A 72,089-nucleotide genomic window follows, 5' to 3' on the forward strand; every position below is an offset into this window, starting at 1 on the left:
TACAGTGTCATCCAAATGCGTGCTGGTGCCAGTGTGAGTCTTTCCAGCCACAGTCAAAAGAACTGTATGCAGCCCTTTGTTTGCTTTTACACTGTGATATAAAAGGTGAAATCTTCCATGGGCTGAAGTCATTAGTGTTATTTTACATGGGATTTCAGGGGAGATGGCTTCAGGTGGTCATGACCAAGATTTGGACTGAGGTTCTCTATCAAGTCTAGTTCTTTTTTCGGTGAAGTAATTGGTGGTGTTGCCGCTTGAATGGAGCAGAGCTCTTTACTGACACCTTCACATTTAATATTTTCTCACTAGGACTTCAGGAACTAATAGAGTGTTAACAAAAGAGTGAGAATCACATTTTTCTGCACATTTTGTTTTTATAATTGTAATATTATAGTGCTGTTTACTCAACCAATATAAACCCAGTGCTCTTGGCAAATACTTACAATGTGTGTGCTCTGAATTTATTCCTTGCAAAGCAGACTTTACACGCCACAGATGAAAACGCTTCTGCCTTTATTTAAATAGGAAATAAAAGGGATTGCATTACTCTACTTCTTTGCAGGCTGAAAAAAAAAAGGCATTGTCCTCTTTCAGAGTTCAGATTTCATTTTCTTCAAATGAAGTTGCAGTGGTTAGATTTACAAAACCTCTATTCTTTTTTTTTTTCCACAGATCTGCAAATTTCCTATCTTTAAAGTATTTGCACAGAGTCAAAAAGGAAACAATAGAAACACAAATCTCCAGGCTGGCAGGAAAAATGGCAAGAACAAGATTTGAGCACTTCTTAATACCAGTGTAGCTGTGAGATTACTTTTAAATTATTTTTTTCTGAAAAATCTGTACTTTCTTTACAAGGGCAAATCAGAGTGTAAAGTAGACAAGGCATTTCTAAAGATTTTCTTGGACTGTTTAAAGCTGCCACTGAAGACATATAGACATACAATAGAAACACACAGACCAACATACTATTGTGTTTTACACTTTGGTATTTTTGCAAACTTCTGTAATTATGTCTTTTTAGTACATTAAAACAAACAGCAAGAAAATAGACAATATTTCTTCCACAGCTGTGTTTACAACCTTAAATGTGTTTTTTTTTTTTCCTCAACCAGGCAACCAGTCTGAGATAAGAGGTTTCCCTGCTGTGTAACACAGCATAATCAGAAGCATACACAGCACCTACCTGGAGTATTCCAACACACAAAAGCAGTGGAAAATTAAAGAAATAGAATGGAAAAGTCAAAAGTTTTTCCAGTGAGACACATTTGACACAGCAATAGACATACTTTTAAAATACACGAATGTACATAAGGTGTTGGAGAATTTCTTTGAGTGAAAATTCTGCTCATACAGGGGTGTAAAAAAAGAATATTCAAACATTCTTGAAGAAATCAAAATTTTAACAGAAAAATTTTAAAACCGATCCTCCTTTCACCATAATGTGAATCATGATTTTCCACTTTCTTTACTATTTGGGGAGCATATTTAAATAAATGATAGCCTAATGAGCTATTCCTAGTAAAATGAAAATATTGTCAAAATTGAAGAAGTTTGTTTTTTAGTTTGAATCAGCAGCACCTTCAGAGATTTCCTGGATAGTTTTAATCTGCTTGAATATCTGTTGAGAAATGAAAATGAAATTTTTTTACTGCCTTTTCTGTAGAAGAAATAAGTTGCAAATCCACTGCAGAAAAGTATCTTTCCCTTGAAATGATCAATATTGCTTTATGATTTTCAGCCATTGCTAATATGATGCAACCACTTTTCAAAAAGTTCAGACATTTTTAGGTAGGATTTTATTTCACCAGAAAGTTTTATGGATCTTTTAAAAACTTACTTTGAATCATCACTCAATAATTATTCCAAATGCCATAGGAATAAGAAATTCTGACAAAATTTTTGGGTCATATAAAACATACATTTTTCCTGACTGAAATGAAATATTTTATTTCAACTTCAAGTGTTTCTTTCAGTTCTTTTGTTTTGTATAAAGGAAATGAAAGAAATTTTGTAATCACAGAATGAAAATGTGTTGTCAAACATCAACATGGACTTTTCTGGCTTCCATACTATTTTGGGTTTTTTTAATCTTAATATGGGCAGCTGAAGATAAAAACCTCAAAAATCCAGTGATGGAATATTTCTGACTAATCAAATTTACAGTTGTTAAAAAAACCACCTTGGCTGAAAACAAGTGATTGGAACCTACTTTGTTGTTTAAATCAAGCACTGGCCAATGAAGCCCTGAGAGTAGACAGGCACTTAGGAAAGGAGGGTCACAATGTTGATAAGGGGACAGGAGCACCTCCCCATGAAGACAGGCTGAGAGAGTTGGGGCTGTTCAGCCTGGAAAAGAGAAGGTTGTGCAGAGACCTCATAGCACCCCCCAGCATCTGAAGGGGCCCTACAGGGAAGGCAGAGAGGGACTCTGTGTCAGGAACTGTAGTGACAGGACAAGGAGTAATGGCTCACGCTGGAAAAAGGGACATTTAGGTTAGAAATGTGGAAGGAATTCTTTACTGTGAGGGTGGTGAGACACTGGAACAGGCTGCCCAGAGAGGCTGTGGCTGCCCCATCCATTGAAGTGTTCAAGGTAGGAGGCAGCTTTGAGCAACCTGATCCAGTGAAAGGTGTCCCTGCCCATGGCAGGGGGATTGGAAATAAATGATCTTTAAGGTACTTCCAACCCAAACCATTCTATGATTCTGTGATTCTAAAAGTTCTTCTCAGCAGCTGAAATCTTAGGCTTTGTCTTGTTTGAAGGTTCTGCCCATAGACTTTGGGCATAATCTGGTCAGTAATCTTCATTAACATGGTCTTTGCAACTTGTCTTATTTTAGCCACATAAAATCCAGGTTTCAAGTCGAGGCCAGTACCTTCAGCTTCCATTGCTGACATGAGGAAGGACTGGATGTGTCTCAAGGTGGGATCATTCTCTCCTAGGAGAGACATTATAGGACAGCAGTGGGGATGAAACCCTAAACTTCTACCAAGAATATGATTGCACTCAAGTTTTTAGCATACAGGTGGATGCTAATGTCAGCTAATATAACCTATCAGGAACACTTTCCAGATCACCTGTAATACAGTCTGAATATTTAGCACTGTATGGGCTTATAATCCAGGACAATCACCAAGAACCAGCAAGTAAGAGTGGCTTTGTTCTGTGTGCACATATTCCATGAGTTTAATGTTTGACTCTTCAAACTCTTAGTTAAACCCATCCCCAAGCACGAGTGCCCCTCCAGGCACTGTGGAGGGTAGTCAATCACAGGGACAAGTGTAGTTTGGTTTCAGGAGAATCTGAAGTCAGAATACTCCAAACAGCAGTGACACAACCCTTCTTAATAATGAAGATAATTAAACCTCAGACACCATAGTCTAAGCAAATGTCATGGCAAATTCATTACCATCAGCAAATCATGTCAGAGTGTTTTGGGGCCAGGCTGCTCCCACTGGTGCCAGGGAAGCTTAACCATGGCCTCCCCCAGAAGCCAAGTCAGGTCAGCACCCAGCTTCTGCAAATTCTCAGCTTCATGTCATGGGCTCTAGTTTAGTCATGGAATAAGGCATGGATGAGAGCGGCCCACTGAAATTTTGTGTCTCTGCTGCAGTAGATGAAGCTGGCTGCTTGCTCTTGCAGCATTCTCCATAGCACCTGGCTTTAAATAGGACTTGGAGATATGTTTAGAAATAGTTTTGGTTACGAGAGAGCTTAGCTCTCAGAGTCTATGTCACAAACTTAATAAGGTAAATCCAAGCTATTCCTTAAACTTGGGAGGTGTGTGTTTAACTCATTCAGTTCACATCCCTGGTGGGCTGGTCTTGCCCAGCATCTCCATATCCATACTGCTGCTCACTCACTTCCCCCACCCAGAAGAAATAGGAAGAGCAAGAAGAGCAAGAGAACCCCCAAGGTGATATAAAAGCAGTTTCATTGATGAAGAAAAGAGGATAAAACAGCAAGCAAAGAAAAGGCAACCACCCACCACCTCCCATGTGCAGACCAATGCCCAGACAGTTGCTGAACTTGACCAATTTGGAAACTGGTCTGCATCCCTCCTTCTTCTGCCTCAGGTTTTATTGCTGCATGTGATGTTACAGGGTAAGGAGGTGAACAGCTGCAAAACACTGATCCTTCCTGAAAGGATGTGTGAATTTCTAACCACTTGTAACCATTAAAAAAATAGATATAGGGATACATTTGTCCTACCTGTAATGACTTGAGAGTCCTTTCTTTAGGATGGTATTTGAGTCATGGGATGCATGGGATGCAAATTTCCTTAAGGAGGATAACTGGATAAGAAGTATTTTGTTTTTCTTTTTCTTTCAAAAGAAAAATGACTGTTTACTTACACAAACAATGCAATGGACCTTTCTATTCCCTTTCAGAAGAAACCTGGAGTTATAACTAGTTAAAAACCACTTTCTGCAATACAAAGCACTCTTCTGCTCACTGAGATATTTATAGAGAAAATTAGCACAACTTCTTCATAAATCTGCTGGATTTAAAAGTGATGTGGCTGGCAAACATGGTTTCCTTTTTTAGCTCCTTGAGCATTCTGTCATAACAAACATTGTCCCCCAGTTGTGGCACCCTTTCCTCTCACAAATTTTTGTGTGGTGCTGGAACACACACTCACATGATTCCCTTTCATTTCTGACGCTGTTATATTATTTCATGGATTTGCACTGACAGCATTTCATTTTGACATCATTATAGCATCTCAACTTTCCACACTGAGCACACCAAGAGACTTTTGTGATGATGCTATACTAAGAACAGTTAGCATAAATAGGTCATTAACATGATTACAAATAACCACGCTAAAGATTAACTATTATGCAAGAGCATGAGCAGGTTTTCTTGCTTAAACTTTCAGCTGCTGCAAAATTTCAAATTTTCTATCTTTTACAACTGGTCCAGAGATTTAAGTTATAGGTAAAGCTACCTTACAACTGAAGGATGCAGAGCCTGGTGGGTTCACAGACTGCTGTTACAGCTAGCAAAAGTGGGCACTGCACTCACCAGGAGTCAGGAGCCAGTTCATCATTTTGGTTCCTTTGAAGTCAGGTGCCTGAGCTGGGCAGCAAGATGCCCAGGTATCTCAATTCCCACCACAGACAGCAGGAGGAACCAAAGGAACCTGTCAGTGTTAGACCAGCTTCCTAAAGTGTGATGGGATTTTGTTGGGACCATGGTGGTACCAACTGCAGAGATGAAAGGTGTCTCTGCCCATGGCAGGGCAGTTGGAACTAGGTGATCTTAAAGGTCTCTTCCAACCTAAACCATTCTACCTTTCTATGATTCTGTGAGTCCACTAACATCACCGCTTTAATTTAAAAAATTAAACTTAGGAGAGTCTAGTTCTATCCAAAGAGGTGAAAAAAAAAGGAAACAGGAGAAAAATGCCATGACAGAAAACAAACAAAAAAGGAAGAACCCCTAACCCCCAACATATCTCTTCTTATATCTCTTAGTGCTGTGTCTTAGAGATTCATTACTGCACAAGCTTGGGTGTGCAAAAAAAACCCAAGTGACAAGTCTAAGACATGCCACTCTGAGCCCTCTGCTATTAGTGGGAATCCATGGTGGCAGAGGTGCTCTTGAAGTGACATTCATGTAGGCCAGCAGTGCAGCCACCCCAGGCATCTCCCTGGGTGCCATGGCCAGTGTCCCTGGTCCCCTGAGTTGAGAAACACCTCTCATCCAGGTAGCTGGGCTTGCAAGATGCAGATTGAGATGCAGATTGAAATGCAGATTGAGCTCTGAGACAAAAGGAGAGGAAACCTTTGGGATAACAAAGGCAATGAAGAGACAAGGTGAATGTACACTGAGAGACACTGCAGAAGTCAGGAACTGCTGACCTTTAGGATAACAAAGGAGATGAAGACTAGTGAAGACTCCTTTGTTGAGGGTCCTCCTCGGACACACCAGCTCTGGCAGTTTCTATGTCACCGTGCTGTGAATAAATGGAACTAGACATCTGAGATTCTGCTATGGGAAAACAAGAGCCAAACTGGCAAGGGAACCTGGCCTGACTGTGTGAGTGCAGTGTGGAGTGAGCCAAGTGGGGCTCCCGTCGGCACATTGGAGCTGCCTTCTCTGAAGGACCTCTGGTCCCAGCTGTCCCAGTCTCTGGTCTTGGGAGTGTGACTGGCAGAGAGCCTCAGAATGGATGCTCAGACTGGGATCTGGCTATCTGGGATCTAAGGGTTGTTTCCTTAAAACCTGAACCCTGCTGCAAAACCTCCACCTGCACCTGAGCATTCCCAGATGTGGATTTGCTCTAAGCAAGAAAAGATATGCAAACTCATGCACAGTTACACTGAAAGTTAGAGAATATTTAAATAGCAGCAGAATAAAATACAGCAAAACTTAGATTTATCAAAATGTACGATATTCAGAAAGTCTTCATTCATTTTCCTTTTGCAAATGTGTTCTAACACAGGCTCTAATTACATCATCAATTACCATTTTTTTAATAATAAATTGGAACATTTGTGTTGGTGAGGATATCCAAGGCATACTTAGGAAGTGAGATAGGTCAGTGTATTTACTGTCATTTTTAAATTAGTGACCTTCTTCACTAGTGCATTTGGTACAACAAATATAATCAGTCATTTCTTCATGGTCTTTTTCAGGAGTGGGAATGTTCTAGTTTCTGTGGTATGTAAATGCCATGAGACAGTGAATAGCATTACCTCCACTGTTTTAGATGGAAAAATGAGACAGAGGACACTTACTGGAGTCCAGATTAAAGTCAGCAATTTGGACTCCCACATCCATCTCACCACTGTCTCCACCTCTGTAAGGATGTCCTCGGGCAGACAGAAAAACAGAGATCTATTTTCCTCTCCTTTACATTTTATCATTTACATTTTTATTCTCCTTTACACATTCACACTGCAATGATATAATCAGTTGCACGGGAAAAAAATGTGCACCTGAAAGAAGAAAAATTTATGGTGTGTTTTTAGTCAGCTAAATCCTCAGATAAATGTTCCAGCAAGCCCTGGCTGCATGGGATAGGGAACAGGACTGAGAGGAATCAGATGAGGAAGTAGTGAGCTGGGAATACAACTATTTAAGACAGTGCTGCATATTTTTTATTTGATATTTATGGATCAGCTGATGTAGATCAAAAAAATTACCAGGGGGCAGTTCTAAATGATCTTATTCGAATGAGAAATCCCAGGTAAATGTGAAAGTCTGGAGGCACAGTACTGGGAGCTCAGCAGCCTGACACTGCTCTCAGTTGAGTAGTACAAAGTTTCCTTCATGTGCTTTGGAAAGTGAGCAGCCATAGCATGTATGTCATGAATGTGGAGTGGTGTGTAGGAAATGGGTATGCCACCTGTAGCCTGACCCATTAATTATTAAGCTGATGTTTTGTCACAACAAAATTTTTTTTTTTTTTTGGAAGGAACTACTTTGGAATATTAATAAAGACTAGTTCTGGCCCCTGGATAACTCTAATTGCAGGTGAATTTATCTGTAAGACAGCAGGTGAGGCTGCTGTGATCCTTAAACATGTTCTGTCACTGTACAGCCCAGAGGACACTGCTGTAGTACCTGTGGACTTGTGCTTGTTCATCCAACCTCAAGAGTTTGGTGGTCTGGATCATCCAAGGGGTCTTTATTTACAAGACCTCTGTATGTATACCATACACCTCATATCCAAGCTTGGAAACAGCCACAGTTCCCATCCATAATTGTGGGTGACCCACAGAATCACAGAATAAACTAGGTTGGAAAAGACCTTTGAGATCATCAAGTCCAACCTATGACCAACACCATCTCATCAACTAAACCATGGCACTGAGTGCCTTGTCCAGTCTTTTTATAAACACGTCCAGGGATGGTGACTCCACCACCTCCCTCAGCAGATGATTCCAGTGCCCAATCCCTCTTTCAGTGAAGAATTTTTTCTTGACGTCTAACCTAAACTTCCCCTGGTGCAGCTTAAGGCTGTGTCTTCTCGTTCTGTCAGTGGTTGCCTGGGAGAAGAGACTAACCCCCAGCTAACTATAATCACCTTTCAGGGAGTTGTAGAAAGTGAGAAGGTCACCCTGAGCTTCCTTTTTTCCAGCTCCCTCAGCTGTTCCAAGCCCCTCACCAGCCTTTTTGTCCTCCTCTGGATGCGCTCAAGCATCTCAATGTTCTTCCTAAACTGAGGAGCCCAGAACTGGACACAGCACTCAAGGTGTGGTCTCACCAGTGACAAGTACAGGGGAAGAATGACCTCCCTGCTCCTGCTGGCCACACTGTTCCTGACACAGGCCAGGATGCCACTGGCCTTCTTGGCCACCAGGGCACATTGCTGGCTCATGTTCAGTCGGCTGTCGAACAGTACCCAGAAAGGCCAGGTCTCTTTCTGCCTGGACACTGTCCAGCCACTCTGTCCACCTTTGGAAGTGTTCAAGGTCAAGCTGGATGGGGTATTGAGCAACCTGATTTAGTGAAAGATGTCCCTGCCTATAGCAGGGGGTTGGATATGATGATCTTTAAAGGACCCTCTCAACCCAAAGCAGCCACCTACCTGTTCAGAAGTCTCCCAGTCCAGGAAGACTTTTAGATGTTTCCATGATCAAGCAAGAGGATGAGACACTCTAAGGGAGGAACAGAGTTTCTCTTGTGCCATCTCAGGTTATTCCTGAGCTAGTGAAGCCTGAATAGAGACTTGTGAAATGAATTTTGTCCTTTCAAATCCAAGCCTATGCCTTTCAGCTGCCTCACCCCAAGACAGATGTGCTGCGCCAGCCTGCAGAAAACCTGATTCATGGCTTCATCCATTGCCCATTGCCAAAAAGCAAAGGATTTCCATTGACTTCACTCAGTTTCACACTGGCCCCTGGGACTCAAAACACACTGCAAGACACCAGTTCTCTACTGAATCTCTCAAGGGTCTCCTGTGTTTTTAGAGCCAGCAGGGCCTCACTGGTCTCTCCCAGCAGAGAATTTGGCCCTCCATGCCATTTCCAGCATGGATGTTGCAAGATGATGATTAAATGATTTCTCTTGAATTTTTACTGATAAAATATATGTCAGACTTTTTGGAAAACCCTACCTCTTGTACCACTGCCAAGTGTTTCCTTCTCTATTGCTACCAAGTTTTGACTTCAAATGGAACTTTCTAATTACATCATAAATATTATATCATGCAAATTTGGAACTTGTTAACATAGTCCAGAATAAAATAACTGAAAAATAACAGACTACAGCCTCTTTTCATTACACTCTGAAGGTCTAAAAAGTCCTGAAGTATAAGTTCTCAGTCCTGTCTGAGTATTGAAGGACAGATGACCTCACAGCAGAAGAGCTGGTTGCCTAAAGAAGCTGGATAATCCATGAGACATTATTTCTATCTTCTTCTGTTGGCATCTTTTGTAATAGTTTATTAACAATGATTTGTGTCCTATTGAGTAAGCTGTGTTTGTATAACACCATTGGCACTACATTAGCTGAAGCCAAGGGTATTCTGGCTAGTTAGTCACAGCTATCAAATGCTTGGAACTTAATTTTCACTCTTTTCTTGCTAAGAACTTTTAACAAATATTTTGCTGCAGGGTAGAGAAAATCCTAAATACTCAACAGTATTGTTTGCAGGACCAGACAGGCATTTGCAGCCAGATGAATATGTTTGATGTGCTTCTGCAGTGGAAACACAATGACATCTACTGGCCGATGCAGATGGCTGTCAGAGTGTCTGCTAGAGCAAAACAGCCCAGAGTCAACTCTGCAAGGAAAGGGCAAGTCATTCTTCTGAGAGGCAGGATGACAAATCAGAACAACACCCACAAATATCTCAAGAAAGACAATAGAGATTGAAAAACAGAAAGTATAAGGAATTTTATTTAAGTATCATTTGTTTATTGTTAGTTGCAAAACAAACAAACTAACAAACAAACAACACCAATCCTCTGATGGTGAAAATTTTCTCTGTTGTCCCCAGTAGTGGCTGTCAGAGTTTAAAAAGTTAAAGCAACTTACACAGGGTGTAGCCAGCTAAAAATCACAAACAAGATCCAGAATGCACAACGACCTCCTCTCTTCTTAAAAAAGGAATACATGTAAGCAGGACTTTCTGATACCCTAAAATGACAGAGTTCTGCACAGCACTGATATTAGTGCATTTTTTCTTTTAACATGATGCAATCTCTGTAAATCTTGTGCAGAAGAATCTACCTAATCAACTCCAAATGCATGGTGCTCCAGTGGTATGGTATTTCTCTTGCAAATTGGGCTATTAAAAATAAATAAAGGAGGCAATCAAAACTTGTCTGTTTCTGAAACTGTGAATGCTAACAATAGCAATGAATTGAGAATGAATTTTCTACCAGCTCACACTTATGTTCAAAATGTGTATGATTTTGAAAACCTTTGTCTTCTATCAACTCTGCTTCTATAATTTTTAGTTGTGTTGCCTGAACAAGATGTTGCAGTTCAGCAGAACCAGCACCTTTGAAAATCATCATGCTTGCTTTCTAAAATGGATAGGCTGTGCAATTTACTCAGTAAGTGGCACTGGGTTGGAAATGCTATACAACCAGTATATCAGCATCCAGAAGAGGAACTCTGTGGAAAAGAAGGCTTTGGCTTCCATTCATGGAAGGAAATCAATCCAGAACTAAGGAATACAGCATAGACTAGATCCTGTCCATGGTTGTACAGGCTTCTAGGTGGTGACAAGAAAATTGAGGCTGTCTAAAATGAATGAATATTGTGCATGGAAGTAAGGGCAGCAAATATGAGCAATGCATTAAATGTGGTCATGGCAATCCATGGAGACTTTAGTACCATTTCATGTTGGGTTTAGCAGGAGTCAAGAATGTGCTTGAACTGGAGCAGCATCTTGTATAATGTGAGTGCTCCAAAGCTCTGTACAATCTTGCATGTCACTCCCTCAGATTTCATCCCTTACAGAGGAGATGAGGGAATGTGAGCAAAAGGATTTGACCCTAATGTCACAACCCTACTGCTCAACAATGGGCCTTTCACAGTGCTGTCACAAGGAAGAAAAGAAAAAGGGGAGAAGGGAGATGGCACAACACAAACAAGCAAATAATGGTTCAGTCTGTGATTATAAAGGTCTAATGATAGACCTCCTCATAGCAATAAAAGAGAAATCTGTGATAAAAATGGTCTGACAATCAAAATATTGCAAGAAGTTCTTACCAGACTATATACACCAGATGATTCCTTCTGTACATTGTATAGCAATAGGACAACAGTGGGCTGGCCTTCCCTCCTCAAATAATTTCAGAGCGTCAGAATTGGCATTTGATTCCTGACTGGCAGCATTCAGCATGCAGGACAAAACAGGAATGTGTGTATCTGTGAAGCTGCTTGTTTGCATATGTCATCCTGGATTTCGGTTCTGAAAGGCTACATTCTATTGAGACAAGAAAACATAACCAAGAACAAGGAAATATTTTCCATATTTTTCTGATATGTGTAACTTTTATAAACAGAGCTCTTATGGGACGTGAATTGTCATGTCAAACATAGTGACACCTAACTGTGAGTAAAAAATAAATCAGATGCAGATTTCTGGGCTTCTGTCCTCTGTCACCACACCATCCATGACTTTTGCAAGTGGTCATGTGTGTTTGTGGTTTTCACACTGCAGTAACTGGGATGCAGCCTGCAAACAGTCAGTGTGATACTCATGTCCCTGCTCAGTGCTAATATAAACCCTCTGTCTTTCATGCTGGCAGGCGGGTGCACTATGTGTCCATGGGTGCATTCCACAATAATTCTGGGTAATAATTATTACCAGAATAATTACTAGGGAATAATTATTACCAGAATAATTACTAGGACTCTGTCAGTCCCCCTAGTTATTGTCTTCCCTCATTTGACTTTCATTTACATTTCCTATGAACGTACTTACATAGAAATATTAAAAAATATTTGTTTAGATAACAAAGGGTGAGCTTTGTTTTTTTTTTTTTTTCTTCCTTCCAAACCCCAAAAATCTGCTGACTGTCTTGGCCAGCCAAGAAGATGTTCACTGGTAACCTTCACTCCCCCTCCAAAAAGCATTGCACTGCCTGGGTTATTTGTTTAAAGAGATACTGTGATGCCAAATTGGGACCTAAAGACAGCAACTTTAAACACAATTCTTTTAACAAACCAAAGACCCCTGGAGACATTTCTGTATTTATAATTTCCAGTGGATATAGGGGATTTTCTTGAATCCTTATTACAAATAAACATCTTCCACTCAGCCAATCATCCCAGACAATGCAGCCTTATACTTGTGCATGGCAGTTAGGGAGTAAAAATTATGAGAAATTCATTACTTAAACTTGAAACGAATCAACTAATTTTGTTTAATTTGGAAGAGTGAGAAAATATAGAGGGACAGCTAAATACTTGAAAAAGACTTATGAATTCTCAGAAAGTAAAGGTGGAAGGGTTAAGCACTCTGGTTAAAAACATAGTTGGAAGAACATTTGTCCTCAGGTGTGCCAGATCACTGCTATTTCCAGTTAAACAAAGTTAGGAGGAGCCTTTTACATAATTTTCTTCATTCCTGTCTTCCATACAGAGATCTGTTTGATTATGAGGATGCATAAATATGTACCTTCTCCATATACATATGTAGAGATGAACCAGAGAACTTTGCATACACAGAACTGCAGTCTCCATCTGCAGGATACACTTCAGGAGTGAACTGCATTTTTCATTTTGTGGGCTCACTTTGAGACATCCTGGAAGATCCTGCTTTTTGGGAGTACAGAGCCTATACCATCCTTGGGACACTTAATCCAGACTCTAGATGTGAAGAACACTGTTTCCAGCCTTAGAGCCTCATCTGTCAAGCCTAAAGATAAAACTCCTCTAGGACATGCAAAACTGGACACAGGAACACCCTGGGTGAGGGGTGAAGCCAAGAGAGGCAGGTGAGGATGCTGATGTTGAAGATACTCTCATCTTGCCTTGATCCCTTGTTGGTCCTGGGTAAATCTCTTCATTTTCTTCAGTAAGGAGACACCCAGTGAGGAAGGGATGATTACTAGACAGTGAATAAGCTAGCTGTGGAATGGCTAAACAACATAACCATGCTAATAATTCCTAGCAGTTTTTAGCCCTAATCTCCTTTAAAATACGTTTTTTTCATCCTGTGGCAACATTCAACTGCCTTTCTCTGGTCCTGCAGTGTGGTACAATGCAGAGATTTGGCTTATCACCATCTGGAGATGTGATGGATAGAATAAAAAACTTCCACTTTGCTAAATGACCAAATACAAAGAGTTGAAGAGTTGTCTTTGACCACTTCCCATCCTTCTCCACCCTGAAAAGTGCAACCAGAAAATGGAACAGGATGTATATAAAATATCCTTAAGCTTGTAAGCATCTCCTCGTAGTTGGTGTTCACATGACTTTTGAATGTTTCAGCATATCTTTAGTTCTCTTTGATTCTTCTGAGGTTATATGGGTGGTTGCTGGCAGAATTACACAAATAAAGTCTTCACAGCTCAGCAATCCTTGCATCCAGATTTGGAGCTCAATGTGGGTGGCATAGGAGTAGATGCCAATAAGAAGGCTAGGACAGTGTTGTTACTTTCAGAAGCTAAATGACTCAGTACAGAGCCCAGAGCCTTTGCAAGCAGCAATTAAAGAACCAGAAGAATGTTTTGTAACTACTAAAGAGTAAGAGGGAAACCTCATTTTTTTGTAATGATGTTTTATTTTCACTCTTTAATGAATGTTTTAATCTTGCCTTAAGATATATTTCTGTTACTGAATGTCAGCTAGAGACAATCAGTATCTTTCAAGTCTTTTGCTGCTAGGGCATTTCACCTTTGCTGTGGGAACACCTTTCAGTTCATTTTAGGGTTAAGGCTTCAGATCTCAGTAGCTGCACGTTCCTGTTGTTGAGAGCCTCTACAGGATGTATAGAAAACATTTAATAAAATCATCATAGACTTTAGATTGATTTGTATGGGTAATATATCTGATGATGATGACAATGATGTATTATCCAAAAAGTTTTAAATAAAAACTTACATATTGATAAGAGTGTGGAATAATACAAAGTTGTCCAAACCTCAGAGACAATATCAACTATTGGCTGAAGTGCTGAACTGAGACACAGGAAAGCCTTCAGTTGTTGTACCATCTCTGACACTGTCTTACTGAAGGCTAGGTTGGCATATTGACTCAGTTTCTCAAATTTCCCATATGTTCAATGGCATGTGGTACTCTCAGACAATCTCAGTGCACCTGGAGGCACATTTTGATAGTCAGGTGTGCAAAGCAATCAGTGAGTGTCAAGTACACATGCACAGGACACAGTTTATATTGTGGAAAGTACTGGGAAGAACTACCAGAAAGAAAAAAAAAGGCACATATTAAAAGCCTTAAAAATCTGATTACAGAGTAAGCCAGGAAAAATGGTTTTGTTATTTCAGAAAGTTACAGTAACAAAGTTTTGTGTGCTCTTGTGTGTGTGTATTCGTGTTCATGGACATACATATGTGAGTTTGGAGGGGCCTGTGGGTGCAAGTATATGTATATACATTTATATAAAACCAGGTATATGCACATATAGCTCATACTACTTGTGTGGCATATCTATTCCTTTGCTTGTACAGCAGGACATGTTATCAAACAGACAATACCTGAGAAGGAATTGAAAGTATTTACTGACAGCAAGAGAAATGATTCATGTTCTAGTACCAGAAACGGAATTTTTGATTTTGTTTTACTTTTTCTAAACCATCACTAGTGGTAAATATTTCTCAACTTGCTGTTTACCCAATTTCAATAGTCAGTTTGGTTAGCTGAAGAATTAAGCTTAGGATCAGTCTGCAATATACACATATTTCATGGGTTTCATATCCTGAGATTTTTCTGAATTGTTTGCTAAAACAAAAAGATTTAAAAAATCAAGAACCAAAAATTGCTTAGCAGTTCCACAGGGAGGGAGGGAGGAATCACTCCAAATTTACACTGTGAAATGTTACAGTTATTGTCATGGCTAAGTTTTCAAGACCATCATCATATCCCAGTGGATTTCCAAGCATATAGAATGCAGTTCTCCTGGGAAGGTTGAAAAGAAGGGGTATTATCTGAAGACCTGTTAGACCAATTGACTTCAGACCTGCATGGATAATGATGCCTCTGGCTCTGGTGAGGTGTAACAATTTTCAAAACATGTTGGAGATGCCTGTGGATTTCAGAGCACTTTGAAATCCAGGTCTTTAATGAGAAGTTTTGCTCCCAGGGCATAACTTTGAAAGCAGAGTGCAGGAAGACAGTAAATGAGTCCCAGCAAAGCCCTCTGGAAGCTGAGAAGAGTACAGTTTTGATATATGAAGCTGAACAACAGAAGGAGTACAATTCTTGTCCTTTTGAAGAATTTCTGAAGTCCTGATCTCCTCAAGCACATCTTTTGATATCACAGCCTGATATTTTAAATAGACACTGTACCCTAGACCTGGATGGAATTCTCCAAGTTTTCAAGATGACACAGCAATCATATGAATTTTAGAACTCACAGAAAAATCATCTGTCCTACAGAATGCTGTTTTCACCATAAACTCCAGGAGTACATTGCTGCATCATTAAAAAATTTGCTTTCAAGATTCATTGTCAAGGATTTTTTAATGTATATTATCTTTATACCCTACTAATGAATATAAAAAATGATAATTTCTATATGGTGGGAAAATGAAATTGGAGAATAAACAATGCCAGGACACTTTGTAATTGCTATATCACATCAGTGAAAAGTCTCCAACTTTTTTCCTTTCAAGATTGTGGCCATCCTCTTGTCTAACACATTAGACTGAAACACATGAAATTTTTTCCCTACATTTTGGTCTGTGCTTTCTATAGCACTTGGAGCTGCTACTGCTCCATAGCATACAAGAACAAGTTAACTTTCGACATCTCAGTTTAAAAGCAAATCTCAAAGAAGTCAAAAACCAAATGCCACTTCCACATAGCAACAAGCAGTTTGTGATCACTAACTTACTTGTTCTCAGTCTAATACTTGTTCCTGCGGCACCTTGCAAATAACTTTTGGTTTGGTTTAGGAGAAGTGAAAAGCCATTATTCACAAAGCAACAGCAATAAACTCACTATTAAAAACCATATCTCACAGAGGTGATCATTTCAATACTAAGAAATGCTACATGTCTTTTGATCAGCACTGATCCTGTCTTCAGGTGGTTTGGGGAGGGGGCGGAGGGAGGAACTGATTAACAGTGATAGTGATGTTGGATAAAAAGGATTTAAGGAACCTTGAGTATTTATTTAAATACTTTTAAATTTTTTTTTTCATGTGGTATCCTATAGTTCTATCCTGAAATCCAGCCATTAACACAAGATATTATATCAAGAAACCACATAGGAAAATCCTGACTATCAAGAAATGTAATTACAAATGTTACCAGATCCAGTGAATAATAAACCTTGGATGAGTAGCCATCCAGATACACCCCCAGTCTGCAGTGTGGTGCTGAGTTTCAGGGCAGGGAACACAACAAAAGAGCACAAACAGTTTCAGAGCTACACAGTTTCATGTTGGATTTGTTTTCCTGATTGATTACAACATCAGAAACTGGATAGAGACAAGAGATGCCTATCCAAGGCTGCACATCAAAGGTGATGCCAAGTGTTTTAACGTGAGGCCAGTCAAGTATTCCAGAACTTGGCCTGCACGTTAAATTGTCCTGGATAGACTGGATGCATTCAGAAGGCTTTCAAAGCACTAGAGACCTGAGATGGAACATGTGCTTTGCTGATAGCATATTGTTTATGCCAAAATAATGAATGATGTTGGATTAAGCATGCTACATTTTAAACAGCAGACAATGATCTGGATTTGTGAAACAATAACAATGTTATAGCAAAGCCTCGAACCTGAAAACATGTAACCACTGACATCCTAAAAGGAGAAATCCAAACACTCTCAAAGGCTGTCAAAATTTATGTTTGGCTTCGAATTTTGTGGGTTTGCCCTGCTTTCTGCTCTGAAGTGTGCAGCACTGGCTGGACACTTGCAGCTGCACCTCCCATGGTCAGTGCAGTCAATGGCTTTGTTTCTCTCCCAGTGGGAAGGTATGGGCTCCCAGACCAGTAAGAGCCACAGGGCTCATGCTTTATTTGTGACATGTAGTCTGCTATCTATAGATCTTAAAAAAGCAAGAAGGGATTTCCAATTGATCTGTGGTTACTTGGTGGAGGGAGGGAGAGAGAAAGAAAAAGCACAGTCTTCTTCCCAGTCCCCTTTGGCTCAGTACATATGCCAAAACTGAAGCAGCCACACAGAGAGCAGAGGAAACTTAAAAAATTAGGGAAGAAAGCAAGCTAAATAATACTATGGTCTGTTTACTTAGAGCTGCAATGCTGCCAGAGAAACCTCACAGCTTGCATTTGTAAGCTATGCTTTTCATATAAAACATATTTAATCAAAACAGGAGACGAGACAACAAGCTTACTTCTAACTTCATTTAAACATGTTTACATTGCACTTTAAATTCCTCTTGGGTTAATGTGAAGCTGGGCTAAAAGTTTGGAAGTGATGCAGCCTAGCTAGCTTTATTCCCTGAGTTTAGGCTTCAGGGCCTGACAGCATATCATCTGGAGCTCCCAGGACCCATGGACGCCACTGCTCAGCAGGGGCTCGCTTTTGCTCCCCTCCTGATGCCTTGAGGCTGGGCTATGCTTTAGCAGTCACATATATGTGGTCTCTTCTGCAGCGTTTCAGAATATTATTTTTTTAAATTTGATCATCTACTCACTTGTTCTGTTTCTCCCCTCTGTTAAAAGCATCAACATAAAAATCGCTCTGCTCTTTTGGTGTTATTCTGGAAGGAATTTCCATGGATTTGTGGAAGCATTTTTGCATGGCCTTAAGTTTTACAATGACTTAAAGCCTTACCTATGAACAGGTAATGGTGCACACTTCATATTACATTTGAAATAATAAAATGTGTGCTTCCAAATTGTATTTATTTCAGCATCAACATTCTGATCTTAATTCATTTACTATGTGAATTAAGAGCAGAATATTGCATGTCTTAGAGAATTTGAATGCAGTTAAACAGAACAGCACATGTGGCAGATTAACCAAGTGAACAAGTACTATATTTACCAAAAAGATTGTTCACAAGAAGACACAGCAATTCCAAATAAATGACATTTTCAAATCCTGTTTGAATTTTCAAAAGTAGAAGAAATGTTTTGCAATATAGGCAATCTTTTGGATGTTTTCTTTGAATGTTGAAAACAACAATAGCCTAAGGATGAAAAAGATTTCCAGTTCATAGTTTGACTTGGCATCATCTATAAAAGATGGTGTAGGATTTTCCCCCTAAAACCATCTTGCATGCCATTACATTGAGTTTTGATGCTCTTTAATCATTCTACCCAAAATTTTAATTTTGAATCAGTTCACTGAGCAGAACTCTTTTAGAAAATTTCCTCTGAATACTAGATGTTTCTGAAATGAGATTAAAGAAAACCCTCACAAGGTTAATCGCAATCTTCTCTTTTTCTTTCACAACACTTCTCTGAGACATGCTGCTGCCTGTGTGCTTTGAAATCCAGCGCTGGACTAGGGAGAGGAGATGAAGGTGGGGAGATGGTGAGCAGGAGGGTCCATGTGCAAGCCTGGCACTCCTCCAGGCTGATGTTGCCTGCACTTGGCTTGGTGCAAAGCTCTGCTCTCACATATTCAAGCAGAAACTTGATAGAGTTTGGTAGCTAAATACTTTGAATATTTTAGCACACTTGGCATCTTTCATGTCTGCAAGAGGCAAGCAGAGCCTCCTCAGGAACTGTCAAAAATTTGTCTTGGGTGATATGGATCATGTGCTTCAGATGAAAGTACAAGAAATCCTGCAATGAACGAGCAGCTCAAGCATAAGCTGAACCAAAGCAGAACTTCCTTTTAATGTCCAAAAGCTACCAGCATGCCAAGCATATAATTGACTGTAGTCCAAAACCAGCTGACTGCCTCTCCCTTCCAAAATCGTCATGTGCTGTATTTATTTCATCAGGAACGTGTTCTATTTGTTTTCATCCTACTATCAGATGCATGTGTGAGTACCTGAAGCCACCCTGATGAGCTACACCAAATTACATTTATTATGGCTTTTTTTTTCCTCACTGAAATGGAGCTTTTGGAAGAAAATCATCTGTCTTGCTCTCCCTCCCATGCTCTGCTGACCAGGCTGGAGCACAACAAGCACAAGCTGCATGAAGAACACCAGGCCAGACATGGACAGACAGCTGCCTCTGCAGCCACAGCAAACATGACTGGTATCTTCATCAGCTCTACTTCCCCAAGCCCTGAGGAAAGAGCTGGTCCAGTTTTAGCAGCATACACGTATAGTAGGTTGCATGTCCAACTTTTGGGTGGGTTTTGAAGCAGACAGTCCTGTGCTAAGATTGATTTTGCCTCTGTCAAATCAAGGACAAAACTCTACTTTGACAGAGGCAGAAGCATCCTCATAATCTCTAAGCACCCAAAAAATGGCTTTTTATAAGTAATTTATGAAAGTATTAATTTTCTGTTTATGTTTCCTACAGAGCAGGGGTAATTCAGTGTCTTTTTAGTTTGTGAGGTACATTGGAAGGTGCCACAGAATGTTTAGTAGACAACTTGTGCTGTCATAACAGATCTTTCACCTGGTTTTTGAATCTGCCTTAGTCTGAAATAGCATGCAAAAAGAAACTGTCTTGAATATATTCAAATACTTAGAGAGTTTATTAAAAACACAATAATTCTGAAGTGAGAGATGCAATTTTATTGTGATCTGCGCAATGCAAAAGAAGGAAACATGGAACAGGGCTATACTTTTTTTTTAATAGCAGGAAATTAGACTGTACTTTAACATTAATTCACAATTTACAGAAAAGATTGCATATTATTCTGGGGAGTTTATTTTAATATGACAATACAATTTAGCTTCATCAGGAGTACCAACAGTTCTGGAAAGAAATACCACTTCATTGCATTCTATATTTAATCATTTATTTTGATTCACAAAAAGAACTTCTCTCAGGATGCTCTTGATAATTTAAAAAATTACAGCAATTATACCAGCTCAATAAATACTTCAACTTCATCTTCTTTAGTCAACATATTACTGATAAAAGGAAAAAATAAACATGGAAGTGTTCCTCCAGTCTTTCTATATTTGGAATTAGGATTGTAGCAAACAACATGGCCACTCTGACAGATTCACAGGGTCAAAAGCTCAGAAGAATGGCTAAGAAACCACTTTGCATCTATGCTTTACCACAGATTTCTTGTATATCCTTGGGAAAAGGCTGAGATGTTACTCACACAGTCACTAGTCATGGAAATAGAGATTCAATACATTGGCTAAGCCACTCCACCTGCCTTTGTGCTGACCTATTGCAGGGCTGACACTGCCTCCCCAGATCCAAAGGCACTATGATGGAGCATGGCATAAAGACACTCTGGTATCTTTGTAGGACCCACACCAATTCTAGCAAAACAAACAGCGACCCAGTGCTCTAAAGCCCAGCCAGATACAGAATAATCCATTATGGGTTGTCTAAATCACATGTACCACAGTACAGCCTTCTATTGACACTTGAAAGGAAGCAGTGCTTAAGTGCCTCCACCTGTCCAAAAAGGAGTAGGATGAACACTCTCCTGAGGTGCCTCTTTCTTTGCTGCAAGCTAAGAAGTGCACGTGGGCTGTGGAGCACCAGGAGCAGCAGGACAGATGCCCCAGTGCCCTGCACAGAAGCAGTGCTGCCTGGAAGCAGAGGCAGGCACCAACAAGAGGCAAGCAAATGAGTTGCACTTGCATGTTAACTAAAATTGTATCTGGATTCAAAGTGTGGCACAGACATTTTGAGTACTGATGACTGAGAAGTCATTATATGGAAAGAATACATCTAATATTGTATCATGTCTTAATGAGTTCTGATGGTGAGTCCTTTTGTGCCTGTACACAAAGAAAATGGCACTCAATTGCCTCTGCTGCCTCACCACATTGGCTCATAATGCAGAGACCTCCGAGGAGGCACGGAGGAGGCACCGAGGACTTAGGCACATAAAAATTGTAATTAGACAAAGACTGAAAACCTAGACTGTTATCAGCATCTTGATGAACTTACAGCTTTATCTTCTGCTCCAGGGGGAATTGACTGGTAAATCCTCACTCCTGTTGCAGCAGCTAGGGAAGGCTCAAGGATGAGGCTCAAGAGCTGCAGCTGAAGCAGCCTGGAGGTGCAGAGATGCTGCAGGAATCCTCCTGGGCAGGAACCGCCTGCCCCACAGGATGGGCAAAAATGGCTTTTGGTCTTTGCGGACAGAAAGACAAGACTTGAGAAATGTTGAAGGTCACAGATCTGCCTGAGTTGGTATTTGAGCCTGGTGAGTATCTGAGAGGCAAAGTGAGTGCCCAGCAAAGGCCGTGGAAGAAGAGGACTCCTAAAAACCACACAGGGTGGATGTAGCAAAAAAAGCTCTCAGTGTGCAATACGAGTATGGTGGTCAAGATATGATGAAATATTTAAATAAATTCTCTAAATGAATGCACCCTGAGATGATTCAGAGGAATTACATCACTGCAAATCAGTGATACAGCAAATCGGTTTTCTAACCTCAATCCTTTTAAACTGTGAACATATTGAAAGGCATATGGTGGATAAAATGCTTTAGGTCCAGAAATCTTCCCTCAAAGAAATGTCTGCAGAAAGTACAGTTTCTCTACCAGTCAATTTGAGGATCAGGCCACCTCTGCCAGGGACCGACTGCTCACACTCACAGCACCACCGGCAGGAAAAGGACAGGAGACTGTTGTTGAGAATAATTGAACCTGTAAGCATTTGCTTTTATTTCAGTAACTTTGTGTTACTGGGAACTTCAGTCTTCCATCAGTGAAGTGCTTAGGACAACAAATAAACATAAAGAAATAGCAGTCAGTCAAACAGCCTGTACTTTGCTCTTTACCCTGTTTGCTCTCATACGATGACTTGGGCTTTCTATGATGCAGTACACTTTTGTAATTTCCTAGTATTTTAGTAAAGCTTAATGCTCCCTGGCCCTATAGAAATGTTTCCTTTTTGTTTTGAATCATGAGTAATTTCACTGGCTGGAAGGAGCTTAACACTCACCCGCAATGAGGCAGGACTTTTGCCACTGCTGCCACTGCCTGACTCTGCTTTTTCCATTATATCTATGACTGCTGACATTTGAGGGTTTTTCCACATGGGTGAGTTGGATGAGATGTTAAACTGCTGAAAAAGCTTCATGGAGAGCTAAGGAGTTGGAGTTTGAGCTGTGAGTGGGAGGTAGGAGAACGCAGGAGCTCGATAGTGACAACGTGGTGGCACAAAGGCCCCGGGGGGCAGTAAGGCTTCTTCCTATGACTCCTCTCGTCTCATAGTGAAAGTGCAAGTAAATCAAATTTAGGCGTATGAAGCTTGGGCTTAGCGGCCTAATGAATTCGTGCCACATTCTAATCTGGTATAAAGTGCACATTTCATTCTTCTGGTGGTGAACCTGGAGCCAAAAATGAACTGTTTTCTTTATCTATCTATACATCGCGATCTCTGCCACCCGCACCCGTCTTTGTGAAACAACATCCTCCATGCATTCTTACAAGGGCTATTTGCAGCCGCATTGCTCGGTATCGCTCTAAACGATACCGGCGGGACGCAGGCTCCAAGTCCGCGGGCGGTGCCGGCCCACACGGGGCTCTGAGCGCTGGTTCGGCCGCGGCGGAGGAGGCGCGGCCCGGCCCGGCCCGGCCCCCGGGCCGCCCCAGGGCGCCGCCATGGCGGGCGGAGCGCGGCGCCTGTACCGCCGCATTCTGCAGCTGCACCGCGCCCTGCCGCCCGCCCTGCGCGATCTGGGCGACCGCTACGTGAAGGAGGAGTTCCGGAGGCACAGGGCGGCCGGGCCCGCCGAGGCCCAGCGCTTCCTGCGGGAATGGGAGGCAAGTGCCCGCCGCCCCGCGCGGCAGGGAGGCGGCCGGGAGCGGCGGGGCCCGGCGGGCGCAGGGCAGGCCCCGGCAAGGTCAGGGGCGCCGGGCGGTCGCAGCTGCTCAGGTGTTGGGCTCGGTGATCTCAGAGGTCTTTTCCAGCCCAGCTAATTCTCTCTGCTCGGGCATGTTCCCGTGAACGGCGAGCTCCTTGCCGTGCTGCAGAATGCCTTGTAACTCCTTGTCTCTAGGCAGGTTATCTTTTAAGGTTCTCAGTGCCTTGCCTCGAATGTGTGTGAGCACACACAGGTATAGGTAACAGAGTGACCTCAGTTATATAATTAGCTATGTATAAATATATAAATAAAAATATACGCACAATTTTTCAGTATGATCTATAATAATGCATTGTATAAGTATATATAAATATTTATAACTACAGATATAACTAATTGTGTAATTATAATTAGCTAAGTATAGATGTAAATAGCTTCCCTGTGAACTTGCATTTGATTTCGGAGTAACATTTTTCGGTGTTTCCTAAGGAAATAAGTTATGTGAACATTGCTTCCCTGCTTAACACCCTTGTCCCTGAACTGCCTGCCTGGTTTCACCAAGGAGAGAAAAGCAGACCGCTTCCAAGTGGTGAGGCTGTAGCAAGTTTCACGAGCAGCAGAGGAAGGAGACCCATAAGGTGCTTTCGCCACCTGGACTCCAGTAGATATCAGCATATTAATAGGTCCCCAAGAAGTCCACATGGCAAATGTATAGACACTTCACAGAGGAGAAGCTTCAGTTAAAGCTGCAAGAGGCAGATATATAGACAAGCTTCCCATTGATTTTCATGCTCCTTGAACTACTGGCTTGGTAGTACTTTTGAATCTCTAAACTATTTTCCTTTCTATGGAAAGAAACTGTTCTGCTTTGCAGTGGAAGGTGGCTAGCAAAGGTAGCATCCATTGCCTCCCAGTTTACCAGAAGAAGGGTGGTGGGGGGGAACTGCCCCATCCCTTCTACCTGCAGTAGCTGAAATCTTATGGCTTAAAGTAACTGAGGCATCAGAAATAAGCAGGGAGAAGACTCCATGGTATTCTCTACAGAGGAAAGGAATAAGTATATTTTAATTGCCTCTTGCCAACTGATAGATCCTCAAATCAGAGAAATTTATATCAACCTCTCAAATGCCTGATGCTATTGTAATTTTCAATTGCCGTTTACTTAATACTGCTGAAATGTTTCCGCATCACTGCTTTCAGTTTTAACATGAGCTAAAGAGACAAGTTACAGGTTACTATTTCCAGTGCTAAAATCTTCCTTAAAATAGTTTTAGAAAAGGAAGGAAATGTTTACATTGAAATATCTTTAGCCATTTTTAAAGTGAAGTATACAAATAGTGAAAATGTTTCTCAGTACTGAAATCTTTTTAAAGGTAGATTATAGAGAAAATGGTGACAAAAATTAGACTACAAGTAATGAGTTGAATTTTGAAACCTGACATTTGGTGCTATTAGCTATGATATGTTCAGGGAAAGGAAACTAATTTAATAACTGTTTTGAGTGTGTGACTATAAAGAACTTTGCAAATATGTCTGTCTTCTAACAAGATGCTGGGAGATATTAGCACCTAGTTAACGTGTCTCTTCTCATCTTTAATTTTTGTTTTGTTCTGGGGTCTTTTTCTCACCCAAATAATATTTTATTTCGAGTGTGAAATTTAAATCAGACTTTTACCTTTTTGACCTGTGACATTTGCTTTGCATTTTATGTTATGCTGTGGTTCCCAGCCCCATGAAGACTTGAATGAGGTAATGAGGAAAGTGGACTGTGGACAAACAGGGATTAGGTAACTCTGGGCTCTAATTACATGCTAATTAATTAATGTTGGAGTCAGTCCTCTGTCCTGGTTTTGGCTAAGATAGAGTTAATTTTCTTTGTAGTAGCTTGTTCCGTGCTGTATTTTGGATTTAGTATGAGAATAATGTTGGTAGTGCACTGTTTTAGCTGTTCTTAAGTGTGCTTACTCGAAATCAAATATTTTTCAGATGCCCATGCTCTGCCAGTAAGGAGATGCACAAGAAGCTGGGAGGGAGAATGGCCAGCACAGCTGACCCAAAGTGGCCAAGTGGATATTCCATACCATACAACCTGTAGTGTGCTCCATATATAAACTGGGAGAAGTTGGCCATGAGGGGCTGATCGCTGCTCAGGCATGGGCAGGGCATCAGTCAGCAGGTGGTGCTTGTGTTTTATTCTTTGCACCCTTCCTGGACAGCAGGACACTCTTTTGAAATAGGCTGGAAGCTCCAGAACAAGTCTTGCAGGAATAATTGCTTAATAATTATTATATAAAAATATAAATATAATATAAATATATAATAAATGATTATTAATTATGCATAGCTGTGACGTGCTTAGGTTCTTGCCTATGAGTCGCCCAGTTAGCCATGAGTGAAGCTGAGATAATGCTGCTGTTCATGTACATGAACCATAACTGTACTTCTTGCCTCTAATTTTATTAAGTGAAACAAAAACCGGTCAAATCAAACAAAAAAATCCACCTAAACAAATCACTATAACATTAATAGAAACTGGTTGTTTAAATTTCCTGTGAAGTATTTTTTTTTTTTGTTTTTTTGTTTGTTTGTTTGGAAAAATGCGTGCTTACAGCTCTGATAACAGTATTTTGGTGTGTTGCATTTCCAACTTTTTTCTTCCCAGTTTGCTTGTTCATTAGGCTAAGCATATACCTTGCTGTGTGGACTTTGGTGTTGTCAATATTCAGCTTCCATCTGGAAATGTTCTTTCCTTTTGCCTTCTGTTGAATGCAGGGCAGGGCATCTGGTACAGAGTGGCATGATGTCTCATGTTACAGAAAATTAGTATTCTTAATTTTATGTTAAAGTAATATATCTTGATGTATATCATCAGACGGTAAAGATTATGGATATGATGATTGCAGTGATGTTTCTTGACTCTGAATGAGGATTTCAATATGAAGTGTAATCTTAATAAGTCTTCTGAAATGCTTTTTGAATGAAAATTTCCAAGGATGTCGTATTTTAACACAAAACTACTTGACTATTGCTAAAACTCTTCAGGCTCTCTTTGGGTAGCCAGACCTTCTGGGTGTGCCTGAGTATACTAGTTCATAGCCTGAGTTGTGCTTTCTTGTCCTTCAATTTGATTCATATTAGCTGAACATTTAGAAAACAGGCCTGGCATTTCAATCCCATTATGGTTGCCTCGCATGATGCCCCTGCCCCCCTTGCTATTTAAATGATGTTGATTCAATTGAGCTGAGCATATTAATTCAAGATTGTAGCCAGGTGGGCGTCAGCCTCTTGTCCCAGGCAGCTAGTGACATGGTGAGAGGACACAGCCTCAGGTTGTACCAGTGGGAGGTTCAGGTTGGGCATCAGAAGGAGTTTCTTAGCAAAAATGGTTGTTAAGAACAGGCTGCCAAGGGAGGTGGTGGAGTCATTGTCCCTGGAAGTGTTCAGGAGATGACTGGATGTGGCACTTCGTGCCATGTTTTAGTTGACAAGTTGTGTTTGATCAAAGGTTGGACTCCATGACCTTAGAGGTCTTTTGCAGTTGGAATGATTCTGTGATTGTGTCTCACAAATGGAACAAATTTCCTTTTGAAACATGGTGAAAAACCTGTACAGAGATTTCTAAGATCAGCTTTAAAAATCAAGGAGGAGAAAAAAGAGGTAAAAAGTTCTGAAATTATATTGCTGTAGTATGTGAGTGTTTCATGTTGTTTTCCTGTAAAGGAGATGAGAAGGGACCTCATCTTGTTTAGAATGCACAGGAATTGAGGGATTTAATGTTAGAGCCAGCCATGTAGATGGCTAATGAAGTTTTGGTAGGAAGCCTAAACTTACCTATTTGCATTTATAAAATAGGGAAACTATCCATTAAATATTCTTGGAAGAGTTTTTAAGTGGGTATGACCAATAGTAAACTGCAAGTCCGTATGTGCTCATGTAAAAGTAGAAGAATATAAATATTGTGGTTTTCCTATCAATGGTAATGGATTCTTAGTTTGTGTCTGGAAACCTGCTGGAAAATATTAAAGGGAGATACAAAGAAAGTAAGCTTTGTTGTTCAGGAATTATGCTTGTTCAGGTAGATTCAAATTAAGTATATAAATTATTAATATATGTTCCTATCTATTTTCTAAATATTTAATATTTTAATTAAAATAATTGGTACTCGTTTACAGGAGACTGCTGATATAATTAGATTGATACTGATTATTACCTTGGAATGGTATTGAATTAATGCTGACAGGTATGATAAGTCAATTAGTTCAGCAGTCTTCTAAATCATGGTAGCTGATGAGAATGCTTATATAAGATAAGTAATATTAAGATAGTATTGATTACTTCATTTCAGATTGCAATAGGTTCAGTATTCAGCTAAATAATTTCAGTAACAATTTGTTTCACATTTAAGCATTAATTTTGAAAATGACCATTTTGTACTTGGCTTTTTTAAAGAGCCTGACCCTGTAGATGAGAGGGCCTGGACTGTCTCTAAGACAAGCAGAATCATTCTGCAGAATTACACAACATTTTCTCAATTTAATAGATTGAACAAATTGCCTTTGAAATTCTTTGGCCACTCTTGACCCTGAAAATCTTTTTACAAGCTTTCAAATGAACTGTCATGTAGCCTCTCAGGAAAGACTAAATTTTTGAATCAGTGTATCTGATGCAATACAAATAATTGTCATTCATCAAATTTATTTTCAGTTGCCTGCGTCACTTGCAGTATTTACTTTGCGAGGATGATTGTGAGATGCTGTCATATCCCAGAGAATATAGTTGTTCTGATATGTCTTTTTCTGCTCATGGGCAGATACACTTCCAGAACTTTTTGCTTCTTAATTTTCTGGGCAAATATAATCTTCCCTCCCCATGTTGATTTATTTTTAAGCTACTACCACTCAAAAATATGTTGAAATGTTGAATGGAGAATTTGAAGAGCAAATAGTCAAAGAGGGTGGAAGAGGAAATTGTGGCCAGTACTGGAGTGAGACTGAAATGGGAATGGGATGTGTGGGTTGCCCTTTGTGCTGTCTTTCAGCAAATAATGTAGGTAGTATAAGTGTAAAACAGCTGCTGGCATTCTGAATTCTGCTCTCAGCTTCGGTGAAGTACATTATACAAGAGATGTTTTCTTTGCCTGACAAAGAAATACATTTTTTTTGGAAGTAAAATATGTCTTTAGGTTTTTGCCATTTTATTACTTTTATTAAAGCTGTGAATTAGAGTTTTAGAGTAGTATTTCATTCTAACATTACTGGATACTTCGGAATTTGCTTTTAGTGATTTTTATGGCCATCTGGATTGAAACCTTATTAAGAGTAAATTCCTACTGAGTCCTGTGTTTTTATCCCAAACTTAGGGTGTTCACTAGTTATTAATCTGTAAGAACTAAATTGGAGTCAATTTCCTCTATTTTCCTTTATATTGCTCAAAAGGTAGGAAGGATTTTTGCACTTTTCTGGGAGCCAGGGAGCTGTGGCTGATAAACTGAAGAGCGTGTGGGATTTGGGCATGAATGGCTGCAGGAAATCAGGCTGCTGCTCTGACCTGGCATTCCTGGTGGCCTGCTTGGTTGTAGGATTTGAAGTCTACCTCTGATGAAATTTTGCCTGGGTGCCCCCATGATTTGGTGAGTGTCCTGAATTACTATTTATGTGCAATTGCCAGGTTGACCTTTTGTTGTGAATCCCTGTTGTGAAGTTTCATGCAGATGAAGCTCTTTCATATTATGCCATCACTTCCATCCTTTCAGTGCTCTTTCAGTTTTGGGTTTAGAAGCAGGACCTGGTGTCTGCTTCTCTTCCACAGAGAACTCAGACAGTCTGGGAGCTTTATGAAGTGCTGTGACTTGGGGTAGCCTGATGGATACCCACTGCCTTGTGTGTGGTGCAGGAAGGGGAGTTTGTTATTTCTCACCTGGAAAGCAGCATCATTGTCCTTCAGGTTCACCTGGCCATTGCTGAGGCCAGTGATTTCTTGGTTGTTGTTTTTTTTTTTTTTTTTTTTTTTTGTTTCTTTGTTTTTTGGTTGTTTTTTTGGATTTGTTTGTTTGTTTTTGAGGGTTTTTTTTGTTTTTTTTTGTTTGGGTTTTTTTTTTTTTTTTGTTTTTTTTGGGGTTTTTTTTGGGTTGTTGTTTGGTTTTTTTCCCTGTGTAGATGCTGGTTTTAGGCCTTTACTGTATTTTCTAAATTCAAAATTTTATAAATTGTAGCATCAGTATTCTCAATGCTTCTGTCATGTTACTATGCCAATTATCAGTATGCTATCATATCTGTGATTGCATGTAGCTAGTCTGTAGATGGCTCTTTTGATAACTGCTTGTCTGATAGTTGAAGTTTTTATTTACAACTGTTTTGACCCAGCAGGAAATAATATCCAAGTCATAGGGGCAGCATCCAACAGTAATGTCAGTCACTTGCTTCTGCCAGTCACCCTAGGTACAATGCAAGTATAAATATATGATGTGCAAATAGGTTTATTAATTTCAGATAGTTTCATAGCATGCCTTGGATATTTAAAATGTGGCATGAATTGAATCCCTGAACTGAAATTTCTTGGCAGAATATAACAATTTTATTGGTTACAACTTAGATTGAAAAGTTTAAATTGCTGTAGAAGTGGGATGCATCTCTAATGACTGTTAACGCATTGAATAGCACTGGCAGGGCATATTTCTCAGGGCTGGAGATACTGTAGAAGTTTTGTGAATGTCTGCTCCATGAGCAGAGACCTGCACTTTCCTAATGAGTACAGGTTAGTGACAGGCAGTGTGAGAATAGGTCTCTTAAATAAGAAAAGAGCCAGACACAGTAGAAACAGAACCAGTAATGGAGCATTTACAGACTTGTCAGTTTAAAAGGTAATTCAGGTTTCCATCTAGTGGTGGTATAAAATTCTGTCCAGGCCATATGAGACAGCATGTGCATAGCCATGTTCCTAACATACCAGAACAAGCAGTACTTGTGTGTTTGTGTGAAACTTAGGGAATCAAAAGCCTTTACTATGTATAAATTATATATGTAATAGCATGTAATTCTCATGACTGCCAGATTTTTTAAAGTCAGAGCTGCAATGACCAACAGTCTGTTATTTTGTGCATTCAGATATCCAAATACTCTTTGAATGTACATTTATCTTATTTGCTGTGAATTAGGCTTATTCCTCTTTTTCATTATTCCATGACAGCCATTTCAAAAAGTTTAACTTGACACAGGTTATTGAAAGCAAATGGATTTCTTAAAAGGTTTTCTGCGAGTTGTATCTGTGCAAGTATGAGTTTTTCCAGTTTCTTGCTTTCTCTTATATGTAAACAAAACAGGAAAAAAAGAAAACAGGAATAGATGAGTATTCTGATTCTTTTGCCCCAGTGTTTTAGCCCCATTTTTAGTATTTAAAGTATTTTGCAGTAGAATTTAGAAAACCTACCAGATTACATTTTGAGATGAAGGTTAACAGTGATTGAAAGATGGACCAAGCAGTATGATGCTGCAAGGATGTTTATTGACAAAAGGCAAAAATATTTATATTGTTTAAGCTTCTGCCTAAAAGTTTCCAAGTGTTCAGTCTATGTGTGATTTAGTACGTAGCAGGCCATAATGTCTATTTTTTCTTTTGCACAATTACTTATCACAGCAGGCTGTTCTGTTCTTTGGGAGGGGGGACACAGTTTCTGCAGTTCCTTCTTTATGTATCTTTCTCAGTTTCTGCAGTTCTTTCTCACAGCTTTTTTTCACAGCTCTTGCTTTACAATCTTCAGCAACTTAAAGAGTATTGTTCATGTCCTTTAACTCATTCTGCTCTGCAACCAAGGTACGAGGTCTGAACTTTGTTACATTTTAAGACAATGTAGTATCTTAAACCCTACATAGGTCAAGCAAACAAACTGAGTATGAATTGCAGTTGCAAAGTTATGAGGATTTCTGCTTGTTTGTATTTTATTGACACATTCCTTCTAGCATTTGTTTGGTACTTGTGTGAATATTGTCAGCATGTAGTGTTTTGTAAGCATGGTAGGTTTTTTTACCACCTTGTCAGTGCATTTCCACTATCAACACTGTAAACACTGCCAACTTTCTACAAGTGCTGTCAAGTACCATATTTTGTAATTACTGCAATAATATTATGAGTGCTGTAATTGCACGTACTGTATAGATGTGCCTTTCTGTCCTGTGTAGACAGAAAATTGATATTTTCTGCAAGTTAAAATTGCATCTGGAGCACATCAGAATAATTGTTTAGAAACTGGGTTTTTTTTTCTTCTTCTCTCAGTGTAATGTGAGGTTTCACAAATAGAGTTATGCATATTGGAGAATTTTAAAGCCCCAGGTTTTTTATATATAGCGATATACTTAGGACATACTAATCTGTACCCGTTGAAGAGTAAAAGGGGTTTTTTTGCGCAGTTCACTGATATTAAAGTAATTTAATTGAATATTGTTTTTTGCAAAAAGTTGAACCTCAGATTTTGACCTCATAATCTTGTATTTAGTGACAGCTTTATCACCATTCATGTAGCTTTATCTGTCTTTTGTAATGCTTTGGCTGTTTTGAGGCTGAAGCTGACTGTACTTATAACCATACATCTTCTTGGTGATATCCTGCTGTTTGTGCAGCTCACTCCTGGGAATCCAGCGAGCAGAAAATTTCTGCTGAAATAGATATTGTTTCTTTGTCTCAAAGGTGCTAATTTCAAACTATATTTTTGAAGGATATAATTTAGAAAATATATTTAAGTATAGTATCTGATAAAATGTTTGAACTTCTAGTTTTTAAAGGTCGTTTCCAGAAGTAATGTATAGTAATGAGGTATTTCTAATGAACAAGTTGGAAGTCCTACTAGAAGTGTAGTTACTGAGTGTTGGATTTTAGACTTATTGAAATGTGGGGGGGTTGAGTCCTGTTAATATCCTGGTTTTTATTGTTTCAGGGATATTAGTGAGAGACAGAGCAGTCTAAGATGAAAGAGAGCATGATGCACTTTTTTCCTCTTTTTACCTCCTAGGTAAATCTGTAAAATACCTTGTAAATTCATCTTGCACCCATATTTCAAGACTAGTTAACAAGAGACACAATGTAGATGCATCTTCCCTTTCTCTGTGGGAATTACTGAATGGTGTAAACTTGATAAACTAGTTTTATGCAACTTTATAGTATTTTTTAAATTTTTTTTTCCATCCTGAACAAGAAGAAATGTGGTTGAAGGGTTTAAGTCCCCATCACCATTGCTTCTTTGGAGATGTCATGGCTGAAGGTGTTGGGTGGTGTAGAAAGTATTGATACTTGCAATCTGGAATAAGCCAGAGAAACTGGTTTATTTTTTTGTGGGCCATCAAATACCATTTATTTATAGCCAGTTTCTTGCTTCTTATGATTGCATAATGAAAGCATGTGGTCTTTGTTGTTGAATTTGAAATCTAATAGGCAGTCTGTATTGAGGTAAGAATTCATATTGCATTAGCAATCCTTGAGACTGAAGTCTGTAATGCCCTTTTGTGTATTCTGATGGCTGATTTTTGACCTGATGAAAGAAATGTTCACAAGTTTGCAGTTTTAAAAGTGTACACATGATGGCAGCAAATACTTAGCTAGAGAGAAGCTTTGTTCCTAAGCTAGAAAAAAGAGGCTGCTGAATTTTCTAATACAAACTAGAATTCCTGCAGATTCAATTATTGTTAAATTATTTATTGAAATATATATTGAGAATTGTTAACTTACTGCTACAGATTTTGGGAAGGCTTTTCAATTAGAAAGCTTTACTGGTCTTTCCACCTGGTTTAGTAATAATATTGTCATAATGTGCTTTCTGGTTTGGATTTGCATTGGTAAACAACACTCTTGGGCACAGGGGGGTGACTCTTGTGGTTGGTGCTGGGCAGGGCCAGGAGTTGGACTGGTCCTTGTGGGTCCCTCCCAACTTGGCATATTCTTTGATTATAAAATTCAGATCAGCTGTGGTGGTCCCCAGGAGAGTAAGCCCAGAGCAGATGGAGCCTCAGTATGTAGATACAAAACTCTTTTAAAATTTTATTTTTTTCATAATGGATCAATTGAGTTTTAAAGTGATTATATTTTTCTAAGTGTACTGTAATAGCCCAAATGCAAATGTTTTTTCCACCAAATAAAAAGTTTTATTATTACTAATGACACATTTTAGATGCTGTTACAAAGTATGTTAGTATTGAATAGTACTGTTTAGAGTCGGAAGTTTTCTTTAAAAATGAAAATATAGTGTAAAATATTATTTGTTCCTGCTTTTATTCCTGGATGCCAGTGAAACATTTAAACTGAATCTCTTTTTTTCTGCCCCTTTCAAAATGAATATGGCATATGTCAGTCATCCACCATGATATTTTAAGCCAAAAATTTGCAGGCTGACACAGTTTCAATAATAAAACCTTGTAGAAGGTGTAGGTCAGCTTTTGGCTGTGGTACAAGTAGGCTGCTCTAAAATTAAGGATATTTTGGTTCATGTTCAATTACTTGCTCTGTCTATGTACTTTATTTGCAGTAGTTTAAACTTGGTTTTCTGCTTAGAATTAATTTTAAGGTGTTCAGGAAATCATGATATTCTGTTGTTTTCTGGGCCTTTTAAATTCAGTTTATCGTTCACAGTGAAGTACCCTGGTGAGCTATTTAACATCCATTATTACAGTGAGTCATTTTAAGAATTTATTTAAGAGATCCATGATGTGAAGGGTTTTCATTAAATAGCAAACATGTCTTTTGTTCTTCAGTAGCTGCTGATTGAGGAGTGAAAAGAAATTTCATAGGTAGCACTAGCAATGTTATTCTGGTTCATGGACAGTTCAGTACCATCAGTGTAACTGAAGGGATTTACACTGCTGAGAAAATATCATCATCCTATCAAGAGGGAAGTGAGAGTTGCTTTGTGAATAATTTCAACTCTGATTTGTCTTTTAAAAAAAAATTATTATTTGTTTTACTGGTGAATCTGATTTTTGTGGAGTCCTTGTCTGCCAGCAGATGCCACTCCTCAGCAACAGAGTGTTTCCCAGACTTCACCAAATAGAAGAAAATAATTGTCGTAGACCCTTGCTTTTAGATATAAACCAATTAAATATTTATATTGCTATAAATATGCTATAAACCATTAAATATTTATATTTTACGATGGAGCTGTTTAAAGGTTTGTTTCCTGCTGATGCATTAAACCCCAAGGCTGCAAAAATGGTAGTGTGTGAGGTAAGATACCTTTGTTCTTCAAAGTATTTTAGTTGAACAGAGGATGACCCAGAAATCCCCTAGGACTCAGGGAGCTTCATTACAGAAGTTCTAAAGGTGTCTGTGTTGGAATTGCTGAAAAGATGTAGCAAGAAGGACTTGGAAGCTGGAGTCTCAGTGGCTTGCAATAGGCCAAGTCCTTGTTAAACCTTTAATCGTGTGGAAAAACAGATGGCCCAGGTATAAGTGTAAGAAGGATCTAAGCAGTGAAAATAGAGAAGGAAATCCCAGTAAGAATATGTTTTTAATTTCTGAATTTTGAAAAGACATTGTCCTGTGATTATGTGTCCTGGGACATGAATAATGACATACTGCTGTCTTTAAACTTCAACAGACAATTTCTTTAGCAGCTGATGTTTTGGATATGGGCAAGGCCTGTCTTGGCCTCTCTAGACATCTGCAGTAGAAGACTATTTTGATAATTGGTAAATATGGTTGGACCACCAGACCTTGGATTGAGATGATGGGTGTCATCTTTCCAGCCTGGACCCCTTCCACCTCTCTGCCACTAATGGAAATACTCCTGATTTAGCAGACAAGTTTTTGACTTTTCACACAGACCCACCTGTGTGTGTTGTTTCATTCTAGAGGGTTTTGATTTATATTCCTGGTGAGAGAAGATATGTTACACATATATGTGTTTGTATATATCTATATCTATATATCTATATCTATCTATCTATATCTATATATATATATATATATATATACACACATATAGATATACACTTACTATGCCTCCTCAAGTTTAGAAATAATGCAGACTACTTTCTCGTGGCTGATGGGAAACCTGTGACAATCTTGGGATGCCATTTAAGCCCTGGAGAAAAAACTGTGAAAAAAGCCATCAGTGCCAGTTTTATTGCATTCCCACAGGTTTCCTGGGAAAGTTCTCCTTTAACTTCTAGTTTGTGTTGTATAGTTTGGGTTTCATCAGCTCTTCCTTGGAAATTGTGTATTTTGCATTTTGTTTTATTCCCATCACTTTCAGGAAAAACTGTTTCTGATTTCGTTTGATGTTACAACAAACTTTTTTCTCTTAAATATGTTTTCTGGAGCATTGATTAGTGTCAGATATTCAGTGTTAACAGACTTAACTGTTTCACAGACTTAGTTTTCTAGATCTTAACTATTTCCAACGTTTTGGAATTTTTTTTTCTTTTTTTTGCATTCATATATCTACAGCTGTGCAGTATATCTGCATGGTGTATTTCAGGGGTTTGGCACCATCTACTTCATTGAGTGTTTAATGGCTTTGACTTGAAGCAAAGCATATTGAAATCACAGGGTGATTTCAGTAGGTTCTTCTGTAATGGCAAGTGTGCTGGACAGTCTCTTCAGTGGACAGTAGCTGTGGGTGAAGTTGGAGTTCCTTTCAGCTCTTTTACTGAAATGTAAAGCCATTCGTGTATCTGAGTGCTTGGTTGAGAGAAAATAGTTGGAATTTTGCAGTTAGAGAACTGAAACATTTTCTGTTTGCATGCAGCAAACCTTTGTATTAATTCTGCTTGACACATTCCAAATGTTGTACTCTGCCATTCAGAGCCTTTGGAGCCTTCCCAGTGATGGGGTTTTGGAAGAAGTTATCCCAATATGAGAACTGCACAGCACAGAGGACAAGACAAGAGCAAGCAGTGTATGAAATAAGCTTTTGGCTTGGGAATAAAGATAACACCTCTTGCAGAGTTTTCTGGGGACTATTTGGCCAAAGCATTGTTGAGCTAAAGGTGGGTCTGTACTGCTGAACTGATGTGCTTGGGCTGCTTTGCAGCTGGCAGTGGAACAGCCCATTTCCATGCTGTTAAACTCCTGTGCTCCAAAGCAGGGTGGTCATATCCAAACTGCGTGCTGTGCCAGCTCACTGGCTGAACTTGGGAGTTGTTTCACATAAAGACCTTGATCAAAACCTGTGCCAGGGACTGTGGCACCAGGCTCCCAGGGTGAGTGCTTGAGTTCTGATACCTTCTGAAAGCATTCCCTGGCACTGCTATAAGCTGTTACTGCAGACAGAGCCCTCACTCCTCTGCTGTCAAGTGCAAGTGCTGCTTTTGTTCTGAATTCTCTCTGTCACATATTAGCAGATTCTCAACTGCTGTTGGATTTATCTACCTTTCTCCAAATCAAGAGTTGTCCTGTCTGAAATCCGTGAAGATTGATCTGTCTGAGAAACAAGCTCTGAGCTCTCTTGTGCTGTTCTGCTGCTGGTGTGGTGAAAAAAGAGGAGGCTCTCTAGGCCATAATAAAATTGCATGTCAGAGCTGGGTACTGTGTCTGCACAGTAGCATTTGTGAATGTTCAGCTCTGGTGGAAAGTATGTTCCTGGAAGGAAAAGAAAGGGAAAAAAACCACCTTTGCTGTCTTTCTAACCAGGAGGCATTGCCAGACATGTGGCTCATTATTCTGCATCCTAGATCATTATTCTGCATCCTAGATCTCTAATATTCAGTACCATTCAAATATTATTTGAATACTAATATTTTAAGAAAATTTCATTTCTGATTAAATTAAAAGAGAGTGTTCACTGCTATTTCAGAGGCCTCTGGAGAACATAGTCCAGCTGTTGTTCATGGTTGTGCTTTGTGTTGGTAAGGCAAGTAAGCACACATTTTTTCATCGTTCCCTTTTAGTGGCCTGCTTCTGAAATGTCATGGGCCAGGTTCTCACTCTCATGGGCCACAGAGATGAGACTGAGTTTGGGAAGATTGTTTTGTGTGGTGCCTCTAACAGAGTGTTGTATGGGTGAAGGAAAGCTGCATGAAGAACAAGCTGCATGAGGAAGTTAACAAGCTGTTAGCTTGTTTGGGTGATGATGGATGTAGAGGAACTCCTGAGGTCCTTCGAAAAACTAGAGCTACTGTCATCTTATACAATACCTCAAGGGCAAGTAGGCAGAAAATAAACCTCTGAGTAATGCCAATTTGTGTATTAGAGTATTTCTAATTATGTTTTGTTGTCACTGAGCCTCATTTGCTGAACTGTTAAGATGTAACAGTAAATTTTGATCAGATTTTTTCGAGTGCTGTTGCATGAGTGTGTATTGTGTTTCCAATAGAAAATAGGTTTCGTTAATTTTTTCACTTGCATATTGTGCAAGTAAAGCTTCAGTGACTTTGGTATAGTGAGGAAAATTATAAATATTGTCTGTTTCTTTTCTGAAAAATAGCTGTTAATAAAGTTTTGTGTTGGTTATGAAAGAATAGGATGGAAACTAGCTTGTGTGTTTGCTAGTAATAGCTTGTATACAAAAAGAGATTGAATAAATCAGCTGATTATTGAATAATGTCAGTATTATATTACTGATCTTTTAAGTGTGTGAACTTGTCTGTCTTAGTGAACTGTTGATTCAATTATTTTGCCTTGGGGGAAGAAGAGAACTGTTTGATATGGTATGATATCTTCAGTACTGAAACATTTGAAAAAAAATCTGAAATCTGATAGTCCTCAAAACATAATGTCAAATCTTAACAATAACCTGAGATTTGTAATTTAAATATTTTTATCTTGGGAGTAGTCATTAAAATACAACTTGAACTAATCTTGTGTTTTTAATGAATGGAGTAATAAAGCAGAGGTAGCCTGGAAGACCTTTACTCGAAGGGCCATTTTAGATCAGGTTGGTTGTGACCTCATCCAGTCCTTTACACAAACCCTTTTGGATTTTGTTGGTAGAGGATGTGCAGAAAAGATTTGACTTAAAGTATAATTTTCAAATTTTAGCTGCGAAGGTTCCCAAAATTTCTTATGTTCAAGCAAAACTAACTACAATTCTAAAACTCATTTATAACCTAAGATGCATTCACAGGTGAATGGTCCTGAAGTACAAGTGCTGACTGAGCACTCTGAAGGTACATGATCACTGACACACGTTGGTATCCTTTGTGGCACTTTTAATTGCTTGATTTCAATCCAAGAGTAGTATGGATTGAAAACCTGAAACATTTTAAATCGTACTATGATGGGTTTTGCCTAATAATTAGTTACGTTTATATAGAAATGTAATTGTGTAGGTGTGATGTTAGCAGTGTGGTTTTGCTTCTACAGCATGTTTAGTATGCTTTAGTTTAATTTATCTGTTTTTATACAGAGACACAAGTCAGCCATATAAATTGCATTTGTTGTTGAAATGAGGATTAATGTGCTATGCAGTGTGGAATGTAACTGGATGGAACAACTTTCATGGCAATTAGCAAGAGCTTGGAAACCTGTGAATGCTGTCTACATCATTATTAATTATATTGTATTGGTTTTGTTGGATTGTTTGTGTGCTTATTTGCACAAATACACACTTTTAATGCACAGTAGCAAGTATAAGAATAAATGAAGTGTATGAGTTTGTGGGGTTTTTTTTGAATATTAATGCCATGGTATATAAAAGATTTAGATACCTGTCTTTCATGTCATTAGATTGATATCTACCAGTTTCATTTGAATTTATTTAGTAGTCTAGCAGAAAGCATGTAGCACTGTGCAGTGGATTTAATTGTGAATTTGAAATTCACTTTGAATTTATTTGGCTTTGTCCTTTTTTTCTTCACCTTCAGATGTTCAGTTCTGTTATGTGAGGTGAAATTGTCATGGTCCCTTGTACTATTTAGCATATCTAATTTTTTGATTCAACTTTTGGTACAGTGATGCATCTATTCCTGAGTACTTACCAAGCTACCTGCCAAAGATTTCCTTTCTCCTGAGTAATGGAACTTTTCTGTTTTCATTTGTGATTAGGTAGCTTGTAGGAGCATTGTTGAGGGAAGATAAATTCAGAACAACATTTCAAATAGGTATGATAATTTTGACAGCAGCTGTTGCAGAACTTTCCCAGGGAAATTCTCTACCTACCTGATGAAATAAAGCATTACCAAGAGGGTTCTGTAAAGGAAGACGTTTTGCAAAGTTGTTATTAGTAAATTCACTGCTGTAGTGGATATAGCAGAGTTTAGTGAAGATGAGGAAATCTGCTTTATTTTTCTCATAAATATAGTAGAATACAAATGAGCCTATAACTTTTCTCCAATGCTGTATTGTTTCAGTGTTTTCCACTATTGAGGCTTTAAAAATTCATGTTAAAGCATTATGCTTTGACACAGAGATGTTACATTTTGTTCCAGTTTTCAAGGGCAGTGGTCACTAGCAGCAGGTGCACTCCAGCCTGACTTTGCTGTAGTGCTCGTGCCGGTGTTCCAGAGGGGAGCTTTCAATGTCTAGCCCATAGGGGCATTTTCCAAGCAGCCCACAAGTGGCTTTTGGAAGAAGCCTTTATTCTGGTTTACCTGTCTTCTATGATAGCAATGGTGCATGTGCTGGCATGGCAGAGGGACCCCTGCAACCCCATGCCTTCCTGTGCATGGCCACTGCTCAGAGCTGTGACCTGCAGCAAATGTGTGCTGTGCTCCCCTGCTGTGTCTCATGATACAGGTGAGGGGAAGGGCTAAACAGATGTAGTGGGACTGGTCTAGGCTCCCCTCTCAACTGGTGCCTTCCCAAATTACTTTTTTTTCAAAGGTAAACAAAACATTCTGCAGGACTGCAAATCATGCTAATAATACTCATCCACCCCTTTAAGACTGAAATAAACCCCTGCTCACAAAGACCCCATGTTCAGTGTGATCCATGAGGTTCTGCTCTGCTTGTGGGCAGATGTACACAAGACTTTCTTTTCCATATTTGTATTGCTAGCAAGTAAAATCCATTAAGATGTATAAAGAACTGAAAAATAGTTCAAGTTTTTATTACTCAAATAGCATTGCATTATTTTAAATAAGTCCTGAGTAATTTTAAAGCCATGCAAATATAACCTGAGGTAATTCCTTAGTGTGGAAAAATCCTGAAGCACAAATGAAACCTCTTGAATAGCTTTGGTATTCTCTGACAGGTGGGAACCATATTTATTGCATCATCAGTGGATGGCAGGCAGAGATTTTTCCAAACTTACTGTATAGTCAGTTTAAAACCCTTCCTGATCATATACAGTAGAAAAAGAACTTGGTGTTCTTAATCCAGTGTAAGCAAACAGTGCAGTGGTTTGACATTGATGCTACTGATAGGAGTATCATTGTATTAGTGTGCAGAGGGCAGCTGAGCAGATGTGCGTGCACCATACCAAAATGATTAAATGGTACCACTTAGAGCAGAGTCATGGGAGTTTTGTGTATAAAACATGGGTGTATGTGTGTACAAAGCATTTGTCTGGTCTGAAACTTGAATGCCATTTAGCATATTTTGCTGCAGTGACAAGAACTTTAAAAATTTGCACAGAGAGTAATAAGTTAACCTTTTTTGCCTTTTATTAAGTACTGTGAAATAGATGTTAATTGCAGTAACAAGCTTTCTTTCCGTAGAGTGAATTTACAAATATAAACCAGTGTGTTGTTATAAGGAAGATGTCAATTATACCAATTTGCATTTCTTTTCATAGAGATGTCCTGTTGCTGCTGTTTAAAAGTAAGAAGGACTGAATTGCAACCAGATGATTGTGGCTAAATATAATGGTTTATTTTTACAGAGTAGGACTTTCAGAAGTTCCAGACTAAATGTCATACTTAGATAAGTAACACCCTCATAAGAATTCACCTGTGTTTTCCACTGGCAGTATTGTTTTCATTTTTTAAATCATGAGTCTGCCTGTGTGTAGGCTTTCTTTTATTGATGGCCAGTCTCCTAAGTAGTGCTCTGGGAAGAGCACACCTCAGAATGTTGTGTCTTGTTAAAGAAGCAGGTAGATAAACTTCCATGACTCCTTGTTTGTCTGTTTTACATGCCTCCACAAGTGCTGAGGTAGGGTTTGTCTCTGTCCCCTGTTACTGGAGGGACCATGGTAATACTGGCCAAAGAAATCAGCCTCTGATTCAGTGTTTTCTGACACCAAATGTGCTTTGCTAAATTAGTATCACATGTATTGTATTGGAACAGGTAACATTGACTGTGTTCATTTAAAACTGGGGAAGTTTCTGTGTTTGTCCCAAGGGGTGAATCTGACTTCTACACTAATGATCATCTTGTATGTTTTTAAAATATTGCCCATGAGTTTTTACTTATTTCATTCAAGCACATACTTCTTCTACAGGTCCATTTAAGTAAAAAATCCAGTGCACCCTCAGCAGAAGGGTTATTTGTGGTGTCAGAGAAATCAATACAAGATGCCTATTAGTGGATTAGTTTTTTGTTTATACTTGAGGTTTTCTTTTCTTTGTTGCTGTATTAGTTTAAGGTTTTGTTTCTAATAGGCACGTAGAAATGCATGCAATGAAAAAATGAGAATACTAAATTTCTTTTAGATACATATGTGCACTTTAAGTGCATCATTAGGTATAAATTGAGTAGAAGAACATGCATGAAAGTCTTTGAAATGTTATCATCTAGGATATATAATCTTTTGCATGTTCTTAGCATCTAGCAGTCAGGCAACTAATGTGGTTGTCTTGGAAACAGGCTTTATTTTCCTTTTGTGAATATCTAGATGTGAAATCATCATCTTCCTTAAAAATCTATAAATAATACTTCTGAAAGAAATAAGTGCAGATTTAAGATGCTTGTCCTCTATTTAAAGAATTGATACAGAAGTCTGTAAGTGATGTTTGCATTGTGAGCTTTAATTATAGTTGTGTGCTTATATTGATAAAACAGTCTTTAGTGGTTTTTTTGGGTAAAATGCCTGTACTTAGTGTTGATATTTGTCTGGGAATTATCTGCAGTGAAACACTTTGCCAAGATTTCCTAGCTTAGTGTTTAAATAGAAATATTACAGTGTAACTGATGCTTTAGAAATGAAATTTCTGAAACCAAACTGATACTGTGACTTCCAGTCTTTTCCATTGCCTTGTTTTAAATTACAGCATGCAGTAAATCCTTGGGTATTCTGTGAGATTATAGCATAATATTTGCCAGATAAAACATCACTTTTTTATTAGCCAGAGAGCTGCCTGGCTATGCACGACATAAAATGTCAAAGTAAAATAGAAACAGAGTCCAGAAATTACCATCTTTCAAATTGTTGAGTTTTTCTTAGGATTTGTATTCAAATATGAAATAATGTTCTTGAAATTTAATTTTCTGGTCTATGGCTTATTTGTCCTTATTTGTCAGCAGTCTCATAGTTTGGTATTAGTAACAGAGTATTTTCATCCTGATTTTTACAGATGAAGGTCCATGGTTTGTTCTTAAATTGTTAAGTTTAATAAGTTTTCTAATAGAGGTTTTAATATGTTTGTCTCCCAAGTATATTTGTCTCCAGCACCAATTTAAAAGGCTTTTAAATTCAGATATGTACATCAGAGAAGAATATGTTTTTAAACCTGTCATAAAATAACTGTTTTTTTTCAGTGAAACTCAACACTTTGAATGATAAAACCTGTCCAAGGATAGAGTGCCATGGCAAGGTCTTGTTTAGCCATTGGAACCCAATTGCATGACCAATTCTTTCGTTCTACCTCCCATCTCTGCCTCCTGCTTCATTTCTTGTGCTGCACCCACGTTTCAGATTGACCTCTTTTTCCAGAATTTAATGGATCATTTTATTTTTGCTTAAATGTTCAGGTGTGTTCCAAAATTTTTAACTTCCTTATTTCCTAGAATAAGATCAGGCTTTCTGTGGCCTGAGATGAAGCTTATTGACCTAAGTGGAGAGAAGATTAACTCTTCAAGACTATGTTTGTTACCAGATGATGCAAAAAGCTTTTAGTGACCTGTATTTTGGCCCGTATGTACAATAGTGGCATAAGTATTCTGCACCCAGAAAGAAATAAATAATCACAGCTTGTTTTTCCACAAATGGTGCTGTGTTCCATTTTGAATGCAATAGCATTTATATATGTTTACCTTGATGGCCAGGCCATAAACTTCCCACTTTCACCTCAGATTATGATCTCATAAATCTTACATTAAAAAAGGACATGAAAATAACATGTTATTTAAGCTACAAACAAAGCTGATTTAGTCCTTGAGCTTTTTTCATATTCCTCTAAATAAATGTAATTTCTTTGAGTTTAACAATATTAGTAAACTGTGTTCAGAAAAAGCAGTCCATTTTATACCTTCCTGATCAAATAATAATTCTTCATGCTGATTACTAAGTATTACATAATTGTATTCCCTGGCTCCATTTTAGCTGAACATTTTTTCATTCTTTGCTCCTAAACTGCAAACAAGCAAGCAACTGATAAAAAAACCAAAAACAACCAAACCCCTTATGGTAACAGTTCTGTATAGTTACAGTATGTGCATCATTGTGTGAATGTGATCAGTTCCCTGAAATTGGTTGATAGTCACACACTAACATCCTTCTTGAATATCCTGGGAAAACCTGATATTGTTAAAGTTCTCATGGCTTTTCCTTTCAGATTAACTTTTTTGTAAACTTTGGTGTTTTCTTCTTCCTGTTCTTTATGATACAGAGATGTTTTCCTGGAGAAATCTGTTTTACCTCTGTGCATTGTAAGACACGGTCTTTCATCCCCAGAAATGAAATTACATGTAATTCAAAGTTAGTTCTAAAGATAAAGAGGAAGTACAGGTTTTTTTTTCTCTCATGTGTTTCACTTCAGGATGTTGCCAAATCTGATATCAGCAGCATTAGGAAAAGATAAAACAAACTTCAGGGGAGGGATTGCAGTCATTCAAGGAGAAATGGTATTTTTGTTGCCTTTTGTAATTAAAAAAACTACAAAACAAAATAACTAATGAACATTTGCCTTTTAGCATAAGCAAGGAAGTTGATTAGATAGTCATCTACAGCCAGAGACACAGAGACATGTAGTAGCTTTCTCAGTGATGAGAACCCCATCTCCAGAGGACAATGTATCCAGTCATCACAGCATGTTTAAGACAGAAGTTTCTCTCTCCAGTGCCCAGCACAAAGCCAAGCTGCATCTCTAGCTTCACTTTGGCACGTGATATTTAGGTGTAGGCGGTCCCATTGCAAGTGCACGACGTGGCTTGAAATGATCTCTGCAAATCTTTTCATCTAATAATGGACTGAAATACAAAATAGCTTATCCAAGCTGCACTTTACACAACTTGTTTTAGAGCTTCACATGAATTCCAGTAGCTTGTTGCTATTTCTTTCTTTTATATGCTTGGTGTGTTGTTACACATGTGGTGGATGCTGAGCTGATTCAAGTGCCACAAGAAAAAGTTGCTTTTTCACCTTCTGTCAAGACTTGCAGCAGGAGCTGGACCTATTCATTCCCTAGAGGTCTTCTGCTGTGCTAGGTTCCTCAGAGTGAAAGTCTTGATTCTTCATTCCGTTTCCTTTTCCCCAGAAATTACTGTTTTAATTATTTACATAAGAAACTCTTCTAATGCTGCCATATGTCATTACTTGGTATCATTCAAATACCATTTGATAGGTATTTTCAAAAGCAAGGGAAAGGTTTACTCAGAACTCTTTGTAGTATACTGATATTTCTTTTTTCACGTGTTAATGGTGTGACATTTACAAAACCAAAAGTGGTTTGAAATTTAAATTTTGAAATTGTTAATACATTGTTCCTGTTAGAGGATGTGGGACTTTGCATAGGTGTTTATTCACATCAGTTAATTAATTTGGCAATCACTGTATTTAATGCAATTTTTAAAACGTTTAGGGCTGTTTTTAATGGCCCTATCTTGTGGAATATAGATTGTTATGGGTTAATGTGTATGTGAGTGCATGAAAATGTTCACTGTAGTGGTGTATGAAGCTTAACTTAAAATGTGGTAGAATTTTTCTGGGTTTATTACTGCATTTCTAACTATACTTACAGCTTCAGGTAAAATGTATGAGGAAGATACTCTGGCTTTTCATGGGATGTAGCGCCCATTTAAAAATCCCTTCTGTAATACTGTATCTTTTTCTGATTCTCTGTTTAACATCAAAACAGTTTTGCAGTAAAAAATATAGTAAATTATTTGCAGAATTCTATAGGAATGAATATGAAATAATTAATTCAACATATCTCTGCACTACAATAAGAGCAGGGTGCTCCTTGATGTGCTGTTCATTCACTGCTGTTTCTTCATGCTGCCACCCTTCGCAGCATGTGTTTGATTTTTGCTCTGAGTAGCAGCAGAAACACTTGAAATGCTGCAATTTGAAATTAACTTCCAGGGAGCGATGACAGTGGCTTGTCAGGCCATGCTCTTTTTTTTTTTTTTTTTTTTTAATGTCACCCTGAATAAAATAAATTTAAAATAAATTGATAGCATTTTTCAAGTGCCTGACTGTGCCCTGTTTAACACATCTCAGAGCAGTATTTTCTCATCTGGCCACAGTAATGTTTTTTATCAGTGCTATCATTAATTTGGCTTCAAGTGGAGATAGCCTTTTTGGAATGGATGAATGCTTCAGTTTTATACTTCAACTGCTTAAAGGAGATAAAAATTTCAGACCTTTTTAAAAGAGAAAATCTGACTAGAAAGTGAATTGTACAGGTAGTTACTGTGAACAGACATATCTTACTGAAATTTTTGGACCAGTTGTCTAAAATGCAACATTGTACATGTTTAGGAGGATGCCAGAGAACATAAAAATTATGATTGTTGTTCTTTCCAGTGAAAATGAACAAATGGGCTCTTAACTAATTCAATTTTATGATTAAATAATAAATGTTTATCAACACTTTGTATTAGCATATGAGATAACTGTGTGTTATTGTGGACTAGATCTGGTAGGAGTCTGTATATCTGGCAGTCAGGGAAGTGGGGCTTTTTGTTGTGTGATTTTTGCTTTTATTTTTCTATTTAATCCTTTCTCAACTTGGAAAATAAGAAGGCTGATGCTCTTTCTAATGTGTGGTATTTTATACCTCAAATATCACCCATCCCCTTGCCCTTTTAATGAATTTGTGCATGCTATGAATGCCTATGAGTCAGAGAGCAGAGGTGAACTCTGTTTGCTTCAGTTAGTGAATTTAAACAAAAAACCCCTAAGGTTATTGATTATAGCAAACACTCACCTTCTGTTTTTTTGTATAACTAATTTAGAGGTTCAAGCATTTACTCATAGAGGATTTTAAGAGAGCCTGATGCTTGGGTTCAGCATGCATGCTGTAGAGGCCAGTGATCTGAGGCAGAACCGTGACCTGTGTGTGAGGAGTGCATCCGACATTCCAGGGGAGGCATCTGCCTCCACACTGGCAATACATAGGGTTTTGGGGTGTCCCTGTGCTTACACACACTGATGGGAGTGCAGTGACATGGCCAGTCTGCACCTTGGACTGTTACCTTGGCCCTCCTTTCGGGTGAGGAGGGTGTCTGTGATATGGATGGGCAGCAGGCTGGGATTTAATGTGGAATAAATTAGCCATCTTCTGATGGTAAATGGTCAAGAGAGGGGTTTGTACCTTGAACTTGATTCTGATCCTCTGTTTCTGGTGGCAGTCATACACAAGAGGGAAGGGCTTTGGCCATTCAGCTGGTGGTTCGGGTTTTGCTTGCTTTTTTCATGTAAATGCCCAGAAAGTTTACAGCTGGTGCAGGCAGAGGATCATTGCAGTAAGAGCTACCTCCAAAGAAACAACCAACCAACCTAAAAAGCCACAGGGAGGAGAGCTCCTGTGTCCCTCTGCCATCCTTATGTATGTTGAGCCTGGCTCTGTGAGGGCGCAGGATTACTTGTGTTCCATTTTGTGTCTTCTGTCTCTGTTTTTGTGAGCACATTGTGATCCATAATTTAAATAAGACGCCCTTGAAAAATCTGCTAAGGATTTGTGTCATGACTGACGACAAAGGAGTTTTGTTATATTTGGAAGATGCAGTTAAATATAACGTAAAATGAAAGCCAGAAGTGAAGCAATTTTCCTTGTTTGAGGATGCTAAGCAAGAATTGGTTTCAGTTCTGCTGGTAAGGAAGAAGATGACATTGGAAGATAGTTAAATTCTGTATTTATTAAGTTCTAATGAAAACTAGACCTTACATGACCATACTGCTCCTTATTACCTGATCATTGTATTTTATAATGAAAGTTATATTACTGAAAGAGCAAAGGTTAGCTTCTCCCCTTTTTATTTTTTCATTATGCTTTTAAACCTGTTACAAAACCTTGGAGTTCAACACGTTAAGTTCATGTGCTGTTAGGAAAATGGCACATTTTCTAGATAGAAGCTGAATCTTAAATTATTATGTACCATCAAATCATGCAGTACCTCTCCACAAATCACTGATCACATAATAATAGTATTAATTTCTGAGGGAACAGTAATGCATTAAACAGTTAAATATTCCAGGCTTTGTTCCTCATCTGGTAACACCGGCAGAAAAAATGGGATATGCCACATAGTTCATCTTATTTTCAGCAGTTTTATAAAGGCTGAAACATTTTATTTGATGCATCACTGACTTTTGGTAAAATGAGGTGAGAAAGCTCCATTTTCTGTCAGGAGTCAACCAGAGCCCAGCCCGTTTCCACTGTCCAGTACTGAATTTCTGCTCACATTGCAGATCGATGTGAAACTGCAACCACTGAGGCTTTCTGGCATGTACAAAACATTTGTTCAGCTAGAAAATGAGTGGGGGAAAAGAGCCAGCAGTGATGTCCAGATGGGAGCCCACTGGAGTGCTGTGGAGCAGAACACCTGGTCTGAGGAATCGGGGATGTGCAGTCCATGACCACATGTGCAGGGCACCTGTGAGAGTGGGAAGTGCAGCTTTCTTGAGGACCACCACTTCCAAGATCTGGGTTCTGTAATGCTGGTGCACTGTGAGATGAGGTGATGTGGTGTTAGATTAAAAAAAAATTGCAAACTGTATGCCAGTCATTAATTTGATATTTTTGGAAAACAGTCAACAGTTTGTAAAATTGTTACTGTTTCTTAAATTGACTTGAGTTATTTCTAGGTACCAGAGCTCATGCATGCAGCAGTAGCTGCAGGCTGCTCCCAGGTGAATGCTATTAGCACTGGGGAGGGCTTTCCTTCCACTGTGGAACCTGTACTGGTGGGACACTGCATGGAGAGGTTCTCCAGGTCTGTGCGTTCAGTCAGATCTCTTGATAAGATGTGAAGAGTTTTGCATTGCTTGCTTGTGGGTGTTTTGGTTGTTGTTTTGGTATTTTTTTATGTGGGTTTGTTAGTTTTTGTTGGTGTGGTTTTGGTTGTTTTTTTTTTTTTTCCTAGTCCAGAGTCAGTACTGACTGGGTTGTTCTGTGCAGAAATGCGAAGATAGAATAAAGTAGAATGAGGTGGAATGGTTGATGTGTGTTATGGTCTGCTGGGTAGCTTCAGAGATCACATTTGTCCATCCGCCTTGATAAAAAGTTCTGTAATTTGCAAAGTTGAAGAATTAACCCATTACAATTTTTTTATCTTATCATTACATTGTGATTGTTCAATCATTGGGAAAAAACCTATTTAGTTTCTTTCAAACCCTATAGCTGCTCTACCATGAGCTAGTAATACTGATGTGGGGGTTTACCACAGGAATTAACCATGGTGTCACTGTTTCTGAATACCTCTTTAATTTAAAAGCAGGAGAGGTGATGTTGGGAAGAACCTTGAAGAATCACTTTGATTCAGAGTCTGTACAAATAATAATTTACTTTTGTTTGCCCCAGTTTGTTTTAGCTGTTTGTTTTCTTTAAATAGCCATGAATTGAGCTTTGCAACAAGGCTGCTAAGATCCTGATGACTTCAGTGAGGCTTGACATGGTCCATTACAATCTAATGTATTTATGTTAGTAAGTGGTGTAATTTTGAAATTTATCACAGGCTCATGAATATCTTTCTTTATTCTTGTCCACTTCTCTGGAATTATTAGACATACAGGTAAAGTAGTGGCTTTAGTTACTTTGCTGGTAATTGGATTAACAATTCAATATGTAGTGCCAAGATTTCTTTTAGCTGAAAATTGGGAATAATGCTTTTCTGGATGTATCAGTTTATGAAGTGTATCCTATTGATATCCTGCTATATAGGAAATATTATTTTAATACGTATATTAGAGCTATAATTAAATTTTGGTTTTTTTTCAGTAGTAGTATATGATAAGGCATTAATCTGTTAATATATGCATTTTAAACTAGCTACATAAAATTACTATAGATTCCAGAAATACTTCAATAATTTTTCTTTCTTATAAAAAGTGTTAATTTTTTAGTCATTTATTGTCAATTAATAGACTGTTGTATGAGATTTGTGTAAGAGTATGTTATTACAATATAATGCTATTAAAAAAAGTTGACCTGAATCTTGCTTTTGTCAGTTTTGTGACCTTTATATTTCTTTTTCATTTAGGACTATGCAGCACTGATACAGCAACAAATTAATGAGGACAAACAAAACTTGAGAGAAAAGGCTGTATATGGAATTCAGCTCACAGAAGAAAAACTTAATGACTTCCGTGATGAACAGATTGGGCAGCTGAAGGAACTGATGGACGAGACTACCAAACCTCATAAAAAAATCACCATTTCTAAAGACTCAGAATACAAAACCTAAAAGATTAAAAGAATTATTTTAATGCATGTGGAAGCATTTTGAAACTGCTTTTTCCAGTTGTACTTGAATGTGGTTTCTGTGAGATAATGGACACTGCTGATGCTATAACTTGTCTGAAGTGGATGTGTTTGGCTTTCTGTGCAAGAACAAATGGAAAAATGGAATGATCACAATTTTATGTTAATTGCATTATTTTTTCTCCTTTTTGTTTTTTTTCTCCTAATGGATGTTGAAGACTGAAATAATTTGGGGAAAGTTATTTGACATTTTTAAAATATGGAGTTATTAGTTTTGGGATTGTTTTGTAATCTTGGCACCTACAGGGCAAAACATCTTTCTGTTTGCTTATCATCCTCTTCCTTAATGGAAAAGATGCTATTAGCACTTATTTTCTGGTGAGGATTCAGTAGACAAAGGAATGGTACTGGAATGGGTTTGTTTTCATGGAAAGAAATGAGCAATATTAGAAAAGCATACTGCTGGTGAAATTGGAAGTTGGTTTCATCTTGAACTTTATTTTGAAATGGACTTTAAAATAAAAGATGTAGCTCATTATTAAATTAAACTTGAATCACTCTTATGCAGAAAATTCTGTGTTTTTTTCAAATCTAAATTCAGATTAATGTTAGTATCTAAAATTTTTAAAAACCTTTCATGAATGGGTTGTGCTGTTGTTTGAATTCAAAGGTTCTTTAAAAACTTGGGATCCTGTGTTAGGCAATATTTTGTATAGGCCATAATTTGTAAATTACTCAATCACAGAAATGATCCTGTTGATAATACTGTATGACCAACATTAGTAATTTATTTCTAATAGCTTAGGTCTTCAGTAAGACAGTGTGTGCTTGTTGTAACATATACTGTTGGAGCTAAAAGAAAAGGGGGTTTTATCTGTTAAGAAAAACACACACCATTCTGTGCAAAAGACAGCTTTAATTTCATCTTCCAAACCTAGTTTTATATTATTAGTTTTGTTCTATTTCTGGAACTTTCTCTGTCTGTTACTCACAGCACATTTAAGACAACAAAATTTCTTTGCTCTGGGGGAATAACAGCTTTGACAAGGAAGCACATTTCCATCTGTCTCAATTTGCAACAACATGCTGATTGCCAAAGCTGCGCTCTAGGATTCTAACAGAGTGGGGAGCAATCTGGGGAGCAGCCTCTTTCTTTCTCCTGTACCTCTCTTCCCAGTTCTTTGATGGGACTGTAGGTTGCAGGTTGCTCATTTCTGTTAAAAGTTCACTTGCAGGATAGTGTGTGAGGAACATGTGGTTGCTTTGCTGCATTGTTGTGTTTTCTGAGACCCCTGATGAAGGAAGGAGTGATCAATCTGACTCCATGGTCTTAGAAGGCTAATTTATTATTTAATTATCTATATTATATTAAGGAATACTATACTAAACTGTACTAAAGAATACAGAAAGGATACAGACAGAAAGCTAAAAAGATACTAATGAAAACTCTTGACTCCTTCCAGAGTCCTGATACAGCCTGACTGTGATTGTTCATTGAGTCAAAACATTTCACAGCAGAAACCAATGGAACAATCACCTGTTGGTAAACAATGTCCAAACACATTCCAAAGCAGCAAAACACAGATAAATATTGTTTTTAATTTTTCTCTGAGGGTTCTCAGCTTCCCAGGAGAAGAATCCTGGGCAAAGAGATTTTTCAGAAAATATGACTGTGACAGCTGCATCTTCCTCTGGCGCCCACTGCCTTTGCTGTGTGTGCAGTAGGAACATGCTGTAGCCTCAGGCACCCACTGCAAACAGGATGGAAGGGCAGAGATGACATCCAGGCTGCAGGGCTGTTCCCAGGTCCTGATTCTGGTGCTTCAGGAGCATGGTTGGAGAGAATGGCAGCTCCCTCCTGGCCTGTTCCATACCTAGGATGCCCCACTATCAAATGGCATGGGAAGCAAATGGCATGTGCATACAGGAAGCTTGAAAATTGTCTCTGATACTGCCATTCACACATTCCTAAAGTCTTGTTCTTTTTACAGTTTAAAGGCTTTAAAAATCTAATCCAACTCTGGAGTTTAGGGCATAAAGATTTATTCTGTTGCACTTCTGTCAGATGTAATCAGTAATTCCATCACTAAATCTATTTGGTTTTCATACCAAAAGTAATTTTTGGGTTTTGACAACAGAATTTGTTTCCAGTCCTTGATTGGTAGTAGACCTGTGCCTGCTTTCTAGTCAATATCCAAGTTGCTTCAAATTTGTTTCATATACTGTATTTCAAATACTACAAGTTTAAAGCACCTTATTTTTATCAACTCATTTAATGGAACTTGTAAGTCCAATGAAACTAGGTAAAATACTTGTTTTGCATCTGTCTACTTAGGTATGCGTCTAGGGTTTAGAGGCTAAATTAATTAATAATGAAAAATTGCTATTTGATATGAAAAACTTAAGCTTGTAATGAGACCTAAAGGGAGTTGGAGGTGAGGGTAAACATCTTCACACCCACAACCTCTTGTCTTGTAAATCCAACAGTTTTTTTCTTTCATTCCCAACAGTAGTTTGTATTTGGTACAGTATTTGTATTCTTGTTTTAAACAACTCTCACAAAAGCCAAAATTCCATTACAGGAATGAAGCATCTTTGAGATTGTTGGCTTTAAGACAGGCAGTGCTAATAGTAAGGTGTGCTCTGGTCTGAGCAGGGCTTATGTGAGTGGTGGGGCCCCACAGAAGCTTTGTGATGCCGACACTGCCGCGCATTAATAAAATTCTTTGATTTACAAGTGTGGTTAATGACAGTTAAGTTGAAAACAAAGAGTTGGAGTGAGCTGAATTCTAAGTAGCTGAAAAAGGCACAAGTTGAAGTCTTATCAACAAGTAAAGAATTTTCAGCAATCTCTCTCATTAAAAACTACCAGTTTTGATATGCAAAGTTATACATCTTAAAAAGAACAAATGAAATGTCCTTTCAGTGTTTTGTTATGCCTGTGATGTGGATTTATGCTGTTTTTAACTGGCTGCCTGGCAAGAGCTATTAGGATGTATTTATTCCTTAAAAGTAAATTAATAATGTAACATCTTGAAGGTAGGATTTATGAAGAAGTTTTATTCATAAGCTATTTGGACTTTAATAATAACTTTTGAAGTATTAGTACACATTAGTATTAGTAGACATTTTATTCTTCTTGAATACGTATTTATGAGACACTGACAATGCACGGATGAGTCAGTGCCAAATTTTCATTGGCTTCTAGGTAAAAATATTGGACAATTAATGAAGGAAACATGGCTTTCCCTGCCTGTCATAATCTATTTTATCTTCTACTTTCTGTAGCTAAACTAATAGCAGAGGGAAGGCTGAATCTTCCAGCAGACTGATTTACCCAAGTGAGACCACAGAGACTCTGTGTACATTTGATGTAGTGTGAAAGCTGAATCACTGTGAAAAACAGATCACATTCTAGGGCAAAATAAGTCTCTATGTGCTGTCCTGCTTAACTGTTGATTTTCAGACTTCTTGGAAAGAGTTTCAAGGTAAATCCTTCCTGTCAGATGGTGGAGATGCAGGAGGGTGTAAATGCAGCAGCACAGGTCTTGCTGGGCTTGTTTGATAAACAGGATTGACTGACCCATCTACTGCTGTCCTGGTGCTGGAGCAGGCTGGGTGTGCCAAACTCACAGTGAGCAATGGTTGTATGAATTCGAAAACAAACCAATGGGACATTCCAAGGCAGAACTACAATTTAATAGGAAAATTAAAATAAAGGCAATAAATAGTACAGTATATTCTTTACAAATGATGAAACTGAACTACTCTGCTTCATTTTTTTCTTCTGAGTTAAATTACACCATTCCTGTCCAGTTCAGCTATTCCAAATTAACGTTGTCAATTGAAAGATGAGCTTGGAAAAGAAATTAAGGGCATTTTAATGTGCAATAAGTTTTGTTTAGATGCATCTGTATTTCAGCCTGCTTTTGTCCTTCTAGTCACAGAATCACAGAAAAACCTCAGTTGGAAGTGACTCATAAGGATCATCAAGTCCAGCTCCTGGCCCCATACAGGACAGCCCCAAAAATCACACCATGTGCCCAAGAGTGTTGGCCAAACACTTCTTGAAGTCTGTCAGGCTTGGTGCTGTGACCACTTCCTGGGGAGCCTGTTCCAGTGCCCAACCACCCTCGGGGTGAAGAACCTTTTTCTAATACCCAGCCTAAATCTCCCTGGCACAGTTTCATGCCAGTCCCTTAGGTCCTCTCACTGGTCACCAGAGAGACTGGCCAGCACAGCACCAGTCATGCTGTTGTTTGCTGATTTCACAGGGGGAATTTAACTCAGACTGAGAGAGGGGAAATCAACACCTCCTCCACAAACAACTCGAATGCCTAATGATGTGTGACAGACACGTCCCTGTGGTGTGGACAGGAGTGTGGCACACACACAGCTGCACATCTGCAGCCCCTGCCTGCTCACGGGCAGCCCCTGCCCAGGAGACTGGCAGCTGGGGAAGAAAGGGTTTAGGAAGAACTGGCTTTACTAAAACTTAAGTCTTCCAAGCATCTCTTGTGTAAAAGTATCTTTTAGATACTTTCCTCTGGAGAGCCACTGCTGAGTGATCCATCACACAGAACTCCAAAGCCACAGCCAAGGTCTTGGTGCCAGACACTGACTCAGACTCTGGGGTCCAGTCTTCCTCAGCCTCAAAATTCCACAGTTTGTAGTGGAAAATTCAGTCTGTCCACTGCAGGGGAGAGCAGTCATGGAGAGCAGCCAGCTCCCCTGTGCTCAGGAGTGCAGCATTGCCTGTGTGCTTCATGCACTCTGCATGGCTGTGGCAGGTTCATGGCAGTAACCTGGGACAATTACTTTGATTTTGGTGCAAATATAGCAATGCAGCCCTATATTTTGTAGGGATTTAGTACAGTGTTGCCTTCCTGATCCCACAGTGGTGGAATGGTCAGAGGAAGACCAGCACTGCTTAGTGTTAACATTTTCCCTTCTCCGTTGCTTCCTTTGTCATAACAATTTGTGTTACAGCAGTGTGCTTTGCTGCATACAAGTCCTACAGAGGTAAATCCAGTACTTCCTATCTGCCCTTCCCAAGCCCTGCCTCACACCCCAAATCTCAGGAAAGCTTTTGGGTCTAATTTGGCCCACACTACTCACCCCAGTAGCCTGCTTTCAAAACTTCAATGAACAAGTAAGTTAGAACATATTTTAATCTCTTGCTGCTCTCCCAAGCCTGAGGTGAGACTATAGGATTGGAATTGTAAAACTGAGGAAGGGAAACATTTTTCTTTGTTGCTATGGAGACTGGAGTTTATGCAGCAGTGACTTTTTCTGTTTTCTCTCTCCTTTATCTTTGGCCAAAAAAAAGGGAAAAGGAGCATGAAAATATCACGAAATATCACGGACAAAACCTCTGGGACATAAGATTACAATTTGAATGACCTCTCAGCAGAATTGCAAAGAAAAACAAAGATGACAGGAACAAGGAGAAAAAGTCTTTGTGTGTCAAGACAATCTCTTTCTGCAGAAAAGGACCTAGGACCACAATGAACATAAGAGCAACCACTGGTTGCAGATTCTTTGGAGGATCCAGTGTTCCCTATCCAGAGCCACTGCTCCAGCCCTGCAGTTCATGGAGCCTGGTCATGGTCAGATGCTAAGAGAACAACATGACACTTTTAACAGTAAGACCTACCCACATTTTATCTGTAATATTCATCTTTCAACAATGGGGATATGGAATCTGGGACTTTACCTCCTCCTCAATGGCTGTGGATGTGGTCTTCCCTTGGTAGTCCATCACCTGAAGGAAAATCTGCTGTAGCAACTGTATGGCAGAGTAGTAAGGAACAGACATGTCCCTGCTCATTCTGAGCCCATGATCAGTAAGGGCATGATGATAGTACAGGAAGTCTGCCCTTAAAAGACCCCAAACATATCCATGCAAAAAAGTGGAACTCTGCCAGACTAAAGGTATTTTGATGTTGTAGGATTTAAGCCCTGGAGTGGAGACAAAAATGCATCCCTGACACTGTGATCAGACAGGCTTCAGAGCATTGTGGAGAAATACCCCTTTTGGTTTATGAGCACTGAAATCCTCTTCTGAAGGAGCAAAGAGGGTGGCCATATGGCCCCATCCCTGACCTCTCAGATCCATCAGCAGCCTCTTCTGGTTGTCATGACTGGGGACATAACTGAATCCATGTGCTTTTCCACAGTGATGCATGTGTCAGTTCTGAAACAGCAGCCTAACAAGTGGAAATGCTGCAGGACAAGTAAATCAGGTGGACTTAGCTTCTCCATTTTCTCTTCTTTTTCACTGTTCAGCCCTGCAAAGCTGCAGCTGGCTGTTCTCCTGGCTGTTCCTAAACATCTGTATTGCCTCTAATTAAGAGCAGCCAGGCAGAGGGTGTACAGATGTCTCTGCTGACTGACAGTTATCAAAAGACTGGATAATGGCTTTCAGTGCTAAAAAATCACCCCAGAAATGAGATGACAGGAGACATATTGTAGGAGTTTACTAGTTTGATCCCTTATGTTGAACTGTTGTAGGATTTTTATGGGATATCAAACCAAAAGCTCACCAAAATCTATATAGTAAGTAAAACCAAGCAAGGAATATTGACCTGAATGCTAAGGGGTTGATGCCTTGAGAGGCTACAGAGGCAGCAGAGGCTAGACAGTGTTAAAGGAATAAAGTAGATATTTATTAAAAAGGCCTTCAAAGGATACACCTTGGGCAGTACAAGAGCCTGGCCAAGCCTACACCCAAGATGGACAATGGATCACGTTTCCACGCTTTTGTACATTTCGGTCCATTTACATATTGGGGTTAATTGTCCAATTACGGCTTCAAGTTATGAAGTCCCATCCTCCCAGATAGCTCACCTCAATTTGCTGTTGTTTACGCATTTTAAGCCTGAAGCTGCAACACTCTCTTTGGTTCTAGGGTTGGAAAATGATTGTTTTGTCTAACTAAACTGTGAAGAGAATTTGTTAACACTTTATATGAAGTTCAGAGTTATATATTAATGCAGTACAGAATCTGGAAAATATGAAAGCTAAAACTTAAGGTGTCAGGAGTACTTGGAGCTAGAGGCAACCCTTTAAAAGCTATTCCAGTTGTTGACATCCTACAATATGTATAGTTATTTTGAAACCAATTTTTAGCAAGTTTACAGGCCAAAATATGATTCTGCTCATCTCAAAAGCTGGATAAGTTTAAAAGTTGATGTAAAAATCAGCTTCAAAGGGAAAGTAAATTAGCTCCTGAGAAAACATCTAGAGAACTGGAAAGGGGATCTCGGGGATTGTTTTAATTCAAGAGTGTCTTCAAATGCTAAGTGCAAGTTAAGAAACTGATTCTAGCTTGAAGACAGCTCTTTCCTGGTTGGACTTGATGATCTTGGAGGTCTTTTCCAACCTTAATAGTTCTATGATTCTGTTCTTTATTTTGCTCAGTTTAATTCATTTCTTTATTACCATAAGAACTACTTGATAAGTTAAAAATTGGAGTTATTTCTTTTCAAGTTTGGGAATAAACACAAAAACTGATGGCAAGAGTTCTTAACACCAGTTTAAAAAGTTCCTATAAGTAACTAAGACTTGAGAAATTTGAAAATGCCTGGGCTATACTCCACAAAACAACAAAACAGGCCTAGAAAATTAATAATGTTATTAATTACTCCTGAACAAAACATGTGCAATGAGATACCTGTGAAGCTCTTTATATCACATAAACCTTATGTATAACCACTTCTGGGTCTCATCTTTATCAAAAAACCCCTTCTATTATAACTAACTGATCCCTGTGTAATTAGTGATGGAATAGTCATTTATAAGAGCAAAAGTTTGTTCCCTGCACAAAGGTAGCTGGGGGAAAGCAATAAACATGAAAGATCAATGCTACCTGTGGGATTAAATTGCTGTTTTCCAATAGCTGCAATCCTTCACAGCTTGTTGCTGTAGCATGGATGTTTCAGAAATGTGAGGCATGGTATATAGCCATGGTTAAGTTAAAGCACACTCTGTCTTTCATTTGGCTACCCTCTAAATCAGGTGGGTGTCACATCCTCTGGGCTGCAGAGGAGTATTTATGCTGGTGGGAAGCCAGGGAATGTCCTCCTATGGAAAGGGGGGACCCATTCCCCACGGTCCCCACTCTGCCTCCTCTCCAGGCAGTGTGACCAGCTTCAGGGGACACAGGACTGCCCCCTCCACCCTCTGCATGGTGAGGATGGGCTCTTCTGACACAGCTCAGCAAACCTCCAAGGGAAATCCTGACATTATGCTGCCCATTGTCCCCAGAAATGAGTTTTGGACTGCAAAGTCCACACTTCTGCCCTGTGGAACACACCAGCAAAGCATCTCTGGACTAAGGTGGTGTGCCCACAGCAAGCCTTTGCCTTCCCTTGGGGGAAAACAAAATGGAAGAAACTGAAAATTGCATCAAACCAAATCTGGTCCCAGCTGTGTTTGTTCTTACTGTGTTTTTTCCTGAGGAGGCATTTCTTGACCATAACTGTTTGCTTTTCAGCTGAAAAAATGGAAAGCCTGGCTTGGGAAAAAGACTTCCTATCTCTTCCCCTTTGCAGGAAAGAAATTCTGCTTGGGGTTTGCAAACCTGGCTAGGATTATTGAAATGGATGCTATTTTACTGAAACATCAGAAGCTTTGGGGAGCTCAGGACCCACTGCACTGGCCTCTGCAATAGAGGTCTCCTCTGTGCAAATCTGCAGGGGCTTCTGTCATCACTCCCTGGGATCTCTGCGGATTTTGTGAATTAATTTCAGCATACTACAGAGGGGATTAGGAGGGAGCCTTTGTACCATCTGTTATGGACTGCAAGTGAGCCTTTCTAGAAATTACTCAGATGCTTTGGTGTGGACAGGCTGCTTAGATGTGTTTTTTAGCCCAGGTCACTGCACAGCACCTGGAACACCAACATTTTAAAGAGCATGGCCTTAAAATTCCACGTCTTTAAATAAAAAATGAACTTTTAAATAAATGTTGGCAATAAGCTCCAAAATAGGCTGCTTGTATTTTTTTTTAGAAATGATTCTAACTTCCTGTGCCAAGTACCAAGTATGCAGCAACATCTGCTGCATAAAAAGCACATCTGGTGAGCAGGGGGAGAGGGGGCAGTCACAGAGGTCACTTTTGGAGGGTGTGGTGAGGAGTGGGCATGAGCAGATGTAAGAGGCTGTGGAGGGTGTGAAGCAGCTCTTGGTGCAGCTGCTCTCTGAGCCTCGTGCTGTATGTACCACTGCCCTGCCCTGTGCCACCCCTGGTCAGCCTCATTCAGCATGGACAAGAAGGCTTCCCAAGCCCCAGGAATGTGGCTGGTTGCTAGACTCAGTCTCTGCCATAAATATGAAGGGCTTTTTCTACTTTTTCTGACATTCTGCCCAGATTACATGCTGTGAAAATTCAGGGCTGTCGTGGAGATTTGACATGCTGGTCAGCACCTTGTCTGAGCAAGATTTTTAGTGTATTTTCTTCCCAACAGATGGAATAGGCAATTCCTCCAAGACTTTGGACCACAGGCCTTCCTAGGCCTTTGGTGTGCACTGTGCTTCCATGGTACTTGGGAGCATGGTATGAAACAATTAATAGTACTTGGCATATCTCTATGAAATATTTATAGAGGCACTATATTTCAGTGAATTTTATCGCTGGCTCATGCAATTGAGATGATAAAAATGCCCTTTCTAATCCACAGAAAATAAATCCATCAGCACTGTAGGAATAAGATTTACAACTGGCAGTGTCACTGACTATCTGGAATCCAGACCAAGGACAAGAACCATTCCTCTAGTAAGCCCCAGATCCAGGGGAGAAGGTGGCAAGGTTCAGCTGTGTCTGTGGAGCCAGGCTCCTGCTGCTTGTGTTAGAGAAGGAGATTTGTGAGCATCGTGGCCTGAGAACCAGCCTGATTTCCAGTCAGAGCAGCACAAGCTGTGATTGAGGAGCAGCATTGCTCATTGCTCACCCTCACACAGCTGGCATAGAAAAAACCCAAAGCTGCAGACAAATTCACAATCTCAGGTCCTCTGCTGGGAGATAGAAATTGCAATGATCCATAATGTCTGTCTAGAGGCAAGAACATTATTTCATTTGGTTAAGGGGAACCTTCCCATTCCCTGACCACATGCATAAATGCTGGTGCAGAATAAAACCCACCATGAATGAGTTTTCATCAAAAGCAGAAGTGAGTTATGAAATTGTGTTCAGTATAGTGGTGATTTTCTTTTTCCACTGCAGGACAGACTCCAAGGTATGCAAGACAGAAAACCTTGAAATAAAGTCTTCCTTTTCCATGGAGATTTTATTCTAGCTCTTCCTTTGTCCTTCCTTATTTTCCTACTTGAAAGTAAGTTGTCTCACCAGAGTCTAAGGCCCTGGCAGCCTCATCCCACAAGGAAAGGAGGTGGTGGAGGTCAGTCTCGTTCCTGCTGCTCAGCCCTGCCATGCCCTGCTCCCAGGACACAGCTCTGGGGCACAGCTGACTTTGGGGGAGGTACTGGAGTAAGAGAGACAGGAGCCAAGAGTGGCAAGCATTGTTTTATATTTTCTCCTTCTTTCCCAGATTTTTTTTTTTTTTTTATTTCAGGGTAAAAGTGGAGTAAGGAATTAGATAAAGAGGTACTGAATGAAGAGGGCTTGGATCAATGGCGATGAAGGAAAAAAGGGCAGGCAAAATAAAACACATACCTTGTCACAGGACTTCCACACCCACTTTGAGGAGAGCAGGCTGCTAGATCCAGCAGAGACCACAATACTCCAGGCCACTGGGTGATCAGGGAGCAAAGCTGTCTTTGCAGGAAAGCCTCCTTCTGTGTTGCCCTTGTCCTGCTTTGGGGTGCAAGTTCAGCCTTGGTGAAACCAAACACTCAATGGCTGAACTGGTTTTCTGCATCTCAAACTTGCAGTCTGGGAAACATCACCATTTCTGCCTCTCCATAGTCATCTGGGTTTTCTCAGCTGTTAGCAGGATGAACCCCTAAGTGATATTTCCGGTAAGAAGGCTGTTTAGAAACAGCTGTGCAATAATTTCAGGAGCATCCTTATTTTATATGAATTGGTCTTCAAATCCTTTGGATAGCTAATTCCTTGTTGCACATGATGATTCATCACGAAAATAATAATCACTTTACTGGCTGCATAGTTTTTAATCTTTCAGCAAATAAAGAAGTGATTGAAACTTGCTCTTATCACACCAGAACAAGTTTGTTCAGAAGAAGAAAATAATTATGTTATTTTTGTACAAATTGGTATAATGAGCTGTCTCTGTGCTATTATCTCTGAGCATTAACTGGCTCTATTATGCAGAATAATACTCTGAATAATTATTACTTATCTGCGTGTACATACACTGAATAATAAAATAATTAGACCTTTTAAAGCAGAGGATAGAAAAGATTCCATTTACTGTAATTCTGGCTTTCTGATTATAAGGTTGGAATAAAAAATGTGATATTTCATCAGTGTGTCAAGCCACTAAATGCTGGATTTGTAGAAATCAGTGCAGGCTTTTGCATAAGTCAGTCTAGACTGAGCAGAGATTTACATAAGGATGTGAAGGATCTGGGCTGTGGAAATTCAGGGATGGCTGAAGCTGCTGAGCACAGCAAGCTCTTTGTAAGAGCAGTGCTCCTGCTGTGTGCAACTGTGCTTTGGTGGACTGCCTGTCCCATGGGAGCCTGCACATCTGGAGAGCAGGAGGAGCTGGGCTCCTGCAGCTGTGGAGGCTCGTCTCTTCTCTGGGTGGAGGCTGCTCCTTTCCCTCCCAGCTGGCCAAATTCCTCATGGGGTAGAGTGAGCACAATCTGCCTGGCAGCTCAGGCTGATGTCTCATGCAGACCTGACCCAGCCATTGCATCTCAGAGAAGTTGTCAGGGCTCTTGGGCAGTATGAGCAAACTGGATTCTCCTGAATTATTGCACTTCTTTGGAATATTACATAGGGAGCTGTCACATGCTCAGACTGCCAGAGTCTCCCACCTGTCTGATGGGGCAGCTTCTGCTGCACATGTGTGCTGGGAAGACAAAAGTGATTATGTTAAAAATGGTGATGTCTTACTGTACAAAGAGATAAAATGCTCCAGCTCTAGTTTGGTTTTTGTTGTTGTTGTTGTATTTTTTTTTTTTTTTTTTTTTTGCATATCTGAAAGACACAATGTCCTTCAGAAATAGAATCATATAATAGTTTAGGACCTTAAAGACCACATCTCTACATCCATTAAATACCCACAGGGATGGTGACTCCACCACTTCCCTGGTCAGGCTGTTCCAGTGCTTAACACTTTCCATGAAGAAATTTTTCATAATATCTCATCTAAACCTCCCTTGGTGATCCTAAGGCCATTTCCTCTCATCCTATTTCTTGTTACTTGAGAGAACAGATCTCAAGTAACAAGCAATGGAGTGACCTCCATCTCACTACTCCTCCTTTCAAGTAGTTGTAGAGAGCAACAAGGTGTCCCCAAGGACATCCCTGCTCTCCCCAGGAGAGGGATGGGGAGCCTGGATTCAAGCCCAATGGCTGCCAGCAGGGAGCAGGATTTTTAGGGTGGTGTAAGGAGACCTCTTCTGCCCCAAAAGGCTCTTCAGAGCCAGGAGACATTCAAACATGCACTGAGGGATTAGCTTTTAATGTGATTGCAAAAGCAAACAGATCCCAGGGATCATCAAATCCTTCTAATTGTACTGGTCCAAATGAAATGGAATCAATGAGAGATGGCTACTGCAGGGAACAGGGTTAAAATGTTGTGGTGGGGAGGTGAGTGGTGCTTTGAGCTTCACATTTCTGGATGTTGCTCATTATTTTCCAAAGCTGCATTTCTGTCTATCATGCACCCAATTCTCTTGCCTTCAGTCACAGCTCATGAGCAGGCTGGCCTTGCCAGGCTGGTTGTGTGCTCTTTCTTGGCCTGGGATTGAATTTGCTTCATTTTCCATCTCAAGAGCATGACCTTCTGACTTGCACAGTGGTCCTGAGGAATGGCAGTGGGTGTTAACCCTTTCTTGATGGCTAACTATTTAAGGAGAATTTGCTTGGCTGCTTGTTTTTTCAGGACACCTCAGGAATAACTGAACTGTGTCAGATAATGAAGAGAAACCAATTCATCTCCTACTCTCTTGCAAATCCCAGACCCTGGGTTAATCACAAAAATGATTAGGAATTCGAAACAGACTGGTGGAACATTTTAATTCTGTTTGTTGAGAGCTGTAAACATAATTGATTTACATTTCTCTGCAATAAGTTAATTTGAGAGAGTGCTCCCATTGTGAATAATATCAGATTCAAGGTTGTATGGCTTACAAATCTCCGTGGCTCCACTGGAGAAAATACAGATCACTCCTTGCTGCAAAGGATGAAAAGGATAAAGACTAATGACTGGTAAATGCTGGCTTCCTGTAAACAGAAAATTACTAAATCTGATAAATGCAATACATTAGCACTGTTGCACAAGAAGCAACATGCTCTCCATTATCCCTGATAAGTTAATGGATCAGTGCTGAAATTCAAAACAAGGAATTAAAGAGAATCTTTGGATGCAAAGTCTCCACTATCCAGAGTAATTTTGGATTTAAAAAAAAAATTCCTGGAAATACTCCATTTAACTGTATGAAACACTTTTCCATCAAAAATGTAGATTGGCTGAGGACGAAGATCCCTACGGAAGGACATCCCCTGAGATTGAATCTTTGGCTGTAATTGTGGTGAGTCAGAGAGGGAGGGAGTGGGCTGAACAGGGAAATTCAGCAGACCCAGATTCAAACTCCTGCTGATGCTGCAAATGTTAATCTTAACTGGCTTGTCTAAGGACTATCTAATGTCTTTTTCTTTTTTTTTTTTTAACTTTTCTGTTTCCAGAAAAAAAAAAAAACAACTTTAATGTGTCTGCATGGAACCAGATTTTATGTGATATTTTTAAAATCTGAGTGAAAGAGAATTCTTCTATCCTGGAGAGCTCTGTGGTCCTCCCAAGTAGGCAGGTGAAACACAGACACTGAAAAATTCTTTGCATACTATTGTTACCTCCTGTTTCTACAGCAAAGTGAAACAATTCAGAAACTAGAAAGGCTCACTATTCAGTTTAATCAAAAATCACTAAAAATTCCATAACTAGTAAAAAAACCAACCCCAAGCCCCTCAACAAATGGGGATAAAAGCCCCCTTACCAGCGTGATGAAGGAATTGGGTGAAAAGAGCAAGAGGGACGGCCTTAGTCACAGTGAAATGAAGTTTAGTTAAATAATGCCTTAAAACATTTCAGTAAATATTAGTAACTACCAATATGGAAAAAGTTTCCTTCTGACACAACCTAATCACAGTGACAGACAAAATAATTCCCCTTTTTAATGTGACTAAAGCAGGTCAAGGTTTGCTGTGTGTTTTTGCAAGCATGGCTTGCATTAATCACACAGATGCAGCAAATGCCTCTGCCCTTGCCAACACTCATTCCCACAGCTCCTTGTTGTTGGCACAGCTTCCCCAGAAGCTGGGCTGGAGCACTGAGCCTTTCTCACCTGTCCAGTGCAGGATGCTTGGGCTCCCAAGCCTGTCTTGTTAGGGAAGAAACTTTGTTGTCACTTTGTTGTCTTGGTAAAACATAAAAGTCTCTTTTTAGCAGCAAAATTTGAAAATATTTGTAATCTTTGATACCAGCTTCTTGTAGGTAGCACTGCAAAAGCAGCTCACTTGCATATACATTTTATTTATCCCTAGTAATCCCAACCCTTTCAGAGTTCAAATTTACATCCAAATCCCTTTGCTAGCAACTGAACTAAAAAAAAGAATTATTTATGAGGTTATCATGGAGGTGCAATTAACTGTCACTGGAAACCTTAATCTTTCTGGTCTCTGAAAAGAAAGAAAATAATAATTTTCAAATGGATCTAAAAATTCTGCTGCATCACTAGAAAAAACAGGCTGGATATTTTCTGCCCCATCCAGGGAATTTTAGGGATGCCACTGTGGATGCTACCGTGCTGTTAGGATGCGAAGGACAGAAGGTGCTGGGATAGGTGCTTCAAGAGTGGGCAGGTGTCTTACATCCTCCTCTGCCAAAGCTCCAGTGAGAAGGATGCTGAGATCTCCAAATGTCAGTCTTTCCAGGCATGGAAAACACAATTTACTTCTTAGCTCAGGGATCCTGGCCAAGACACCCAGAAACACCCAAATGTGGGCTGTCATGAGAAGTGAAGGAATATTAGAAGTCTGCTGGGAAATGCAGTTAACACTAATGAAGTGCTAACATTTTGTTAATTTACAAAAGAAGCAGAAGAGGACCTTGTGCTGTGAAATTGTCACAAATACCCAAATATATACCCAAAGTCAGTAGTATCTGACTGTTAATTACAGAGTTAGATGGGGTGTGGGTGTTAGTGGCAAGGACTTGTCCAATATTGTTGACAGACACAGACCCCATCCTTTCCCCTTTCTTAGCAATTTCCTATTATAGATTTACAGGTTCCAGTCTGGCCCAAATTAGCTAGAGGACGTTCTCCATAGGTGCAGGCATGAGTGGGTTATATTTCATTCTGTTTTTCTTGCTGTGAGTTTAATGGCACGTGATCTTTATGAAACATTCCCCAGTCTTTAGAAGCATGGTGTTTTCCCTATTTCAATCTCATTTTGCAAATCTGCTTTACTCATGAAATAGATGACAATGGCACGTATGATCTGAATAGGTCCCCGGTAACCTCTGTTTAAGATGAGGAACACAGATTTGACCTAATTTCCTTTGTGAAACCTTGTTATGCTCTTGAAAAACATGATCCTGATTTTGTAATGATTGGCTCACATAGAAACAGGTTTACAGCCCTTTGCTTTGTTTTACAGCCCCAAGCTCCCTGTGTTTTTTCATAGATGAGCAAGTTTTTGTTGCACCTGATGGCTCTTGGAGCACACTGCACAGGGAGATGCTGGCTCAAGGATGCTGGTTTGCATCCTTGTTTTCCCCAAAGTGCTGCAGAAGTGTCCTGGTTCATGGAGGGGCTTGCTAAGCCTCACATTGCATTCCCTGGGAATAAGCAGGTTCATCTTGCTACGGAGATGGGTCCAGCAGAACTCATTCATCAGTGCTTTCTGATGGGACAATATTTCATTGACAGAAAAGAAAAACATTTTTTAAATGGTCCTTCACAGGATGAGCTGTTGCCCCAGGCTATTCATCACAGTGATTCATTGCAATTTCATTTCTTTTGGGAAGTGTTCTCACTGCTGCTCTAGGTGACTGTGTATCCGTATCTGTCAGCTTGGGTGGAGTGACTTACTCCATGGGGATATTGGTAGGACACTGAGATGTATAAAAATGTGGAATTATTGATTAATTTCCTCCCCAAATTTCACATGAATTGCTCAGACAGATGAATGTATGTGTTGTGTTTTGTTAATCAGTTTTTCTTATAAACATTCCAGTTTTTCATGGCTGAAACCACTGTGTTGACTCATGCTTGGTTCAAGAGCAGTTCTCAAGGATGCTGGCTGCCATAACACTAAGAATTTCAACCTATCCTCAGAAATTCTGGAAATCTGTTAGTTAAGTAGGTGTCATATTTGTGATTACTATAGCTCTTCAATGTCCATCAGCATATGTTCTCTCTAAACCAGCTGTAAATCCCACAAAGAATTTGGAAAAAAATGTCCTGTCGTCCTCTCCTCTATTCTTTCATCATTAAATTATCCTGTGTAAACTCAGCCTTGAAGATTGACAGACAGCATGTCCTGGGACTGTCTGTCCTGGGACTGAAAGAACCTCTTTAATGACTGGAAGGTTCCCCAAAGCCTTCTCTTCTCCAGGCTGAACAGTTCCAGCTCTCTGAGTCTCCTTCACAGGAGAGGTGCTCCAGCCCTGTGACCAGCTTGGTGGCCTCCCCTGGACTCCTTCCAGCAGGTCCATGTCTTTCTCGTTTGGGCAGCCCCACATCTGGGTGCAGCACTCCAGGTGGGGTCTCGTAGGAGCAGAGTAGAGGGGCAGGTTTGTGAAAAGTACAATGCAGAAGCAGAACCCAGGCTAAAGGCTGCTGGTTTGCAGAGGAGAATCATGCAGGTTATGAACTGCTGGTGTTTGTAGCCTTATGGAAACAACTTCTTCCTTTCCCAGCATCAAAGATTATTATGGAGGGTTTAACAATGAGGGAAAAAGGAAATTAAAAAGAGCTAAAGGAGTCATTAACAGGTTCACACACTGTTTTAAAAGGTAACACAAAACTCTTCACAGTGTGCATTGCACAGTCAGGTTTGACATTTCTGATGTGCTGCTTGATGAGCATGAGCATGAGCTGGAATGAGCAACTCAGGTCTGCTTTAGACTATGGTGGAACCAGGGTTTGGCTCAGTTTTCCCCATCTCTTAATTTGTTCCTGAATTTTGAACTTTAAATATTTTCTGTTCTGTTATAAAACAGTTTATAAGCATTCTGCTGGACAATCTGACATTTATTGCAAAAGTCTGAGTTTCTTTTTCACAAAAAAAAAGCATAAAGTTAACTAAGCTTCCACAAAATGCCTTCAGAGATGGTAATTCCCCTGTTAATGAAGCTTCCAAGGAAGTGAAGCTGCAGAAAACAGTGAGGTTGCTGAAGGCAGTAGAGATACTCATGGCTTTTCTGCCATTGCTTGTGGCTTGGAATTACTCCAGTTACTGTAATATGGATTTATGGAATTGCATGAGGCTTGCCCGGTGGGAACAACTCACTGAGCTACCAGGCAAGTTTGGGTCTCCCCTTACAATCCAGACATACAAGGATTTTGGAAGGAATGCTGTTATTGTGGTAGAATGCTTCCTTTTAAAAGAAATAGAAACAGAGAAACATTCAGATAATTTATTTCTGCTCCCTCTTTTTCTGACCAGAATTACTTCAGTGCAAACTGTGGTCACCAGGATACACCACCTCCATGCAAGCATGCTGTAGCAGGAGGTGTAAAAATCCCAGCCTAGAGAAACAAGTGCAGAAGGAGCCTTAAAGTGCTTTTGTTTTCTGTACTCATCTCCTGTGGCTGGGAAAGTGGGCCCAGAAAAGGATACTGGATTTGGCCATGACTTCTTTCTTTCAATCTTCATTCAGGGTGGATCAACCTTTCCCTGGAGGGATACCAGTTGTGGACATTCTGATTTGTATTCTTACATCATGGCAAGGAATATACAACAAAAATATGTGGACTGATTATGTAATCACTTAGATATGCCAGTACACTGATTTTATAGTATCTTCCAAATTATCCTCAAAGTTATCTGTGTACTTTCTTCCTTCTTTCTTTTCTTTTTTCTTTCTTCTTTCTTTCTTCTTTCTTTCTTTCTTTCTTTCTTTCTTCTTCTTCTTTCTTTCTTCTTTCTTTCTTTCTTTCTTTCTTTCTTTCTTTCTTTCTTTCTTTCTTTCTTTCTTTCTTTCTTTCTTCTTTCTTTCTTTCTTTCTTTCTTTCTTTCTTTCTTTCTTTCTTTCTTTCTTTCTTGGATATCACTTGTTGGGATTTTTATTCTTACAGTGAGCTTTTACTGCCAGGATTTTATTTTGGTGATACATCCTTGCCATCAAGTGTACTATGGTATCAGTTCTATCCAGACATCCTGCACAGTGAGCCACAGCCACTGGTGAAAGAAAAGAGTATTTCAGTATATTTAGGGTTACTTTGAGGTAGTGTCTTGGGGAGGATGTCGTTATGAGGTCCACAGTATTTATAAATATAAATTTGTGTTCTGGATTTCATCTGTTTCTGGGGAGGCAGTCACTACCAGTGAGTATCAGAGTCTCATCAGACTTAAATCTACAATCCTTCATATTTTCAAGCTTCCCAAGCAAGGCACTTCATCTACTGGACTTCTCACATACGCACATTCAACTTTCTAGTACTTTGTATTTTAAGTCATTTAACAACATAAATTTCACTTTGACTTATAGAAAGAATATTCCTAGGCATGTTTGGATCTGTAATTTTGGCTATCAAACCTCAGAACTAAGGGGAAGATGTTTTCTGCAGAAGAATATTTACATATCTACCCATGCTATATATTCCAGAGCTTCCACAGCTGCATAACTTCCAAGGGGAAAAGGGAGACCTCAAATTACCAAATTTAAGATCACAGAGGACATTTACATTCTCCTATGAAATGTTCAGTAGAACCACAGTTCCTGTGTGTGCTTTGATAAGACTCAGTTTGTACTACAGTTACCTCTTGTACCAATTTTCTGTCTTTAAATTTGACTGCTGTTCAGGTAGAGAGTTTGCATTATTTTCAACATAAAAGTTATAAAACTCCCTGTAATTCTTAATATGAAATTGACTCTTACAATCCTTTGAAAAATAGTGCTTGACCAAGCACATATTGTTTTTACATATTTTACAGTGTGTCAAAAGGAAAATGTCCCTTGCCACTTAAAGAAAATTTGTCATTTTTCTCCCTACAAGCTGATCAAATAATTCACCACATCTATGATCACAATAAATGTACATTGTAAAGGGGAGAATCTATCTGGAAAAAAACAAGAGTTAATGGGAGCCAACAGCCCACCTCACACCTCTGCAGCAAAGGAAATTCTCTGGGGGACTTGAGGACTCTGCTTTTAGAGTTTGAAAGTACCTGGTATATTATCAGAGAAGTATTTTTGGTACATTTCTTCTGTGACATGCTGGGAAAGTCAATTAGTCCTACTGGTTGATCAGTGCAGTGCCAGCTCATGTATTTAATTCACTCTGGGTTCAGAGAAGTTGTCGCTACCGCAGTGAAAAGATTGATCTGCCTTAAACTTCAATGCAGTGGAAACACCACCCTGAGAGCACAGACCAGCCAAAGCAAGGTCTGCAAGAGATGCAAGCCAAGGCCAGGATTGAGTCCTCAGAGAATTTCTTGGAGCCACAGGCTGAGAGGCCCCCACAGCTGCTGTGGTGGCCGCAGGGTGGGGCATGAGCCCCTTCCCCCCTGGCTGCAGCACCCACAGTGATGCCCAGGGATGGAGCTGTCCCAGTGCTGGACAGGGTGGTGGGATGAGCCCTGGGCTTCCAGAGAGGCTCCATAGCTCCTGGTCCCCAGAGAGCCCTGACACCCAAAGTCTGCTCAGTCTTGTACGTCTCATTTTCTGCATTTTATTCTTGCCTTTAAAAAGAAATCTATGATTCATGAGTAGATATTTATAAATTCATGTGGCTAAATATTTGGTTCTCTTCAGCTCTGTGGAAAACAATTAGATGATGAACAGATTGTGACTAAGTACAATTAATAGTGCCAGAGTGTGCCTTCACAGGGGAATAAATACAACAATTAGTGTCTTATTTTATCAGTTGTATAGGTTTGTTTCTAATTATAATGGCACTCACAGAGCAGGCTAATATAACACATCAGCTGAATAGAAAGCACCAGCTCCTCTCAAATCCCAGGACTGTGTAACTTGGGAAGAATAAAACCTACTATGAAGCAGAAACGTCTTCTGGACTGGTGCAGCTCAGAGGCCATCTTTGCTTTTTAGAAAATTGATGGAGGAAACTTTGGGCTCTAAGCCTGAGCTCCAGCCCAGGCACTGATAACCATGAGCTCAAGTGACTGAGCTGTGCTGGGAGTCAGGGTGCACAACAGAGCATGCACCCCATGGATGCAGCTGCAGGGCCTTCCCACTGCAGCTGGCTGTGCCTTTTCCTGCTGTGCCACACGATGGAGATCAGCTTCCTCTGGGCTGCCTGTCAGAACAGTGCTGGGAGTCAGGGACAACAGGTTAGGATGCAGGAAGGCAGAGCTGCTGCAGCCTCTCAGTGTCCTCAGGTGCCCCCCATGAGGTGCAGAGCACCAGACACCCAGGTAGAGAATGCCACACAGCTGCAATTGGCTCCATTTGGCTGTGCACTATATCTAATTTCAAATTGCAATGTCACACTGCATGTGGCATAACTTTTGTTGACTGAAGCTGCTCAGCTCTGGTGAACCTGAGCAGATAATTTTTGGGGTGAGAGAAGGGATACCCTTGCCATGTACAGTCTCTAATCAAATCCCTTGGGAAAAGTTGTCTCAATTCTCAGAAGAGCAAACCAGCTGTCAGGAATGACCATATGGTTTTCATTACACTTTCTGCCCTCCTTCTGCCTGGAAAAACCTTGTGACCTTTTAGATGAAATGGCCAGCTAGGATTCTGGTGGCTGATACCAGACTGTTGCAATGGAGGGCTCTGGAAGGCTCTGGATAACCTCAAAGGCAGGTTCCCACCTGCTACATCAATTGGTATGGAGAGGAACTTGGGTGGATAAGTGGTCACATGTCGGTCACTAATCCCATATTAGCTCTTGATGTCAGTAAATATCCTTATATTACTGGAAATAAGGGCTGTCTTGGTTCCTTGTTCATGGAGACAGAAAATGTGATAATTTCTGAGTTCTCCATGGCTCTCTGGCACTGTCAGCAGCACATGCTGTTGCATTACTCAGTCTCAAATCCATCCCTACTTTAATTGCTCTTGCACTTTCCTGTGCATTGTTAAAGCACTCAGGAATTAGTTCAAAGGTGCTACTGTTTTTCTAAAACATATCTTATTGTTAAAAAGATCTGAGGTGTTCTATGCAAATGCTGCCATTCATCTTTTACTTTTAGCTGGATTGTTTTGAGCAAGGCTAGCTAGAACTTTAATAACTAGCTACTGTTCACGTGTAGATAAAACCAAAATTTAAGGGGACAGAGGGTGATTTCATCTGAAGAGCATAACAACAATCAGACCACCAGCAGCAAAGGCAGTGTCTCTGCCACATATCCTGTCAGCTCCAGCTGCCTTGGGATGCTGTTGTGAGGGAGGGATGTGCCATTGGCAAAGGGATACAAGTCATGTCCCCTGCCTGTACCCACTCAACATACTAACAGCTGGAATACAGAAAGGGATCTAAAGCCCCTCCTACCCTTGCTCTTGCCCTGAAACCAGTCTCTTGGCAAAAACGAGGCAGAATTACATGGGCCTGATGGCCCCTATTTGCCTCTCTCTCACACATGGTGGTGATCCACCTCTTCTCAGAGACTGAAGTTGAAGGAGCACAGACTCAGAAAAAATATCAGGTGTGATGTGAGGCAAGAGCAGAAAACTCAGTTAAAACAAAGAAAGAAAGTTCCAAAACTTCCACCAGAAGTAGGAAAAACATGTATGTATACGTTTATGTGTATTTATGTGTATTTTCTATATACTGTAATGATTCAATGTGCAGCACCCAGTAATAACTCGAGCTATTTTTGGACATAACAAAAACCCACCTAGAACTTAATTGAAGTCTGTGGTACCAAAAGTGATATGCAGACTGAAAGCTGTTGCTCAACCAGGAAGGACCTTCTGTAATTTAAATTAGTCTCAATATGCTTGAAAAAGCATATAAAAAGACTCAGCTTAGATTATTTTCTTAAAGGCACGCAAAACTTCAGCTGATTTAGTTTAAGAAATGCAAATTTTTTTCTAAGGCTAATTTTCATGGAGGCATTCTTCTATAGCTCTCTTCCCTCTTCCAAATTA

The 72,089-nt window shown here is 39.6% G+C and overlaps 1 protein-coding gene across 1 annotated transcript; it reads left to right on the plus strand.

The window, feature by feature from the left end:
• Positions 1 to 22,743: 22,743 nt before the first annotated feature.
• SDHAF3 (succinate dehydrogenase complex assembly factor 3) lies at positions 22,744 to 50,214 on the plus strand. Its single transcript, XM_030235972.2, has 2 exons — positions 22,744 to 22,947; positions 49,431 to 50,214. Exons 1-2 carry the CDS (start codon positions 22,786 to 22,788, stop codon positions 49,632 to 49,634), a joined length of 366 nt encoding a protein of 121 aa, XP_030091832.2. The 5' UTR covers positions 22,744 to 22,785; the 3' UTR covers positions 49,635 to 50,214.
• Positions 50,215 to 72,089: the final 21,875 nt, after the last annotated feature.

This window comes from Serinus canaria, chromosome 2 (assembly GCF_022539315.1).
Source record: "Serinus canaria isolate serCan28SL12 chromosome 2, serCan2020, whole genome shotgun sequence".
Lineage (NCBI taxonomy): Eukaryota > Metazoa > Chordata > Aves > Passeriformes > Fringillidae > Serinus > Serinus canaria.

Excerpts from the sequence above, each read along its gene's own strand:
- SDHAF3 (XM_030235972.2), top strand. The coding sequence starts at position 22,786 with ATGGCGGGCGGAGCGCGGCGCCTGTACCGCCGCATTCTGCAGCTGCAC. Across the intron at positions 22,948-49,430 it reads GCTTCCTGCGGGAATGGGAG|GACTATGCAGCACTGATACA; the intron begins GCAAGTGCCCGC and ends TTTTTCATTTAG.